Source organism: Magallana gigas, chromosome 3 (genome assembly GCF_963853765.1).
Source record: "Magallana gigas chromosome 3, xbMagGiga1.1, whole genome shotgun sequence".
Classification (NCBI taxonomy): Eukaryota; Metazoa; Mollusca; class Bivalvia; order Ostreida; family Ostreidae; genus Magallana; species Magallana gigas.
In genome coordinates, this window is record NC_088855.1 from 50,765,118 (window position 1) to 50,837,206 (window position 72,089).

General features: G+C 32.3%; 4 protein-coding genes and 2 long non-coding RNA genes across 10 annotated transcripts in view; 2 read left to right on the plus strand and 4 right to left on the minus strand.

Annotated features, from left to right (window-relative positions):
- Window positions 1–1,613, plus strand: part of LOC117692537 (uncharacterized) — a 2,277-nt gene extending 664 nt beyond the window's left edge. Inside the window, exons 1-2 of the long non-coding RNA XR_004603871.2 lie at window positions 1–831; window positions 948–1,613. The exon at window positions 1–831 is cut by the window's left edge and continues 664 nt beyond it. This is a non-coding gene — a long non-coding RNA (uncharacterized lncRNA). The remainder of the gene's footprint in view (window positions 832–947) is intronic.
- Window positions 1,614–12,986: 11,373 nt separating this feature from the next.
- On the plus strand, window positions 12,987–14,396 carry LOC136274069 (uncharacterized). The gene is made up of 2 exons (XR_010712359.1): window positions 12,987–13,299; window positions 13,530–14,396. It is a non-coding gene; the product is annotated as an uncharacterized lncRNA (long non-coding RNA).
- A 7,567-nt stretch (window positions 14,397–21,963) lies between these two features.
- LOC105322456 (uncharacterized) lies at window positions 21,964–29,022 on the minus strand. Of its 4 annotated transcripts, none has more exons than XM_034480742.2 (7): window positions 27,942–29,022; window positions 27,513–27,566; window positions 27,229–27,275; window positions 25,758–25,955; window positions 25,254–25,364; window positions 24,061–24,327; window positions 21,964–23,809 (listed from the first exon to the last, which is right to left on the minus strand). In XM_034480742.2, coding segments are annotated over exons 2-7 (684 nt in total). In that variant the 5' UTR covers window positions 27,515–27,566; window positions 27,942–29,022; the 3' UTR covers window positions 21,964–23,750. The 4 variants fall into 4 exon arrangements, with proteins under 4 accessions (XP_034336633.2, XP_034336632.2, XP_065936255.1 ...); XM_034480741.2 differs by having other exon boundaries at window positions 27,924–27,970; XM_066080183.1 differs by lacking the exon at window positions 27,942–29,022 and adding an exon at window positions 27,697–27,917.
- A 1,988-nt stretch (window positions 29,023–31,010) lies between these two features.
- On the minus strand, window positions 31,011–37,002 carry LOC105322455 (myosin-11). 2 transcript variants are annotated; one of them, XM_034480744.2, is made up of 3 exons: window positions 35,238–37,002; window positions 34,851–35,022; window positions 31,011–33,330 (listed from the first exon to the last, which is right to left on the minus strand). In XM_034480744.2, the coding sequence occupies exon 3, from the start codon at window positions 33,278–33,280 to the stop codon at window positions 31,727–31,729; it is 1,554 nt and encodes a 517-aa protein (XP_034336635.2). In that variant the 5' UTR covers window positions 33,281–33,330; window positions 34,851–35,022; window positions 35,238–37,002; the 3' UTR covers window positions 31,011–31,726. The 2 variants fall into 2 exon arrangements, with proteins under 2 accessions (XP_034336635.2, XP_011419489.3); XM_011421187.4 differs by lacking the exon at window positions 34,851–35,022.
- Window positions 37,003–37,155: 153 nt separating this feature from the next.
- On the minus strand, window positions 37,156–45,588 carry LOC105322474 (probable tRNA (uracil-O(2)-)-methyltransferase). Its single transcript, XM_034480743.2, has 11 exons — window positions 45,153–45,588; window positions 44,021–44,168; window positions 43,287–43,494; window positions 43,131–43,199; window positions 42,925–43,032; window positions 42,749–42,820; window positions 42,199–42,305; window positions 41,598–41,781; window positions 40,467–40,791; window positions 40,197–40,313; window positions 37,156–37,667 (listed from the first exon to the last, which is right to left on the minus strand). The coding sequence occupies exons 1-11, from the start codon at window positions 45,556–45,558 to the stop codon at window positions 37,447–37,449; spliced, it is 1,965 nt and encodes a 654-aa protein (XP_034336634.2). The 5' UTR covers window positions 45,559–45,588; the 3' UTR covers window positions 37,156–37,446.
- A 2,207-nt stretch (window positions 45,589–47,795) lies between these two features.
- Window positions 47,796–69,615, minus strand: LOC105322454 (polycystin-1-like protein 2). The gene is made up of 32 exons (XM_011421186.4): window positions 69,496–69,615; window positions 63,346–63,388; window positions 63,128–63,262; window positions 62,439–62,581; window positions 61,985–62,087; window positions 61,802–61,905; window positions 61,287–61,529; window positions 60,762–60,917; window positions 59,911–60,256; window positions 59,282–59,311; window positions 59,056–59,141; window positions 58,598–58,831; window positions 58,296–58,466; window positions 57,714–57,868; window positions 56,770–57,448; window positions 56,587–56,677; window positions 55,523–55,782; window positions 54,128–54,299; window positions 53,619–53,714; window positions 52,919–53,509; window positions 52,209–52,763; window positions 52,079–52,107; window positions 51,791–51,960; window positions 51,163–51,364; window positions 50,938–51,042; window positions 50,138–50,368; window positions 49,787–49,907; window positions 49,166–49,286; window positions 49,032–49,074; window positions 48,862–48,886; window positions 48,385–48,708; window positions 47,796–48,259 (listed from the first exon to the last, which is right to left on the minus strand). The coding sequence occupies exons 2-32, from the start codon at window positions 63,386–63,388 to the stop codon at window positions 48,252–48,254; spliced, it is 5,772 nt and encodes a 1,923-aa protein (XP_011419488.3). The 5' UTR covers window positions 69,496–69,615; the 3' UTR covers window positions 47,796–48,251.
- Between the last annotated feature and the right edge of the window lie 2,474 nt (window positions 69,616–72,089).

Sequence of the window (72,089 nt, forward strand, 5' to 3'; positions counted from 1 at the left end):
TTAGATATGCATAAGGTTGAGGAAATTCCCAACTTAATTGTTGCATGTTGTGCATTACATAATTTCATCATTATGCACGAGAACATTGATGACACAGATGTAGAAGTTGAAATAGATCAGGTAGGTGACACCTTTGAGTACGATCTTGCTGAAACAGAAAGTGTGTCTGGTCAATGTAAACGACAGGAGATCATGCACTTACTAGCTTGAAAGACCAGTTTGAGTTTATTTATGTGTTATAATTGTATTTAATAGAAATTACTGTACAACCAGTGTTTGCACAATAACAAGAGCTAGATGCTCATACATTCAAGCTTCCATTTGTTTAACTGTAGTTACATACAGTTCTTTTATATTGTACATGTGCCTACCGGTAAAATTTCAATGAATGCATACACAGTACAGTGTATTACCGGTAGGTAAAAAATCTTTATTTATTGTATTTGACCCCCAACCATATTTGATCTTCATTATAATACCGTACTCAAAAAATAATTCCTTAAAAATAGTACGTATTTGTAATAAAGTTGATTCAGTTTTGTATATACTGGTGTTTATATTTGTGTTCCTCTTTAATTTTGTTATGAATGGGTTACCGTATGTGAGTGACGAGTGTCGGGTGAGTGTGCTATTTTTAGATCGAGTATTTAAAGTGACCGGTTTGGGTGTAGTGGTCAGTAGAGGGTCCGGTAACGACATCAGCCGGGTGCCACGTTTTGCAGCTCCTGTTTCAAGATATGGTGAATATCTCAAGTTAGCTTAATACTAAGGAGAAATGGGTAGCCATTGAAATTTTGGATTCTGTTAGGCGGGCACATGTTTTCCTAGCCGGTAAGGTTGTTTTGTTGTTATTTTGTACATTTCGCTGGTAATTTAGTTCTTAGTGTAATTGGTAGTATGTTTGTATGTTTATCGGGACTTTATTAGTCACAGTATGTTTTTTTCAGTGCGTAAGGGTGTTTGATACAATTACCTGAAATACAGACTGGTGTGCTAGACGGAAATTTTCCTATGGAAGGTCGTGGGGACAATTGACGAAGGTCGGGGACGCATTCTATGCTGAGTGGGGCGTGGCTTTCTATCCGGGCAGTGTCGTAGACTGGAAGCGAGAGACCTGCGAGTCCGGGGCTTTCGGTTAGGATAGCGACAAGAGGGACAGGAAATTTGACGAGGGCAGGAGCGTCTCGAGTGCATAGTGACCTTGAGTTCATTTTCAGAGAGGTTTTAAGTGTTAAAAAAGCGACTGTTATTACAGGCTAATTTTCATATACATGCTTTTGAGCTGAAATTTGAAGTAATTGTAAATTCACGGTATTTTGAATTATTGAACTTTAATATTTTTTTGAGTAAATTTTTCAACAAGAGTTTTATTGGTTGAAATAGCTTCTAAACAACATTTTGTAGTTTACTTCCATTTTATATCTGATACAGTGTGATTTAATCTTGAATTTAGTTGATAGTATCAGATATTTGTTCAGTTGTTTAATTGAATTATTATTCTTTTTTTTTGTTATGTTCGAATGAGAGTGGTGTGAAAGGGGGAGTGAGAATAATGATTTGTTTTGTTTATTAATTTTTTTTTCAAATTAAACTTGTTTATTTTCTTTACAAAATCTTATTGTTCATTCAGCTGACAAAATCCAAAAAGAACTCATTACAGTATTACATTTTATTATACTTTCATGTTAAATACTGAAATCTGATTGGTTAAGACGCAGTTGGTAATCCGTTCTATTACCCTCAGCGTTAGCAACACACTTGGCAACGTGTAACACTATATAAATAGTGCCTGTTTGGGAGGGTAACAGTTGAAATTGACACCCCGAGAAAACCATTGTCAACCGACGCAAAGCGGAGGTTGACAATGGTTTTTGAGGGGTGTCTATTTCAACTGTTATCCTCCCAAACAGGCACTATTTATTTTGTTATACTGAATGTCTTAATTTTAAAGAAAATTTTACTGCTTTTTTATAGGAATAACGTGAATTCTACAGCGAAACCGTACGCGCATAGTTTTCGCGCATGTAACAATTTTTAATGTTACCCGTTGCTAAGTGCATTGCTAACGCTGAGGGTAATAGAAAGTATTATGAACTGCGTCTTAACCAATCCGATTTCAGTATTTAACATGAAAGTATAACAAAACAAATTGTTACATGCGCGTACACTATGCACGTACGGTTCGCCATATAGAATTCATGTCATACAGATATAAAAACTGTTAAGTTTTCTTTAAAATTAAGACATTCAGTATAATAAAATAAAAAGTGCCTTTTTAGGAGGGTAAGAGTTGAAATTTCAACTGTTACCCTCCCAAACAGGCACTATTTATATAGTGTCACCTGCAGAGAAATGCATCGCTTTTTTTGTTTGTCTGTCTCTCAGTTATGCCTCATATCTTTAAAAAAGCTGTAATGGCTTTTATAACTAACCCTAAATCTACCGAGTATCTCGAACATCAACATATGGAATTTCATGGTTAGGTTGAAGAGGTTTTAAGGTCTTTTTAAAGTATACTTTTTATTGAGAGAGAGAAAGAGAGAGAATGAGAGGAGAGAGAGACTTTTAAAATACTTTATATCCATAATGAGAGAGAGAGAAAGAGAGAGGGATTGATACAAAGAACTATATATGATAGGAGTTGAATTTGGCCCCCATAATTCGCCATTTTTCATAGTGTTTCGGGAACATTAAAATGCTATGTTATTTTTTAGAGGAGTTGATATAAAATATATTTTTTACCTATTTATTTGTTTTATTTGCACTCACTTGCAGTATATGACGTCAGAAGTGACGCTATTTCTATAATTCAATCAAAATCAGTCAAAAATTGACATTTTCTTTACCTTTTAACGAATGGGAAACATAGAGCGCATGCTTGAACAAGGAACATTTTTTTGTCAGTTATTAGTCTTGGCTAGTTACATCTCTGATTAAAATATTTTGTTTGTTCAAGCATGCGCTCTATATTTTCTGAAAGAAAAACTGCTTGAAAACAAGCTGTTTTATGCTAAAAATGCAAAAATGGCGGGAAAAGGCTGTCTTCATGATACCATATTTCTAAATTGTGGGCACTTGAATCAAAATGAACATAATATTAAAACATCACATATATATCTGTACAAAGAAAACAAAGAATTACAGTAAAATGATGATGTTCATTTAGGGGGCCATTTTAGGCCCTTATCATATATAGTCCAAATTTGTGGTGTATGTATTATATGCGCTTTGTTTTTTGTTGAACAGTGTTCCTGTAATTAAATTAATTAAATTTAACATCTGTTTTACAATATCAAAACCAAGATATTTATTAATTGTATATATTTTTATTGACTGTGGCAATTATATATATGTGTTACTGACTGTTACCGTAATAACAAGAACTACATCAAGAATTACTGGTATGTACATGTAGTATCTACCATATTTCAACTTGTTCATAACGATTATTTGAATAACTATGTCTGTCAGTATTATTAATCATATGTGAAATACGGCTATTGGTACTTTGCGGAACGGAACGGAACGGAACGGAACCAGTTAAGAGGCCCCAAAAGGGGAAACAATATTTTTTTTTAAACGTCATTATTTCAATTTAACTTATCGTAAATGGAAGATTGTTTTACAAATTTTGCTGTTTTAATGAACTGTGTATTACATAAAATATGCTACTCATTGCTCTAAAAGTCAATACACGCTTCTTTCCCGAGAAAACCTAAAGCCACTAGTTGTTTTATGATGTTTGATTGACACTGTAAATATGAAGTTGAGGTTTGAACCAAACTCAATTAATCTGTGTGTTTAAAGTCGATGAAAATTACTTAAGTAATCTTTCTTCTGAATAGATTTCTTCTGGTTCCGTTCCGTTCCGCAAAATACCATTACCCGTGTGGATATTGGTATTTAACGGAACGGAACGGAATCTTTCAAACTTTTTAAATAAAGGAAAACATCATACCAACTACTAGCTGTTTGTTTATTTCAATGTTATTTTGAGATAAATGAAGCAAATCATTTCATCAATTCAAACATCTTGCATACGTGCATATCACTCCTGTGTTGTGTACAGCTATAACTTTTATTTCATCTATGATACTACATTAATTACACGGATGATATTACTAGTTTGTTCACCAAGCTAGCAATAACGCAATGTGTATCCCATATTACGTAGAATTCTAAAATATAACGAGCACATTCGCAAGGAAAAAGTTTAATATTCATCACTTACCTTCCGTCTGAACAATTTTCTTCTGGTTCCGTTCCGTTCCGCAAAATACCATTACCCGTGTGGATATTGGTATTTAACGGAACGGAACGGAATCTTTCAAACTTTTTAAATAAAGGAAAACATCATACCAACTACTAGCTGTTTGTTTATTTCTATGTTATTTTGAGATAAATGAAGCAAACCAACAAATCATTTCATCAATTCAAACATCTTGCATATGTGCATATCACTCCTGTGTTGTGTACAGCTATAACTTTTATTTCATCTATGATACTACATTACTTACACGGATGATATTACTAGTTTGTTCACCAAGCTAGCAATAACGCAATGTGTATCCCATATTACGTAGAATTCTAAAATATAACGAGCACATTCGCAAGGAAAAAGTTTAATATTCATCACTTACCTTCCGTCTGAACAATTTTCTTCTGGTTCGGATCCGTTCCGCAAAATACCATTACCCGTGTGGATATTGGTATTTAACGGAACGGAACGGAATCTTTCAAACTTTTTAAATAATGGAAAATATCATAACAACTACTCACCGTTCCTTGAATTTTTTATCAGATTCTTTAAAGATGAATGAGTCTATCAATCAAATCAATTCAGTCATCTTGTGTATTTGCTGATTATTAATTTCAGCGTTTGTGTGCGTGTGCTGCATACAACAACAACTCTGTTATGTTTTTTTTTTTATCAATTTCATATCATTGTCACGGCAGAACTAACTAGTTGGTTAATTAAGCTAGCAAAAACATAATGCTTATATTAAGTAGAATTCATATTATACCAAGATCATTCGCAGCGCAGGGATAATATCGATAAAAATACTTGATAGTCTGATTTGAAATAAATTTGAATGAATGATGATATAACAAATGTTGTTACCATACTTATAAATAATTTACTTCTGGTTCCGTTCCGTTCCGCAAAATACCATTACCCGTGTGGATATTGGTATTTAACGGAACGGAACGGAACCGTTTAAAAATTTTGAAATATAAAATATATCATTACAACTACTAGCTGTTCGTTTATTTCTATGTTATTTTGAGATAAATGAAGCAAACCAACAAATCATTTCATCAATTTAAACATCTTGCATATGTGCATATCACTCCTGTGTTGAGTACAGCTATAACTTTTATTTCATCTATGATACTACATTACTTACACGGATGATATTACTAGTTTATAACGCAATGTGTATCCCATATTACGTAGAATTCTAAAATATAACGGGCACATTCGCAAGGAAAAAGTTTAATATTCATCACTTACCTTCCGTCTGAACAATTTTCTTCTGGTTCCGTTCCGTTCCGCAAAATACCATTACCCGTGTGGATATTGGTATTTAACGGAACGGAACGGAATCTTTCAAACTTTTTAATATGTGAAACATATTTTTACAAAGGCAACATTTATTCATTACATAATAAATTATTTGATTTTTTTAGGAAGAATTAGCTAGTTGGTTAATCAAACTAGCGAAAGACAATGTTTTACATCAAGTCAAAGTTTATATCAAATCCATTTCCAGGGTTATAATCATTTTTAAAAATAAATACTTGATAGCCTTATGAGTGGGCTGACTTATTAATTTGGGATTAAACTTCAATTGCGCTTCCGTAAATTAAAATTCTGGGAAGGAATTAGACAGTCCTTGTTAGAGAAACTCGAAGATTCTAGGTCAAACTGGATATATATCTTGAAAGACTGCCCATAAGTATCGTCTGCATTCACGGGCCGGGGTCTTCGGAATCAGCTTAGTGAGATTAAAGAGAAAATGCATCGACAGTAGTTTGCGACAGGACCATGAAATTCAGAGTGCAATCTTGCAAATTACAATTTTAAGTAATAAGTAGATTTGCAATCGTACAATGTAAGTACTTTGCTATAATATATAAGCTTCTCTCCGCACATATGCATACAGACATGAAAATAAGCGTGCAAACTAAAAATACACTTGCCTATTATCATTCTTCTGAAAACTACATTACCCGTATTTTAATAGATTGTGTATTCACGTTTGACCAAAAATAATATTCCGCTGGCTGACTTTCTTAACTTTCTTTTTAAAAAGCTAACCTATAGCTTGTTTGTTATACATTGAAATGAATAATGATATAACAAATGTTGTTACGAAACTTTTGAATAATTTTCTTATGATTCCGTTCCGTTCCGCAAAATACCATTACCCGTGTGGATATTGGTATTTAACGGAACGGAACGGAATCTTAAAAAAAATATAATGGAAAATATCAAAACATCATTTTGGGATATAAGAAGCAAGCTAACAAACCATTTCATTAATATAAAATTATAAATATCTTGTGTGCTTATCTTGTGTACAACGTTAACTTTTATTTCTGTTATGTCTTGTGCATATCTTATTTTGATTACTACATGTATTTTGTACGAAAGATTTTGTGTACGACTTGTTTGTTTATGGGTGGAGTACTGCGCCATATTTCTAATCGCTCGATTACTAGAGTTTTTTGTAAGCCTTGAATTCCACTGTGTAAGTTTTTTGACTGTTATAATTATGTATTATTAATCTTTTAGTGATGTAATTTCCCTCTGTCTTTATTGTCAACTATGCTTAGTTTTGCATATTCTTGTTACCGATGGATTTTAGTTTACCATGTGCTTCAAGTATGGTGAGCCATTTCGTCGACAAACATTACATTTTGAACTTGATAATTACGTACTGTCAGTTTAATAAAGTCAATTGATTACGGTTTTAACTCATTATTTTCTATTCAATTAGTGAATTTATTTATAGAATATATTTAAGATATGTTGCATTGCTTAATTCTATTTCTATGTGAAAGGTTTATTGAATTGTTTTTCTATGGAAACCAATACCTGTCATTTTTATTTGTATTTTGTTTATTACAGATTCTTATCGCATTGCAGTTATCAGTCAATTAAAATCTTTAATGCTTACTTTATGTCACATTTTGCACGAGAATACTTTAATCACAGGGGCTTGGTTGTTGGATAGTGAATTTCCTAATTATTTGTTCCCGAAGAAAAAATTGATTAAAATTGGTAATCTTATGTGTATTTCTGTGTATTGCAATAAATAAATTAACCGAAACCCCCCGTTTCAATCATGTTAAAAAAGTGTATTCAATGTACATTAAAAAAAGTAAAGGGACGACACTCGCCATTTTGGATTTATAGGGGGTCCTCATTTCAAGCTATGCTTTAAACAAGTACTTCCGTTTCTCCAACGATTTCTGACGATAAATAGGTTGTAAAATGTTAAAATTACTTATTCCTATCGTCTGACTACATCTGTACGCTGCATAATAAACACATCTTTCCGAAATGTACTAGATACTTGCCAAACTTATCGAAAGCAAGGCGTAGTGAGTCAGTAACTAGCCTAATAAGTAATAGTATGACGTGCCATAAGGGTAATCAGTTGTCGTTGTGATTGATCTAGCGTTGGTGTGTGATTTGTGCTTTGAATTCATTTGTCTTTATATGTATATTTTAGTTTCTACCGTCGATGAGAGATTTATTGGCCAATAAATACATTCCGAATATTTTGTTTTATTATAATTCTATGTTAATTTCTGAAAGCAAGTTTTCGAGATTGTTTGTCCATATATACGGTGTATACACTTGTCTGTACATGTGCTTTTTTATCTTCGTTATGTGACTGTGTCTATATTATACTTATATTCTAAATCTCAAATGAAGTGAATATATGATGTGTATGCACTGTAAAACTAAATATATAAGATGATGTGAATAACTTGTACATGAAAGTTCGAATAAAAAAAAAATACTGAAATCTGATTGGTTTAGACACAGTTGATAATCCGTTATATTACCCTCAGCATTAGCAACTCCCTTGGCAACGGGTAACACACAAATTGTTAAATACGCGTACGGTTTGCTGTATAATTCTCGTCATTTCTATGTAGAAGCAGTAAAATGTTCTCTAAAATTAAAGGGGCATGGTCACGATTTTGGTCAAAAATTATTTTTTCGATTTTAATGTTTATAATGCTTCAGAAAGGCATTTTTAATAGACAATCAAAATTTTAGTGTCATTTGTTGACTAATAAGCGAGTTACAGAGCTTACAATTCCTCGCAATGTAAACAAAGCTTGTGTTTACATTTTGTTGAAGTGAAAATTCCAGTTTTAGACCTAAAATGAATGTGTTAATCGTTAGGAACTGATTATTTATGCTTAAAATAAATAAGAATATAGACAAATCAGCTTGAAAAAGATTTTTTACTGGTATATTGAACCTATGTAAACAAAAACAGGGCACGAGCCTTGTTTACATTATGAAGAATTGTGAGCCCTGTATCTTGCTTAAAACTCACCGACGGGCACCCAAATTTCATGTGATCATTAGAAATGCATTCATAAAGCACTGTAAATAATAAAAACAGAAAAATAAAATTTGACCAAATCGTGACCATGCCCCTTTAAAACATTCAGTATAAAAAAATAAATAGTCCTGTTTTGGAGGGTAACAGTTGAAATTGACACAATTGAAAGTATTAGAAAGGCGTACATGGTAACATCCATTTTTATAAAACTTGATATAAATACAACACAATCTATGATCTGTTGAGACCTGACATAGACTTCATTAAAGCCAACGATATATCCTAAATTATACCACGAAAAACGACACACAAGGCTGTTTAGTCTATCCTTATTTAAATGGGAAGCAACTCCATTTTGTATAAAATTCTAACATCCGGTAATGTTAATGCATTCATGTTTTTTCCGAGCCTGTCGGGAAGGCCCGAGAAGTTGCAATTAGACTGCACTGATTAGTAACACAAACTTACAAGTGGAATACAGAGACACATAATTAAGCACATTTAATCAACATAATGATAATCTGTCTATTGCTGTATCATGGATATGAAAATTCAGTGACATGCAATCCATTTAATGTGCACATTATATTTTTAACATATAAAGCATGTAAATGTATATTTAGCCATGATCAGTGGCAGTTAATCTCTATTATAAAACTGATCGTACGAACAAAGCCCTGAGATGGCTTTAAAAAAAAAGATTCCGTTCCGTTCCGTTAAATACCAATATCCACACGGGTATTGGTATTTTGCGGAACGGAACGGAATCGTGAGAAAATTATTAATAAGTATGGAATCCATATTCTTACATTAATATCTTTTTTAATGTATTACAAATAAAGCCATCAATTATTTTTGGAAATAATGTTATCCCTCAGAATATGTTTGATATAATATAAAATTCTACTGGATGTAAACATTGTATATTGTTACTTTGATAAACAAACTCGTTTAATCTCCAGTAAACTCCCGTAACAAATACATGTTCGTTATAGATTGAATAAATGCCGTGCTTGTTATGATATTTTTCATATTATAAAAAATTTGAAAGATTCCGTTCCGTTCCGTTCCGTTAAATACCAATATCCACACGGCTAATGGTATTTTGCGGAACGGAACGGAACCAGAAGAAAATTGTTCAGACGGAAGGTAAGTGATGAATATTAAACTTTTTCCTTGCGAATGTGCTCGTTATATTTTAGAATTCTACGTAATATGGGATACACATTGCGTTATTGCTAGCTTGATGAACAAACTAGTAATATCATCCGTGTAAGTAATGTACATGTAGTATCATAGATGAAATAAAAGTTATAGCTGTACACAACACAGGAGTGATATGCACATATGCAAGATGTTTGAATTGATGAAATGATTTGTTGGTTTGCTTCATTTATCTCAAAATAACATAGAAATAAACAAACAGCTAGTAGTTGTTATGATATATTTTATATTTCAAAATTTTTAAACGGTTCCGTTCCGTTCCGTTAAATACCAATATCCACACGGGTAATGGTATTTTGCGGAACGGAACCGAACCAGAAGAAAATTGTTCAGACGGAAGGTAAGTGATGAATATTAAACTTTTTCCTTGCGAATGTGCCCGTTATATTTTAGAATTCTACGTAATATGGGATACACATTGCGTTATTGCTAGCTTGGTGAACAAACTAGTAATATCATCCGTGTAAGTAATGTAGTATCATAGATGAAATAAACGTTATAGCTGTACACAACACAGGAGTGATATGCACATATGCAAGATGTTTGAATTGATGAAATGATTTGTTGGTTTGCTTCATTTATCTCAAAATAACATAGAAATAAACAAACAGCTAGTAGTTGTTATGATATATTTTATATTTCAAAATTTTTAAACGGTTCCGTTCCGTTCCGTTAAATACCAATATCCACACGGGTAATGGTATTTTGCGGAACGGAACGGAACCAGAAGTAAATTATTTATAAGTATGGTAACAATATTTGTTATATCATCATTCATTCAAATTTATTTCAAATAAGACTATCAAGTATTTTTATCGATATTATCCCTGCGCTGTTAATGATCTTGGTATAATATGAATTCTACTTGATATAAGCATTGTGTTTTTGCTAGCTTAATTAACCAACTAGTTAGTTCTGCCGTGACAATGATATGAAATTGATAAAAAAAAATGAAAACAGAGTTGTTGTATGCAGCACACGCACACAAACGCTGAAATTAATAATCAGCAAATACACAAGATGACTGAATTGATTTGATTGATAGACTCATTCATCTTTAAAGAATCTGATAAAAAATTCAAGGAACGGTGAGTAGTTGTTATGATATTTTCCATTATTTAAAAAGTTTGAAAGATTCCGTTCCGTTCCGTTAAATACCAATATCCACACGGCTAATGGTATTTTGCGGAACGGAACGGAACCAGAAGAAAATTGTTCAGACGGAAGGTAAGTGATGAATATTAAACTTTTTCCTTGCGAATGTGCTCGTTATATTTTAGAATTCTACGTAATATAGGATACACATTGCGTTATTGCTAGCTTGGTGAACAAACTAGTAATATCATCCGTGTAAGTAATGTAGTATCATAGATGAAATAAAAGTTATAGCTGTACACAACACAGGAGTGATATGCACATATGCAAGATGTTTGAATTGATGAAATGATTTGCTTCATTTATCTCAAAAGAACAGAAATAAACAAACAGCTAGTAGTTGTTATGATGTTTTCCTTTATCTAAAAAGTTTGAAAGATTCCGTTCCGTTCCGTAAAATACCAATATCCACTCGGGTAATGGTATTTTGCGGAACGGAACGGAACCAGAAGAAATTTATTCAGAAGAAAGATTACTTAAGTAATTTTCATCGACTTTACACACACAGATTAATTGAGTTTGGTTTAAACCTCAACTTTATATTTACAGTGTCAATCAAACATCATAAAACAACTAGTGACTTTAGGTTTTCTCGGGAAAGAAGCGTGTATTGACTTATAGAGCAATGAGTAGCATATTTTATGTAATACACAGTTCATTAAAACAGCAAAATTTGTAAAACAATCTTCCATTTACGATAAGTTAAATTGAAATAATGACGTTTAAAAAAAATATTGTTTCCCCTTTTGGGGCCTCTTAACTGGTTCCGTTCCGTTCCGTTCCGCAAAGTACCAATAGCCTGAAATACAAACAAGTTTTATGATTGTTTATTATAAATTAATTATTTTATCTAAACTCTGAATTCTAAATTCTATCAATATCATCATAGTTTAACTTCAGTACATACACTGTACAGGCATCCTGAATATTAATGTGTCAATTGCTTAATATGTTTCTTAACTGTATGCATTACAGTATATTTATTTAACAGTATATAAGATATTTAAAACATTCAATTGAATATAAATCAAATACATCAGATTTATATACGCGGCGTTCAAATTTTCAGTCTCTTTCTATCATCTTTCACATACAATTACACTTTGCATCTTTTACAATGAAACAAATAAGAAATATAGTTTTCTGTACAATATAAATGAATTAAGTAAAACAGGCTCTTAATGTACAAGTTGAATATTTCAGGTACTTAAAATAAAAGAAAATGAATGATGATCCAAACAAACTGTCAAATCACAATTAACATATGAGAAACTGAATTTTAAAATAAACTATAGATGCAGTTTAATTATAGTTCATATCTTGGTAGCACAATTTAGACTGGGAATTTTCAGCTGTATTCTAAAATACAAAGGTAGGACAGTTTAATACCATAATGAATTTCCTCAATTCATTTTAATTGTACATATTTTTATGTAAGTGATATAAATTATAACTTTAGAGAGAGAGAGAGAGAGAGAGAGAGAGAGAGAGAGAGAGAGAGAGAGAGAGAATTAAGTAATGAAATAATTAACTTAATGAAAGCAAATAGACAGTGGTATTTCTTAATCATTCTGACTTTGAAAATACACAATATCTTTAGTTAATTAAAGTACAATTGAGTGCCTATTATTTTACCTATTTATTAAATGCATCAGCAAGACGTTCTAGAGCTTGCACCCTTCTCTCCTCAAGATTTAATCTCTCTTTGTCCAGCTCTATCCTCTCCTGGTGCATTTTCTTCAATTCACCTCTGTAATTTTCCATCCAGGCTGGCTCTTTGTCATTTTTTCTTTTCTTAGGAGTTGGTTTCTGGGGCATTGGTGTTGTGCTGGAGGTAGAAGCTGCCATAGTCAAGCTCGATGCTACCGTTACCGGTTGGACAGCAGGATCGCCGTGCAGCATTTTATCCATCTCGTCAAAATACTGTCAGGATTGGCGACTGTTTCCAGTTTTATTATTTCTTTCTTTTATAATTTTATACCTAAAAATAATATATATTTATACCTAAACATTTATATTATCATAACGGAAATTATACAGAAATTGGTTAAAGGACATGCGGTAAATAGATAACGTATGTTTATTTAGGTTCATGGAGAAATGTGTTATTAAGTCCAGTGATGAGCCTGTCGATGCCGGGTCAGAAATCTAAATAAAACGCTTCTACTGACCACGGTGCGTCAGATCATTAGTATGCACTTAATCGCATTTACTTATAAGGTCCGGAGATTGGAGGTAGTGTCCGTGCGTATAAAAGGGAGGTGCGGGGAAAGCGGCTCTCCAGTAGTCAACTGGAAGCTGTCTTTTGCCTCCTCTTTTTATACAGGTAAGATCATAGTAAGATACTTGCGCGGTTTTAATAAAAGTTAACAAAAATGATTCAGAAGGTTCAAGTAAATATAAAATCTTATTTTCAGAGTTTTTGTAATCAATGTTTATTGTTATTAATTATACATTATATTATATTGTGGAATTTGATTGGAATGTTTTATTAGTAAACTTGAATAAAAGAAGTAGTCAACTGGAAGCTGTCTTTTGCCTCCTCTTTTTATACAGGGAAAGGGCTACTCCCCAGGTTGAGGAGGAGAGAATTCTGGGTTAATTAACGTGGCACAGACAACGCCAGGTGTCTGGTCAAGGACGAATAAGATCCCGAGGATCAAATTATCGGAAATATTGTATTAAGCAAAATCCTAGTACGATATAGTGGTGGAAATCCGGTCTTCGTCCAAGCCACGGTAACGTCAATTCTTCCAGTTAGAGAACTTTGTTAATGGCCAAATTAACGCCGTTTCAAAAACTTAAAAGAGCTGTGTCAAGACTTTCGGTAACATCTGGCTCGAAATTTATTCAGCCTGATTTTGAAGATTCAGACATTGAATTTAACGCTAACACATATAGACCAGATTTCGTATCAGAATCGAGACCAGATTTTGCATCAGGATCGAGCAAGAACTATAAAAACAGTTAACACTCAGTAAAGGAACAACCTTCGACTTACTCGTTTTATATTTTGAATGTTTTGGCCTTTCACCGATTGCAAATAATTATTTGGTAAAGGTTTCTCATTTATATCGATTACCTAAGCAATTCGTATTCGACTTAATTTTGGAGGAAGGATATACACCTCTGCGATTTAGAAAAAATAAATTAAAAAAATCGGTGAGAGAACAATTAAGGTCATCTTGGTATGATCAACCTACGGATGATAGGTTTAACATTCATTGTGCTGTGTGTATGTTTGGTTGTCCAGCAACACAGCTGTGTGCAACAACCGAATGCTGTTTTGCACGGGTGCACAGGCAGTGTCTAGACAAAATTAACGCAGACACGCCGTGTGCATTCTGTGGGACGGTACCCTTCTGGCACCTTATTTATCATGTGCCAAGGCCAATGCTCAGCACAACGATTGTTTTACAAAAATCAGAGTTTTTAAAATATCATCCGGACACTGTTCAATTTCCTGACCTTGATCATTTTTATTTGGAAAATCTATTCACGGAATCTTGAGGACAAGATTTTTTTGTTAGTAGGGGGAATTTATCATAACGGAAATTATACAGAAATTGGTTAAAGGACATGCGGTAAATAGATAACGTATGTTTATTTAGGTTCATGGAGAAATGTGTTATTAAGTCCAGTGATGAGCCTGTCGATGCCGGGTCAGAAATCTAAATAAAACGCTTCTACTGACCACGGTGCGTCAGATCATTAGTATGCACTTAATCGCATTTACTTATAAGGTCCGGAGATTGGAGGTAGTGTCCGTGCGTATAAAAGGGAGGTGCGGGGAAAGCGGCTCTCCAGTAGTCAACTGGAAGCTGTCTTTTGCCTCCTCTTTTTATACAGGTAAGATCATAGTAAGATACTTGCGCGGTTTTAATAAAAGTTAACAAAAATGATTCAGAAGGTTCAAGTAAATATAATATCTTATTTTCAGAGTTTTTGTAATCAATGTTTATTGTTATTAATTATACATTATATTATATTGTGGAATTTGATTGGAATGTTTTATTAGTAAACTTGAATAAAAGAAGTAGTCCACTGGAAGCTGTCTTTTGCCTCCTCTTTTTATACAGGGAAAGGGCTACTCCCCAGGTTGAGGAGGAGAGAATTCTGGGTTAATTAACGTGGCACAGACAACGCCAGGTGTCTGGTCAAGGACGAATAAGATCCCGAGGATCAAATTATCGGAAATATTGTATTAAGCAAAATCCTAGTACGATAATATACTGTGTAAGGTAGTCAGGAAGATATAATCATTACATGGTTTGTAGTTGATTTAATATGATATATACATGTACATGGTCAATAAATTCCATATGGGGTGAGAACGAAGCTAGTAAGCTCCATATGAAATTAACCTACCATGTATAAATCATATTAGGTCAACTTCAATCCATGTAACTTATTATATACCGGTATGTGTGTGTGTGAATTGTAAATGTTGGGATTCAGCATGTCATAATTAACACTGACAGGTAGGGTAAAACCACCTATATAGCTCATGGGGAAAATATCAGACTAATATTTGAGCCATAAATAATGATCTTGGCTTTTACTTTTGACATAAAGCCATGATAGGCTTTGAGTCTTTGTATGTGTGCAATTTGAAAAATAAATCTAATTAACACTTAATGAAACAAGACCCTAAATGATTAGATAGCATAAGGACAGGATATGGCCTGGACAGAGCAATGATCATATGCTCCCCTGCCTTAAAACTTTTTTCAAGGTGCATTGCAATATATTCAACTGTAAACCTCATTTTCAATGATCTGAATTTCCGGTAGCATACATCTCCACTGAAATGATATCCTTTGTTGCAAATTTCCTCCGAAATCCTCTTCCATGCCTGTTTTTGTGTTATTATGTTTGACGAAAACATACCCGAAAACTCGGTCTTTAAACTTATTAATAAAAGCACTGCCTCATGGCTCCATTTTGGATCTAAAAAAGGAATTGTGTGCAATTAATTCAAAATTAAGCTTATTGATCTTTCAGAATAATTTATTATATTGCTTTTCAAACTAGATTAAAATAATTCTTAATACTAAAATCAATACCGGGTATTATTATCATTCATTTATTGACAAATACCATCATCTTTCAATATTTCTTTTCCCAAATATAATAACTTGTGAAAATTAGACGACAAATTTATTTATTGACTAATATCCAAAAGAATACTTAAATAAATATTAATATTTTTCAATCACTTCAACTCAAACAAAGAGAAAATTAAATACAAATCAAAGTCAAAAGATTTTTATTATTAAAAAGAAATCATTATATAGACCAAAAAGTGAACAACCTCCAGGTTTCTCAGATCCTTCTGGTGGCTGTGCTGTTGAAAAGAGTGTTTATAATTCATTCACATTAGTCATAGTGTATTTGGTTAAAAGAAAATGAAAAAAAGTGAGCTACTTCCCATGCAATTATTACTTGACAATTACATAATTATATAATGAATTGCTGGTTATGAAGGTATGCATTTAATACATGTACCTGGTACACAAAATATAATTCAACTTTTAAAAAAGGATCACCCTCAAATAATCATCATAATTATTTATCAAAACTTTCTAAAAATACATGTATAATATGTACATCTTTAATAACAACAAAATTTTAAGTTTACTTTATATCAATCATTTTCCACTACCTAATCTATCACAGTCCCGTGCAATCCAATTAACATTCATAAATTTGTTTGCAGTTAACTTTTTCTTTTAAAAATATCTCCTTGCTTTTCAGCTAACACTTCATCTTGGTTGTGGTCATTTACAGAGGATTCTGAAAAATGATCTGATATTTCAAAGGGATATGATCACATTTTTAGCTAAAAAAAAATGACAATGGGCTACAATTTTTTTTTTCAGCTACAAGCGATATACAATGCAGAATTTTTCTGCAAAGCATTTTAAACTTGTTTATAATCATAAAATAATTAAGAAAATTTGTAGCTCAAATTATGACCATATATGCCTCTTTAAAGCAAATGACTAGCTGTAAAATGTCTTAATAATAATAAAAAAATATAACAGTAATATATTCAGCTAGTATAAATAAAAGATGATAAATAAGAGTTATTTCATTAAAATAAATGTATTCACTGGCAAGTATCTTTTAAAAAAGAGGGGGAATCATTGTTTTTTTTCATTTTCAGTTACCAGACCAGTTATGTTTCACCTAGCATTCAAAGCAAAATTTCTAAATAAATTCAGTTTTAATTATGTTTAACAAACGATAGAAAAAAAATATTACCTTAAAATTTGGTGGAATCGAACCCACAACATAAAAACCCTACTTATGTAAGGTTACCTAATGTCTGGTGCTTTAAAAACCTCTGAGCCATTTCACACACAACAAAATAGGTTGTTTAAATATTACGAGTGCCTTGAACTTTGGCCACGAATTTACGGACGAATTATTTTTTTCAAAACTTTCAATTGCTGAGTTACAAAATGAAATTTTTATTGTATAGTGGGTCATCTCTCCACGTTTTTGTTGATTGAAATCGGTTTGTTTTCCATAAAACCTTATTTAGACTATGAGAAAAATATGGAGAAGACTCACTATAAAAAAGAAAAGACCTTGAAGTTGTAAAAAAAAAATGACACTATTGGAAGTTTTGATATACGTATTCGCCTGTTTGAGTCAACATATTCGAAGTATTAAACATATTTTAAAAAGGTTAAAAATCGAGGATATGTTAAATATTTATTGTTTTGAATATTTTTTAAAAATATCAGATTTATTGATATTTAGATTTTTCAGTATCTTTTCCGTCCGTGCATAGGTTTTACACGCCTTATCCACCCATCTTCTTACACTAAAGCTATTATCTGTCTCTATAGTTTAGTTTACTATTAAAGGGAAAACATTAAGACTTTGTAATTGAATGTTATGATTCAAAAACAGTTGTAATGGTTATTTTAAATTTTGATAGTAATAAGAAAACAGAAATATTGCTTTGTTTTTTTTTAAGTCGTACATGATGTTACACGAAGTCAAGGCGTCCATTTTTATTAGCGCAAATTTGGCAATGATAGTTGATCGCAACATACCTCGATCTATGAATATGATTTTAAACATTTCATCCAGTGGTCTTACTTTTGTTTTAATGCTCGACATGTTTTCACTGATTGACTGCGCAATAATTAGCATCATCGATGTCACATATTTGTGACCTCAAACAATCAGAGTTTTGAAATAGGGAAAAGAAAGATGTTTGCTGTGTGCTTTTTTTTAAAATTTTTTTTAAATTAAATGTGATATTTTAACATTTTTCATTTTTGGTCTTAAAATGATGTGTAGGCACGTGCCTTAAGTGCCTAACGGCAGCTACGCCACTGATATAAATCTAAATTAATCTAAAGATTTTTTATTATGAAAGACTTTTAGGCAATAGTTTTCTAAAGACACGCCAGTTTTAAAATTATATACTTTGTTAATCTGTAAAATAATCATTAATATAAGAATTCAAAACACGTTTTAGTCCATATGTAATATTAAAGGCATTCCGATATATCTAAGAAATAATTTCTTAGATATATCGGAATGCCTTTATTATTACATATACTGAGTGACCTCTTTTTGTCTTTCGATCAACATCTAATCTCAACAATTTCTTATATATAAGAGTATAATTTCTTTATGAAGTTGATATCTTGAGATTAGGTAATCGTCGGTTTGAAATCATCTATAGAGGATTTTTCTGCCTTTAAACGTTCCTTTACATATTCTCAAGTTTGGCTAGTTTACATTCTAGTGTATACATGTGGTTACTTCGTGTAAACAGACCAGTACGTGTTTATAACTTTTTCAGCAGTCCAATCGCATACTATGTGGAAAATGTTACAGCTCATTACAATAAGACTGTAAATTTTTATAACAATTAAACGAAAACTTTATAATTATGAACACACTGCATTGAAATGCTGCATTTCAATATTTCAATATTTAACGATCAAACTTCTAAATGTGTGTAAACAATACATGTACTTAAGTGACCTCTACCGGCCGCCTAAGTTTTGGGTAAATTGCCTAACTAAGCAATCTTTTACTTGCGGACTTAACTCTAAGAATGTACATAAGTTCAGGTGGTACATTGACTTCTTGGCCCAGTCTTTGATGTTATGCAGGAATAACAGCAAATTGCTCAAATAGTTCAATATGTGGGAAAACATTTGCAAGTGTTAAATATTACGTCTTTTTTTCTTTTTCAATTTCATAAATGATATTTCAGTGTAATAGGCTTTCGTAAATTTTAATCATTTGCTCGATTATAATCAACCAAGAGACAAAATCGAAAATCGTCAACTCAGGGCAAGATGGCGACTACACAACAAGGGTCTTGCACACATTCTGTATACATGTATCTTAATGATAACCTGTCACAGTCCAAACAGCCCATACAGCAAGTAGGCTATCTCACATATCACCAATCACAGCCAATGCAATATATATACAATCCGTACATGCACCGATGCAAACTCAAATGCAGCACCGACCCCAGAATGTACAGTCGAACACATCCCAGGTTACACCCCCTCCCCCGTGGGTTAGTGATATAGTTTCTCAGCTGAAAATCATGAACCAGAAATTAGACACTATTGAAACCTCACTCTTAAGCATGAAAAAAGAAAGAAAGGGTTTAAGTAACCGTGTGGTTGAAGTCGAAAAAAGCCAAGGATTCATTTCAAAATCATTGGAGGATAACAAAAAACATACTTCCAAAGCCCCCACTGAGCTTTCGGAACTGAAAATGGCATTAGAGCAGTCCCTTCATGAAAATGCACGTAGACCGGAAAGTGTCCTAGATATGCAATATAGGTCATTGCGGGAAACAACTTAGTGTTCTTCGGTATCGAAGAGGCTCAATCAGGGGAACAGGAAAATTGTGAAGGCATTATTATGTCCTTGTGTGCTTCAAAATTAGAAATCAAATCTGAAATCCTAATTGAAAGGGCTCACAGGATGATTGGGACAAAAAACAATAACAAACCTCGTCCAATTGTTGTAAAATTCAATAGATTACCACATCGGGAAATGGTCCGCAAATGTTCTTACAAGATCAACGTAAGACACGCATATATCCACTAGAGATCAGTTCCCTAAAGAAATTCAAGAACGTTGGGTTGGGAAAAATTGTTGCCAATTTATAAAAGGGACAAGGAAAGTCATTGAAGGGCTATTTTAAAGAGGTTTGCCCCTCTCTTTGTGGGTGCTATTTTATGTCACCTCTTATCTAAAAAAAATTGCATCATACATGAATTCTATTTGTATATTTATGTTAATTAACAATGCCAAATAAACCATAATTATCTAATAAATTTTAAAAAGAAAATTATATATTTACAGAGTTTATTAAGGGACTATATTTTGTGGCGGAATGTTTTCAAGAAGAAAATGAACAATTTTCATAACCCAGTAGTTTTAGAGTACTGTTACTTTAGCTAATTTTCATCGTAGATTAAATTTCCAGATAGTTTGTGTATTACGATACATTCATGTTGTCCTGAAAAACATTTTTGAACAATATTTTGATACTTCTTTTGATATATTTTGGCATATTTAGCTTCTATTTCATAGAAGTCAAGAAAAAATAATTCGAATTTTTGCCTCTAAAACTAGCTTATTTCATGTCATATCTCAATTTTTATAGGCGTGACCACTTCTTTTTCTACTTTTATATGAGACATTAAATATATGACTATTTGTATTCAAAGTTTTGGAAAAATGACATTACCTTTATTTTTTTCATTTGCGTTATAATTTAATCAATCCAAATTTTTTTAACAATCTTTACATTTGGTGTTGTATTCATTATGTACTGGCATTTGAAGCCATCAGTAAAGCAGGTTTTTTTTTAAAAATAAAACTCTGACTTGGATATTACTTTTATAATCATTACATGTGTTCAACTTCATACTGTATTGAAATCATAACTAAAGAATAGTTAAAACTATATATATTTGTTTGATTTCTTCAATTCATCAATTTTCATGCCAAGTTTAAGTAATAATTTCAGGAAAATAATCATTCCTGACATAGGTCACAAATAAAATAAATGAACATGTTACATGTGTAGGTCTCCATCTTTATATCTAAGATGTTTTTTGGATGATTGACATTACTAGTATTTCAGGTACCAACATCCTTAACGAAGGACAAATATTTCATGGACGGAAAACTTTACTCCGATGATTGTCCCGTCCAAAGGAAGTCAACGCCAACCCGACCAAAGGTATCAGGAGGAAGAGGACAAAAACATGGCTGATGGAAATAAAGGGGAATACCATAAAAAAATATATTAAAAAGTATTTTTATGAGAAACATCGATGTTCAAGCTGTTGCAATTGTTTAATAACGAAAATTTTAAAGATATTTGTAATCTGGACAAATATATTTACTATCGTATGAAATTAAGAAACGATTTCTGTAATTGGCTTTAGATGTTGTTCTTTTGATTCTTTTCCCCTTTACTTATGTCGAGTTGATATGGTATAAGTAAGTTGTTTAGATTAAAAAAAACTGTATATCATTAGAATTACGCCTTTTATGCACTTTCTGAAAGCATTTAACAATGATATTGGTCTATAATGACTCGCTTTATAAGAAACTGACCATGTTGTATAGACAAAGTGCTAATACATCAAATTTGCATATTCTACTGAAATATACTCCATATTAAAATGGATCAATTTCTTACAGGTTTAGCTTGAAGTAAAACTACCACAGAGATTCAATAATTTTTTCGACTTTGGATTTTCATTTTGTATGTCAAGATATGGCTCCGGTCACTATTTATGGGAATTATTATATCTCTTTCCAACGGATCACTCGTGTAGAACCCTGCATGATCAAACTATTCTTAAAACACCAAAAGTCTATAGATATTATTTAGAGGCTTTCATTGTTATCACAACAGGCAGGTGGACAGCAAGATAAAAAATAAAACTCAAACTAACTTTTAATGTAGATTTTGTTGGTTTCGTTTTATTTAAATTTAAAAAAACAATACAGAAGGTGGTCAATAAAAATAATCAAAAATCGTCTTAAAATCGGACGATTCAAGTTTCAGGTTTTTATATAAAAACAATATGTACTCAAAGTAAATGGCAGTTAAAACTTAATGAACTTTTATGAATAAAAATAAAACATTACACAATATCAAAAGCTGCCTTAATTAAAAATACGCGAACACATTAACATGGTCATCTTACCTTTGTTCATTTTTAAATCAGATTAATTTTGCACTGTTCTGTGTACTTGTATTTCTTATGAAGATGCATTTTTGGATCTCTACATTTTTTTGCACTTATTATATCGAGCCAGATATTTTTAATTTACATAATAGTTCATCAATGTGTATACAAATTTATATCTGAATAAAACATTGAGATCTCCAAAAAAAAAAATACAAGATGTGGTCAATAAAAAAATCAAAAATCGTCTAAAAAATCGGACGATTCAAGTTTCAGGTTTTTATATAAAAACAATGTTTATCAAAGTAAATGGCAGTTAAAACTTAATGAACTTTTATGAATAAAAATAAAACATGAACACAATATCAAAAGCTGCCTTAATTAAAAATACGCGAACACATTAACATGGTCATCTTACCTTTGTTCATTTTTAAATCAGAATAATTTTGCACTGTTCTGTGTACTTGTATTTCTTATGAAGATGCATTTTTGGATCTCTACATATTTTTGCACTTATTATATACAGCCAGATATTTTCAATTTACATAATAGTTCATCAATGTTTATACAAATTTATATCTAAATATACATTAAGATCTCAAAAAAAATACAAGAAGTGGTCAATAAAAAAATCAAAAATCGTCTAAAAAATCGGACGATTCAAGTTTCAGGTTTTTATATAAAAACAATGTGTATCAAAGTAAATGGCAGTTAAAACTTAATGAACTTTTATGCATAAAAATAAAACATGAACACAATATCAAAAGCTGCCTTAATTAAAAATACGCGAACACATTAACATGGTCATCTTACCTTTGTTCATTTTTAAATCAGAATAATTTTGCACTGTTCTGTGTACTTGTATTTCTTATGAAGATGCATTTTTGGATCTCTACATATTTTTGCACTTATTATATACAGCCAGATATTTTCAATTTACATAATAGTTCATCAATGTTTATACAAATTTATATCTAAATAAACATTAAGATCTCAAAAAAAATACAAGAAGTGGTCAATAAAAAAATCAAAAATCGTCTAAAAAATCGGACGATTCAAGTTTCGAGGTTTTTATATAAAAACAATGTGTATCAAAGTAAATGGCAGTTAAAACTTAACGAACTTTTATGAATAAAAATAAAACATGAACACAATATCAAAAGCTGCCTAATTAAAAATACGCGGACACATTAACATGGTCATCTTACCTTTGTTCATTTTTAAATCAGAATAATTTTGCACTGTTCTGTGTACTTGTATTTCTTATGAAGATGCATTTTTGGATCTCTACATATTTTTGCACTTATTATATACAGCCAGATATTTTCAATTTACATAATAGTTCATCAATATTTATACAAATTTATATCTAAATAAACATTAAGATCTTAAAAAAAGTTATTGGTGCTACACCAAATTTCACTACCGTACAGAAATTTGATGAATTTAACTTTCATTTTGTTTGTACCATGTCGTTATGTTTAATTCATAGATGCATATCTTAAATAACATTCAAACTTTCAGTTTCACTTTTTACACCAGAGCATTGCTAATCTTTCTGTCGTCATTTTAAAGGGGTTTCAGCATCCTCAATGATTCCCTCCTCATTTGGATTAGAAGATGCTACAACATATCAAAAAGAAAATACTATCTCATGTAATGTTAAAAAATAAAGTTATTGGCTTTAACATCGTTAGTCTAGCTGATATCAATTGATTATTCTCTATTACCGTTTTCAATACAATTAGAAAAGAATATTTTAGAGGAATAATAAAAGCAAAAAGGTTTATAAGTATAATGTTTTAAAACAAATATATAATAATGCACTTTTTATTGAAGAAATAAAAACTAATTGCAATCAATGAACAAATTACCCAAACTCCCCAAACAAGGCAAGTTGTTCGCCACTTGTGTAAACTTGAGAACGAAAGCAACAAGGAGTACTACAATGATGACCGCTAAAACAATACAAGCAGCTATTACTCCGCTGCATGAGGTGGACTTTCCTTCTTCTGCTGCTGAAATAAATTTTGAGCAGTTTGATTTCACAGGTTCACAAGTGAAGGATTTCATCGCTTCCGTTGTCGTTAATGCCTCTGTTGTGGTTATAATTCGCTCTTCTTTGATATAACATCCTCCATCTGAAATAAATGAAAAGAGTTGAAATAACACACCTTATTGGAACTTTTATTTTAATGTTGTTTTTTTTCATTGCAATACTAATATTTTTCAATAAAACATGACTGTATATAAGCTTTATAGTTTGATATCTTTTGTACTTATTCTGGGTTTATACATGTAATTTACACTTATGTTGGGGAAAAGAGATCTCCATTTATGTAATTCGGCGTGCAAAATGGCTTTCATACTTATTAAAGAACACAAATACTTCTATAATTTTCTTGATACAAAACTATCAACTAATTTGATCGTTTATTCATTTGCTATTTCAAACGAAAAACATAAACTAAAATTTATAAATATCAAATCTTGTATGCATAAAAATTAACAGAAATATACCATCGGATATGGAAATAGCAAACTCAAGGTCAAATATAAGGTCATGATCCGTAAATTAAAACACAGTACAATTTGGGTCTCAAATATAAGTACATGAATCTTTGTAAACTTGCATCTAATGCCACGGACCTCAGTCCACAGAACTGCCTCTGCTCTTTTGCTGCTTTGTCATATACTGACGCTTTTAAAATGTTTATCTCTTATAAAAATTAATTTTTATATTTCCACTTAACAAAAAGTAAATCTATATAAAAGTACATCTATATAACAATGGGTAAACATCAAAATTGTTGGCCCACTAGGTCAATCTCGATGGAACGACGATGACGTTATATGGGATTTAGAAAACTAAAGAATATTGTTATCAAAATTCTCAATTTAAAAAGAGTCCAAATCGAAATGAACAATCAATACAATCATACAATGGAAAAATATTTTATTCCCTTTTTGATGAAAATGTTATAATCCTGTAGCTGGTTCGATAAAGACACAGATACATATCAAAAACAATTAATTTTATTCGTATAAATACACATATCATACTTACACATAACAGACAATGGAGATCTGAATTGACCTGTTGGACAGTTTCCACGATCCCGGTTGCAGTCTTTTTCATCCATGTTTCCTTGGTATGTATTGTAATATGGACATTTCCCTTACATGGAAAAAGGTCAAAAATTTCAATTCTGTTTTACCTCGTTTGTAAAATGTAATATTTACAGAACTAGTCATTTTAAAAAATAGTTAAGAAATCGCACAGAAAGTCTAACTTGGCATATCATATCAAATGTTGTGTTGTTGATTCTATTAAACAAATTAACAATGATCATTTGTATTAATTTCTTTTGATATAGTTAAAACCTCGACTAAGTTTTAAAGAACGATTTCAAATTAAATAAACAAACTAGAAAATAACCATTTTCAAAAAATGATCCTTTTATAAATACATGTAGATAACACGAACGATTCATCTTCGTCGATTATGATGTACAGAAAATGGATTGTGCTTTTCAAAGTGAACATATAAATGTGTATGGCGACAGAATACCTGGACTGATCCATCTTGGGGGGTAGCAGCTAAGCCCCAGATCATCTTTGGAGTCTGGCAGACAATGAATTACAAGGCCTGGTCCTGTACAATTGTCGAACACCGCCACCGGTATCTCCCTCAATGTAAGGGTGGTACAAGTCTTCACGGGGGAAAAATTTGAACGTTGTGAAACTGCGAGTTGATGCAAAAGTGCCACTGTAAAAACAAACAAAAACAAGTCATTCCGAGATCAGAGATTTCGTTATATACTCTGTTTTTTGATTATTTCTGTTTAATTTTTCAATAAACTATAACAAAATACTACTAAAGTTTAGTACTGCTATATACTACTTTATCATGCCAAAAAATATCTATTAGAAAAGTGCGCTAATTGTTATTCGACGAATTCCTCGAAATCTCTCGACTTTCAGAGATTTTAAGACTTAAATGAAACAGTAATAGCTTCTATATTTGAGTTTCGTTAACGTAAACATAATAAGACTTGCAATCATTTTGAAGAAAAAATGCATGTAATAAAAATATTGTCAGTAAAAACAAATACGTAGATTGTATGACATTCACTCATCCACATTAAGAGGGCTGGTTGGTCGTGGACATTTTTAAACTATATTGATCTCCTATAATAGAAGAAGAGTTTTACATAAATCGCATCTAAAAATACTACTCATTTTGTTTTGCACAAGACATACATCTTATGACATAGATTGTTACATATATTGCAATAATGGTATGGTTCATTTACACATATAAAGTACTGACAATGTATTAATATATATGATAAATTTTTACTAACATGTGGGAAAAAAGGAGAGAAACAGAGAACTTTTCTTAATCATCATGAATTTTAAAAGCTAGCCTAAAAGTGGAGATATTTCCCAAAGTACACAGTTTTTTTTAACATTTTGAACACTTATAATAATTGTACAAAGATGTATACAGAAGTTTTACCCCAAATTGTTTCTTTTTTAAAATTTTACTCGGATGTAAAGTATATCCGATGGTTAATTTTGTTGACAATCCAGCCTCCTTCGAATGGAAAAGTGTTCTTTTCAATTTCAAAAAAGGGTACAAATCATGCACATTAGTAAATCTTATAACCGTTAGCTAAATTACAGTATCAATACAATTAGTGCTTAATATCTTAGCATGGTAATGCAATTATGTATGACATTTTTATAAGTAACATTACAGTTTCCCTATACATATACTAGCATATGTTTACAGTAATTAGTTATCACGATAGTTATGTAACAGTTAACAAAAAATAATTTCCTTTTGGGTAATCACATGTACATGTGATATTATCTACAATTTAAAAAACACTATAAGCTGTATGTTAGAAAATAATTTTTCATATTAGAATAGACCAAGATAAAGCAAATGATAATGATAAACCTTAATTTATCTGCAATGTAAAAAATAGTGCAAAAGAAATTTGGATTAGAAAAATATAGAAATATATATATACCATATCCGATTATGCATTTCGTGTAGTTCCAAATAGTAGGCAAAAACCTGGAAACAGATTGTTTTATGCTATTATAAATGTATCAAGTTATCTGCTTTGAATTGTGGAGAACTTTATCTTATTTAAACTCTTATCTTACTCTTTATTCAGGTACCAAATTAAGGTATACTAGTGAAGTTAAATTTAAGAGATCAAAATGATAAGCAATATTGACTTGGGTTGGGTTGTCTAAGTCTAATAAATAATATATTTTTCTCCTCAATTTCAAATACTTGTTTGGTTACATTATCAGTTGTGCAGACTGGTTTTTTTTGGACTTTCGGTTTCAGGATTTGAACCTAAAATGAGATATAAAATTGTTTAAATATAAATAAGACTATCGTAATACATATACATTGACGTATGTTAGTATTTATAGACAAGTTTCTATTGGTAGATAGGTATATTTCATACGTTCATGTGACTTACGTGTATTTATGCATATAAATTTAAACAAAGCCTATTTATCAGTCGATCGAGTTCTAAATGAGGAGCATGCCGGGTTAAATTGTTTGTTATACACAATCTAAATATATCTACAATATAATGTTCTCATTACTAAAAACAAACAAATATGCATACATAGAACATACGACAAAATAACCAGGGAACAGTTTTTAAATATTATTTAAATAAATAACAAAAGAAACCGAAACCTCAATGGCGTCCCTTACCCCGAGTACGATAGGACCCGGATATTTAAAATCAATAAAGTGTGTCTAAATAAAAAAAACCCTTTGTTGTAGATAGTAGATATGAGTTTTTTTTAATTTCCTGGGATAGATATAGGCTGAGCGCGTTAGCCAAAATTATTCATGACTATTTCACTTGAAATCATGCTTATGAAATAATAAATTAATTTTTTTTTCTAAGATAATTTTGCACAAGTTGCACAAGTTGTCGTTCTTCGTACACTCAAATGTCCCTAAAAATTTATGAAGGTGATGGCTTTTGTTTGAAACTTGAATAATTATATATCACAAAGGATAAACCAGCACTTTGGTCCATTTGTTGTATACACCTAACAGTCTCAATTCGACTGGTTCTTAATCAAAAGCAATACAGTCACGGTGCTTATTCAGAGGGAACAGTTGAATAATCAGTCTGTGTACCAGTGCATGAAAATACCCGAATGAATCTCTAAAAAAACCCATCGAATCCGAATTTTAAAAAAATCAATGGTTTGGATACGTACTTTTGTTTTGGAAAAGGGACAGACCCACCCCTACATGTATATTAAAATTTTACCACTAGTCCCCAAAATCAGTTTAATAGTCATTTAATAACAATAATAAAAGTCCGTAAACTCATGGCCAACATCGCATATATAGTATTTAAAGAAACCACTTAAAGTCAAGATCTAGTAAATGAAAGGTGCCTAACGGTTTATAAAATTGAATTATAAATTCTTTCATTGAGGCTTCATAACAATATGTTTGTTTGATAGGGTGTACCGGGGCTAAAATTTTTGAAAAACGCAATCAAAATCATGTTTTAAACTGTAATTTTCAGTGAAATATGAAGGAAATAAGGAACAAACAGAGTTTTGTCCATTTTTGACTAATAAAATATATCTAGAATGCCCACAGTCTCTCCAAAAACGGAATTAAACAAGCGTTTGACCTCTTTAAAATGATGTCAAATTGATCATTGGTATCGAGGTTACTTTTCCCATGATTTAACATAGAATGTCAAGATATTGTTTAATTTTCAACATAATTCCTGTAAAGCAATAAAGTACGGGAAAAAGATTCTTCAATCAATTTGGTTCTAGCACCGAAAAGACACTCTGAAGTGTCTCGGAGAAATTCGTGACTTAGTCAAACAATTTCTATAAAATTAAAATGTTTAACCCAATGAATAAAAAAATCTAAATATATGACTTCAAATTTTTTTGTACTGCATCGAATGAACTCTGGTCAATCTTGCGTAAACGTTTTACTATGGGTATCATAAGGATGATTTTTGGATGCCCCAATTATCTTTCCTATGAACTGTTTCTTTGTCCTTTACCAAAATCACAAAAAAAAAACGAAAAAAAAAAGAAAAAAAAAAGTGAAAGCTGTCAATGTGACAGCAAACCGGGTTTTCTTTTATGTGAACTGTATCCATAATCCATGTCAACCCGTATCCAGTGAAATGGAGTACCCTATATGCAACATTTTGCAAAAATGACTAGGTTCAAAAGCTGGTATTTTTTCCATAAATTATTCGAAATCAAAATCCCAGCAATATGCACACCTCTGATATATGTACAATTAATCTGCAAAAGAACAACTTCATATCTTGAAAACTGTAGGAGGAGTTATCCGTACAATGAGGGTACCCTATATGCAACATTTTGCCAAAAAAAGACTAAGTTCAAAAGCTAGTATTTTTTCGATAAATTATCGGAAATCAAAATTCTAGCAATATGCACACCTCTGATATATGTACAATTGATATGCAAAAGAACAACTTCCTATCTTGAAAACTGTAGGAGGAGTTATTCGTACAATGAGGGTACCCTTTTGGCAGCCGCCCGCCCGCCCGCCCGCCATTTTCACCATTTTAATAACCGGATTTTTCCGATGGAAAACCCGGTTTAAAAAAAAACTGGGGGAAATATTGTTATACAAGAATCTTACACTTATAATTGATATTATATTAGGAAAAAGATGGCCGACAGTTCCCATAGGAATCATCCAGCTTAATATTTCATTTTAATAAACAACTATTTCACAGCGATCGATTAGAAATTCATGAACTTGTATTTTATATATTCATAATTACACTATTACATGTATTACATGCATAAACAGTTGTCTAAACGTTTAGGGCAAAAGTTCCAAAATTATTTTGAATTATTGATAAAATTTATTGATTGGTTAATATACTGAAAATGTCATTCTTTGTACTCGAAAAAACTTGTGCTAAGTATTTTATTTATGTATTTATATCAATTTCATGGCGATCGCGAGTCTCTGCTCAATAACGCAAGATAAATGTTGCTTTCACATAGTGGAGAACACGGAGTGGCAGCAATGTGTGATATTATACAGGGCCGCAAAAAGTCAGTCCCTCTGCATATTGCGTAATGGGATCTAACAAAGGGCACATTGGGACCAGTGGTATTCTGTAGATAATATATATTGTATACTTATCTTCTCAGGTGAGATTTATAGTCTTGTTTACCCGGCCTCACAGATAATATTACCTGTAACTTGTGAGTTAGCAAACACGATCAAGACAGTTGGACAATTGATCTAAGGAAGGGAATGATTTCTCACTCGATTTGCAAGTTATTTGCTGTTTGAAATGCAGTCTTTTATGCAACCTTCCTTTCAACAAATTAGAAACGCGCCCATCTTCAGAAAGCTCTATTAAAGAGTACGGGGTAGAATTAGGAACACAAAACGGTTATCCAATACGGACAGTACATAAATCATTAGACTACTATATTGTTATATAGGTAGTTATTTGTCGGAAATCATGAATAAATAAATATATTTATAAAAACTTTCTTAAAAGTTTAAAAACAAGTTGTCCTACTGTTTTTCTTTATTTGATTATTTGTTGTTTATTTATTTATTTTGTTAATTTTTGGGAACCTTCATTCTGAACATAGAGCCGATCGGAAAGGCAATACACACCAGTTATCTTCATTCATGCTATTCCTAGAGTTAAAAAAATATATGCCTTGCCTTTCATGTGAATTGACCGCGATTTAATTCAACTATTTGTACAATGTTAAAAAAAATAAGTTAAAAAAATAAACTTTATTGGTCGTGTTTGGAAGTAGATCGGAAATATACATGTATATAAAGATCATAAATGTAGCAACAGGAAGCACACGATTCGTTGTCAAAGCTTCATAATATAACTCCCATCTGAATATATACAAGTATATGCACTGTACTATTGACAACGTACGGCCATACATGTGCAAATTCAATCTGGGTTGAATTGCAAACCTGTTTTATGACATGCAACATTAAATTTTCAAGGGAATTTTTTAATCGCTTTTTTTACTCATAATAAAATCGTTGTGAAATTTAAATCGTTTATTTGTTGATGATATTCGTGATCAGGATTGTTATTCAGATGACAACGATGACATTCATTGTTAAACATATATACAGAGAGATATTAAAAGTATTTCACTTAATATAAGTAGCATTGAGTGTTTTGTGATAAGCCCTGATAGGAATAATTTTAAACTCTATCAGGTTTACGCTTGGGTTCTGATTCTCTTGACAGACAAAGCAAGCCCATGCATTTATCATATACTTTCATTTTCAGTTATGATCCATTCTATGTATCATGTATATGCCTGCACATGATTAAATCACATGTCGTAAACTCTTAATCACTTCCCAAACGTACGTCTAAACTTTCAATACCGTTTGAAAAAAAAAAATAACATAGTTAAAACCCAAACAAGAAGCACTATTGTTGTCAAATTCTACTTCGCAATTTTTTAGGGGAAGAATGTCCTTGTTTTCTCCCTCGGACTCTGGGCTCCAGGGGAAGTCAAGCTTAAGTCAATTAAACTTGGAGTAACACTGTGACAGCTCTCGAAAGAAACTGAGCTTTTCCTCCGCCATGCTGAGAAAGGCGCCGGTGGGTGAGATGTTCTGGAGCGAAGGAGGTGAGGTGTTGTGGACGTTTTCCTTCTCACAAAGCAGGGTGGCGACTGGGAATTCACATTCACTACTCCATCCGATCGTCGCCTCGTTTTATCTACTTCCGGTCTTGGAGTTGTCATGACAATATTGTCGTTATTATCTTTGTAACCATTGGAAGGTGAAGTAATAAGCCCCTTTGGTGAACTGATAAACAACTGTGTTTTTTCGCAAGCTTCTATTCGCTGAACCAGACGAAAACACTTGTTGACTATTTCAGTTGCTTTAAAAGCTTCAGCTTGCTTTTTGACAGCCATGACATCGTGTTTGATTGCCAACACATCCTTCGATATGATAGGCGGCACCTGCGATGATAAATCATCGAGTACAGACTCTATGTTTGTTCTACGGCCTTGCATACTGTCACAAATCTCGAGCAATGACTTTTCAATTGATGTTGAACCATGGACGACTACTTTGTCATGGAGCTGTGTCATATTTGAAATATCCTGTGAGATTTTGGCAAGATCGCTGCTGATAATTCTAGCTTGATTACGGTACATTTGGACTTTTTCCTCTAGTAACTTTACCCTGCCATCTAAGTGTTTTTGGTGAATGTTAAGCAGCTCAACACGCAGGGCTAATGAGTCTGATCGACCATTCTCCAGTTTGTGGTCTTTTTCAGGTTCCGTTGATTCTTGTAACTTTTTTATTTCTTTTTCTAATTCACGAACCTTCTGTTTTTCAATATCCAGATTATATTTTGCAATCGCAAGATTGTCGGATTTAGTCGCCAATTCTTTGGCAAGTCGTGCTATCTCTATGCGACAGCTTTCAAAGTCTTCATTAAGCTTCGCTATCAACTTGCTTTTTTCCGAGAATTCCTTTGACAGATTTTCATTCACGTTATGAAGTCTTTGAATTTCCCTATCCCTATTATCCACGTTCATTTTACTTCGAACAAGATCCTGCTTCATTTTTTCATGGTCAATAATCAATTTCTCGGCAGCTTCTACCTTTTCCGCAATTTTTTCCAACTCAGAAATTTTAATCCGCGCATCTTTGATTTCTTTTTCATAGAGATTTCGTTCGCGGGTAACCTGTTCAATTTTGCGAGTGAGAGATAGAAGGTCCGCATTGAGTCGGTCTATGTCCGATTGGAGGACTGTCTGCTCTTTTTCTAGTCGCTCCTCTCGTTTTTTATGAACTGTGGCTAAGCTAGTGTCTGTAGATTTGTACTGTAGCATCAGTTCATTCTTAAATTCTACATCTTTCTGAAGTCTGGATATTGTTTCTTCCATTTCCAATGTTTTCATATCAAAGTTAGTTTTCAGTTTTTTGATGTTAAACAGTAAGTCATTGTGTTCAACCACCAGCCGGTTGTCTAGGTAACTCCGCAGTGCTCTCATCTCATCTTTTGTCAGCTTCGATGCAAGTCTTTTGTGTTCCCGGAATAGGACTAAAAATGAAGAATATTGAATGTTTAATTAAGTTTGATAAAAGATTGCAAGATACCTGTATATAGCCGTTTCACCATTATCTTATTTGAGAGAGAGAGAGAGAGAGAGAGAGAGAGAGGTGAACAAAAGGCAAATATTAAATACATCAAATGTAAACACATGCGTTATGCCAGCGAAATAAAAAAAAACACAATTGGATTTTAAATTTGATTTGTGTTCATTTCTTATCAAAAGAAGAATTTCAAAATAAAGGTTTCTGCAAAGACGAATAAATAAACTAATATAACTTTAGTTCAAATGGGTTCGTTTTTAAAATACGTGTTTATTCCAGATAAAAGTATTGTCAGGATAAGACCCGATAAACGACTGAATATACAACATAAAGATCGGGGGCGGAAATAAAAAAGCGCAACGACAAAAATGTATGCAAACAAACGAGTTCTGTAAACTCATGTTGAATCCAGATGAATTCAAAGAACAAACTCATTCTATACAGATTTGATTTTTATTGACAGAGCTTCACGAAGAAGGTATATGTTATTCAGGAGATTCAAATATTTAATTGAATCTTCCGCCGTATTGATAAATCAATTATTAAAGGCATGAATTGAATTTTTTTCAAAGTTCCTAAACCTAATAAAAAGTGTCTTTTGGTAATCCTGGCCATTATGCTTCAGCAATAAATTTATTGATTATGTTCAATTCTTACATCCCAATGGATTTTCGATATAAATACAAGGTGGCATAAAGAAATATAGAAAGAGGAACGTTACAAGAAAATTATAAATATAGATCTTCATGAAACGAATGGTTAAAGTTAAGAAGAGGAACAAGCATAATTATATAAATTCAGAATATATTACACGCGGAATGTCATTGCGTTGGTAATCAAAATAAACCACTTTTAAAGATTAAAATACTGCATGCGTTCAACCATTGGAAATGCGTCTTACAAAACGGGCATCTAAGTGATAATTAAATTTATATACTGCTTTTAGTCAATATGTCTCCTTTCTCAAATAATGTTCTAACGACAGGACTAGTGGATGTCTGATATTTAAAAAAGGTGGACTTTCAAAAACCAAACCAAAGCAAACGTCCCCCTAAATCCTCATTAATTAAGACATTGGTATCGGAGACAGATTATCCAGGCTTAGTTCTACTCACAAAGACATTTCTATCGATTCTGCTTTGTTTAACGAGAAACAGTCGTTACATTTGTTTCCATAGAAACATTTTATTAATTTCGGCACGAAGTTCATTTATTTCTTTTAAAATCACAACGCTTCTTAGCTCCATTGTTTCCTCGAAAAAACATTCATGACATTAAAAATATTTTGGAAAACCTAATCAGATCAAAATTATTAATGTTGTTAACATAATGTTTAATTCCTTTATCTTAAAATATCCACGGAGAAATGCTGGACTTTGGTCGGTCCCCCTTTGGTCATCGTATTCCCAAAACTCCGCTCCGTGGCTAAAACAATGATAAAAGTATCCAATGTCTAAATTCACTTACCGTGATTAATACTGATTTAATGATATACATTTTTCATCAAGTGTCGACTGATTTAGCACGAATTCTCTGGGGGAGGCTGACTGACTGATACACACGTTAATTTGTAATGAATAGTATTATCAGATGCTACCCGCTTCTGTCCTAAGGTTATAGTTCCGTATTCCAAGGCGAGCTTCAATTATGAACAACTAAATGTAGTTATGATTTTTTCATGAAAGGACAATTGAACAGATTGACTCATTTCAGATAACAATTAGGTCGTGCGTGTGGAAAAGAAAACCTGTTAATTAATGATAATGACGATGGCGAAACCTATAAAGTTCTCAAAAAGTACAGTAAAAGAAAAAAATATTATACAACTTGGAACATTTTAGGTGTTTTCATTACCTTCGATTCCAGGCAGTCCCTCCATGTTTCTTTTCGTCTAGCTTTTCCCCAGGAATTTCTTATCTATCGTGTGGTCATGGTATACATCCGTTTATGGAGGTGTTAATTTTCGGCCCCAAATTGTCCACAGTCATTTATCTATCGATATAAGCAATTATCGGCCAGGATCGTATAACACTTGAGTAAATTGTCACAAGACTTCAGCTCTGTTATACTCTCTCTATCGCCTATTGGTCCGTATAACAGGCGAATCCTCATGCGCGATCCAATTCGACTTTTTAAATCAAGGCCCTCAGGATGTGTATCTATGACATGGTATTGATGGGACAATAAATATACTCCTTATGAGGGATCTACGAGATGCTCGCTATAAAACGTTTCTTTCGATGGGAGGATAAAACAAATATTTCAGACAATTGACTTGTACGCAGAAAATATATCCACTCCTCTCCTGAGAATTTCTACCTGTCGACCAAGCCGGAACTGCCTTTTCTCTTCTTTACATACACACGCGTTAATACAAGTTCTCACAGATTCAAGAAATGAATACACCTTTCATGATTCAATTCAGACTTAGGTTTCATCCCCGTATCAAGGGAAAAAAGATCGAAAAAATCCCCGTAGAATACATTTAGAATTTATTTAGCTTATCGATTGCTTTATTGTCCGTCCTTTTTTCTCATCGTTCATATGAAACTTCTCGCTCATTGCATATAAAATTATTCTAACATGGTCGAATTGCTTTCATTAAGCCACAGTCACACAAAACAGCTTCCAAGCGATTGAGCTTCCCCTACGTCCAAGGGATCTACTGACTGTTACACAGACCAAGAAAAGAGGGGCTTCCTTGTGATATTGATTGCAAGACCCAGTGGGGTGCAGAAATAAGATTCAAAATGTAATTCTAAATGCGGATGAATGGTTATATATGGCTGTTATCCGATATTTGAAAAGAGTGGATGACAACAAAGTGCTTTTGTGTGCCCTCTTTCAAATGGCAATAGCATTTACTCGTTTTAATGTGCAATCATGAATATGATTTTAGCGTTGTACAAAGACTCAAATATTAAGGCATGTTGCTGCTCTATTTTAATGTGTGTGGCATCATAAACTCTCAAGTGTACTTATGTCATTCCTACAGATATAATTTTTTATAACTGCTATCAAATATAGATCCGTTTACAAGCAATAAAAATTCCACTGCTTTAAGTTTTAAATTTCACAGCTGCACAGATTACGCTTTTCGTTTATAAGGTACAGATAGGTAGATTTAATGAATTCAGTATCTGCGATATGAACTTTGAATAAACTCTTGCATTTCATTTCCATTATATCAGGTTTATAAACAATTGTAAAAGGGTATGCTAGACTCTAACAATAAGAACATCAATATGTAAAGAATATTTTGTTTGGGATTCCATCATCATTTCAAATATCATCGATTATAATATTTTCTCATGAATCAAACTAGTCGCGCACGATATTCCCCGCCAACACAATATCTATCATCAAGAGGAGTTCCGATGCCGCAGAAATTAAAGAAGTTAATGTAACTTTAGTCTCATTAATTTCCGATATAGACCATCATACCCAAGGAAATTTTAAAAGAGATTATGCAACTGGTTTAATTGAAGGAATTTTTGAACACCAGAGTCGTTGCCGAGTTAGACATTTTGGAAGAAAAAATCCGGCAACACGTTTCAGCAACATACCAGGTCTCTACCGGTCGCCTTATCTCAGACCTGACGGAGGATTCTGTCCATGCCTTTTTATTAAAAATCTAACGTGCCTTTTCAAACCTTGCTATATTCAGTTTACTTTAATTGAGGTTTTTGATTGAGATCGTCTAAATCCGGTTACTGCGATTCGAACCTTTACGTGCTTCGGTCTCCATGAGGAATTTCTCTCTTTCGATTAATTTCGAATAATCAATCTTTAATCATATTGAAAATATAAATTGAAGTTTCTATTAAAGGTTCGGATAACTTTTTTGTCCACTGGCGCGGAGTTCTATCTTTGATGTATATCGCATTCAGTTTGTTGGTTAGCGCACATGTGATAATTGTGAATTTTGAACATCTTGAGCATCGCCCTCTTGATCTTGTTTGTAGACTCGAAATGTCAGCAATATCATCCATGGTTTTTTTTCTACGGTCACGCATAAAAAATCATTAAAAAATATACTAAAATTAGCATTTCTAGGAATTGTTTATTGTGCACATGCATCAGATTGTTCCTTTCTCACATCCTGTTCTCCGTGGGCGAAGTGACATTTCTGCGCCGTCCTGGGGCATCCGTCCGGGTGATTACCGTAGAACCAGCACTGCATGGTCTTAAAGTACTGGCTCTTGTCCCTCTTGGCCAGCTTGGAGTGTTTACTGTAGGGCTCGTCCAGCGTCAGGTCCCTCAGCTGTACCGCACCCCCGGACACTGTCAACAGTCAATAGTCAGAGGTCACAAACTCACTGTTAGTTTTTTTTTTTAAATTTTATATATTTACTCAAATAAAATATACTCATGTAACATACATGTATATATATATATTACATTCTGTGCCAAATAATTCCATACCAAAGCTTTAAACAGGATCCTGATATCTGAACCAAATAGGGCGTTCATTTTAAGAGACTGTTTATTCTCAACATCAAATATGCTCATATACATGAAATTTGTTCATTTCATGTAGTTCATTACTGCATACTTATATGGACACTTTTATGAAGTTACAGTGGTCATTTGACTTATGATAGAATTAACTGAAAACTACAGTGTGTGATATCATACACCTTTATTTAATTCTAATTAATAATTTACTAAATTGAAAAAAAAAATATATTAAACTAAGGGCATGTGTACAACACTAAAGACTCAAGTGAGGAGTACGTGTAATTAATGCTCTGTTTTTCTAGAATTGAAATATTGCAATAGATTCAGTTTTTGCTGATTCATTGAATACCCTCAATTTCAAAATTCAAATCTCCAAACACATCCACTAATGTGAGTTTCTTTCTTTGTTTAAAACTAAAAACCCCACAAGTTGATACCGGTACAACACAAGTTTGTTGAGCACAATGCAACATTTCCAACTTTGCATATATTGATTACATAAATGAAACCTTAATTACGATTAAGTTGACCATGAAAAGAGCTGATGAGTGACATTTGAAATTTAATTCACCTTTGACACCTAGTAAGGTAGGTGGTTATAAAGTTTCTGTCTTAAGGTATCCGTTCCATAATATCCCCAGAATCAATGAATCTGGATGTATAACAGATATGTATAGGCTAAATACTCAGTATACTTGGACATAATTTTAATGTTTAAGTATCAATATGTAAGAGCGGAATGTGTCCTAATAAATGACCTTTTCCTTTTCTTGAAGAGTCCCACCCCCCTTGATTTTAATATGTAAAAATTCTAATTCTAAAATAAATCGATACCGTATAAGGTATGCATCTTCGCTAGCCAAGGGTTTTCGGTCCGCTTTGCTCCCCATAAACCCTAGGGTTTATGGGGAGCAGAGTGGACCGAAAACCCTTGGCTAGCGAAGATGAAGGTATGCGGTTACAAAGTTTCTGTCTTGAAAAGTTTAAGAGATAGAGAAAGATGGGCTACACAGATCAAAATTTTAATTCTAAAAATTATAATTCTAAAAAAATTGATACCGTATAAGGTATGCGGTTACAAAGTTTCTGTCTTGAAAAGTTTAAGAGCTAAAGAAAGATGGGTTAGAGAGATCAAAATTCCATACATGTACCCAAAATTCTTTTATCTCAGGAGGGGTAAAATATAATCAAGTGAGCGCAAGATTTGATCAAGATCTGCGTCAAATCACTAACCTTTACACAAATAAATATCAAAACTTAAAAAAAAAAAAAATTATGTATGTCAAAATTCATTCATTAATCTGAGTGAATCCAATTACCAAACTGACACCAAGTGTTTAACACTTTACATGTATCTAACTTACTGTGTTAACAGCTATACATTGATAACTAGAACTTCAAGCTCAATTACAATACATGTTTAACTTTTTTTGCATATCATAAAAAACTAGACCTTTGCTTCCTTGACGATTAACCAATGCCAACTTTTCATGTCAAGTACATTTGTCCTAGGACCCCTTTTTCAAAAGTGCCATTTCAACATTTTTTGTATCCGAGTAAAAATGAAAATCAAGTTGTGATTATGTACATACAAGATCTGTTTTTTCTTGACATGCAATAAACTTTATTTCTTTGTAATGGTTTCTTATCATAAATTACTTCTACATTCATCAGGTAGTCGTAAATGATGTATATCATTAAATGGTTTGAAATATTCTTAAGAGTGAAAAGATAAAAAAAGACGAATATGTAATCTTCCATCACCGAGTAAATACACATTCTTTTTCCAAGAATAATAGGATTTAGTAGAATAATTCAATATCTTCCTACTTTAAAATCTAATTCAAAGTAATGAAATTCCTGACAGGAGATTAGGATAAAAGAATGTTTTCACATCTTGCTGTTTTATGTCAATAAATAATTTTACATCTCAGTAATTTATATACCAATAAATAATAAATAACTCTTGTAAAAATCCATTGGTTTTTTTTTCCTGGAATCTCTTAAGAAAATTGAACAGCAGAGGTACGGTAAAACAGGACACTTTATCTATTGTGACATTAATATTTTACAACTAGCTGGTTTTGAAAAATCAACTTAAGATATTGATGATGAAAGATGTAAACAGAAAGCATTATTAGTGGCATCTTTGCCAACCAAGGGTTTTTGGGTCTCTTTGCTCCTCACCATTTCTTGGCATATTGTGCTATAAAAAAAACCCAATCAAAATCCAGGGGGAAAATCCTGATTTTTAATAGCATGATATGCCAATAGTTCATGAGGATTGGTGCAAGTCAGAAATCTTTGGCTAGCAAGATGTACATTCAAGATACAGAAAAATAAGGCTCTTACCATTAAATACACTGTTGTGGTTTCTTAAGAGAGTCTGCAGTCCACCACACTCCGACTTCAGTTGTTTCAGAACATCCTTGTCAAACAGTTTGACAACATCACTGAGAGCTTTTTTACCTGTGAAGTTTACACTTTACTTGTACTTAGCAATGAATTATAAGTAATCAAAGGTGCAATTACTCAGAAATTTGAGACAAAACAATTCTCAGTCAGTTTTATGAGAATAAATTCTCCAATATGATAACATTAATTAAAAGTTAATCTTTTTACCTCCCTTTCTCCAGACTCTGCCGTCCTCTAGCTGTCTGGTCTCACACTCGGTACTCTCCAGTAAGACATCAAACACCGTCTGGACAATGTGGCTCACTGTCCCCGAGTCCACCGACTTACAGTTACGCGACTTCTCCTCACTCGGCCGAGGAGTGAACCCCTCAGACCAGACCTCACCTGTCTTCTGTTTCTTTGCTGGTGGGTTGCCATCAGTCCTTGATACTGATGATGCAGTGCTTCTCATGTTGATGTAGTTTGCTATTTTGTCATCAATTAGATCCTTTTCTTCTGGTTTGTAATTTCTTGTTTTACCAATAAAACAAACCTAAATAACATATGTATATATACATATATTACATGATTAAGAGGATAAGTCATTGAAATAAACAAATTCATAAATGGATATTTATATTCTTTTATTTGTCATTTAGTAGACAATAACTAAATGATTCAATAAATTATACTTTTTACTCAGGAATATGAACAACTTTTATTAGCCAGTAAAATAATCTGCTCTAGTGCTTCCAAAAACTTGATAAACTAACTGCCACACACTGTAAACCATTCATGCATGGCGACTTTAATAAATGATTTACCAGTGACTTATTTTCAAACACTGCCTTTGCATAGATGAATGAACAAAAATTGAAAAATACATGTATTACATGACTGGTTTGCTGGAAAAAGTATTTATTACTAGTAAATGTATATTCTTGCAAACAATGAAAATGTTTATGAATGTTTATAAAAGTGAGTTTATAGTACTCAATTAACACTTCTTTTACTTCCTCACAAGTTGTTAGAGTAACAAATGGTTTTGACAGAGGAAATATAATACAAAAATACAATCAAATTACCTAAATTATTAAACAATTCAATTATATTTACTGAATATTTGGACTCAAAATGATTTTTTTTTGGGGGGGGGGGGGGGGGGGCTCAATACCAGTATTTGTTAGTATCATGAGTACTCTTTCCCACTATTTGCATCTTCATAATTGAACAATGAAACAAAGTTATTATTCATAAAAATTAAATTACAAAATTTTGCTCCAAAGACTTCCTGAAAAAATTACTATCTACAAAAATAAGGTTCCTTCCAGTTCAAAAAATTCCAAGGTGTTGACATACCCGTTTTGTTGAGGGAATTCTCAGTGTATCTTCCTGAACTGTAAAGCCACAGACCTCCCCAACTTCCTGCACAAAGTTTAAGTAAGACCTGTAGTTGCTCTCATTAGCCTCTTTTTGGCTGAATTTACGATCAAAGTCAAAATGGCAGCATGGCAGGACAAAGTAGCTACATGTATAAGAGGACCTGACAGCGAAAAACAAAACAGAATCAAGAATCACAAGTTAAGAGAGATCTATACTTAGAAGTCAAATTACATTACAATAGTTATACAGAGATTATGCAAATGATTCACTATTTTCTTCGTAGAGAAGATGATCATGACACTTAGATTAAACTAAATTTGGTTAAATCGTTTTTTTACCTGCTCAATGACAAATTAAGACAGTTTCATGTTTTGTAAGGATTTTTTTAATGTACATTTATTGTAGATATTCTATACCGGTACATATACTATCTAATAAGAACCAAGCAATCTAATCATAATCATACTTGTACTCTACAACACACTTTACAGCATATTATAGAGGTGCAGGTATAGAAGTCTATAATTTTATTTGTGAATTATCCAGTATCAAACAATTCTAGCATTTTCAGTTTCACCTTGCAGCGATGACTGGAATCCATGGTGTTAACTCATCACTGTGGTTTCCTATCAGCCAATCAAATTCTGGGAAAGTGCTTTCTGCTGATGGTGTTATACTCTCTTCCTGTTCATTATTTTATCATCAAACATAATGTATAATCTATGACTCAGTAATTATATCTATATTTTCACCAGTTTTATTTATTTCCAAATATAATTAATACTTTTTAAACCATTTTAACAGGAGAACAGAATTGGGATTGTTATGTCAAACAGCAATGTGATGAAACCTGTCTATTTCATCATATATGGCCAGAAATTAGTCCTGGCTCATATTACTTGTATTATATTGTAATACTACTGAGAAATCCATATTACTTGTACTACATGTAGGTAATGTTCTCATTTTGCAGTTGTGACCCACAAAATGTGGGTGAGTTGGCAAACAATATGTGTAAGGAGGAAAAGACCAATGTATGAAACAATTCAGTGCCTGTGATTTATTGTTTTGTTTAGTCACTGTGTATGAAAAGTTTGATAATGGACAAAACTGATGTAATTTCTTGCCTTTAGTTTTGTTTGATCACCATACAGGTCCCAAATGTTTCTCTTCCTTACATCTAGCCCAAGACCAGGATGCTACAGTAAAATTGATACAAATTGCTACAGTCTGTTTAATTAAATACAATTACTTCATAATTCTGGTTTTAAACACACTAAAATTAAATTTTGGTAAACCTTACCCCTTCTGATTGTAGAATATGAACAAGCAGACCATTTCCACACCCAAGATCAACAAAACTCTGAAGTTTTTCACTTTTCTGTTCTCTCCTTTGTATTTCCCATGTAATCTGTGAATGTAAATTATACCAAAGAGAGGTAACTCTAACAGTTATCTGATCATGCAGGATACTTGGTATGCATATTGAGTTATCTTTCTAAATCTTACCAACAAGTAGGTAGCAATTGCAACATCTTCATATACAAATTTTTGAGGATCTGTTTTCTCTGGCCAAATCTGCAATAAATCAGCTTCGTGTTACAGTGTAAAATCATACTTTGGATATTAATGATTTATACATTAAAAAATGCAAAACAAACACACCACCACAAATTTTCTGCCATATTTTTCCTTGAGAGTGTTGTAGAGTTGGTTATACCTGTCAACAGGCACCAGTCGCAGAGATGTGATAGAGGTTCGCAGCTTCTTCTCAGAGCTCCAATTCACGAGTTTCCTCAATAAGTTTGTCCTAAGCCAGTCAACGTAACTCTTTTCTGATGCATCAACTTTTCTTGGTGTATTCAAAGCTATCCTTTAAAAATATGCAATTCAAGAAAAACTAATCCAGAAAATCAGCATACACAAGATTTTCTGATAATTAGCGTAGGGTTGAAATGTTACTTTGTACAGTAATATGTTCTAGTAAAACACTGATAAAAAAAAAATTATGATTTTAAACTTTCCAGTTTAGGCGACACCAATATAATTTCTTGTTCGTTGGACATCCAATGAAAAAAAGGACGAGTGGGTGAGCAATTAAATAATAAAATTATTTTTTATTGTAAGCCAAATTTTTGCGAACTGTTATATTTTTTCTACTTGTTTCTGATTTATATATTAAAACTATTTATAATATGAGAAAAAGAGCAGAAATAGAACAGAAAACAGCACAGAATTTACAGGATGCGGGAAATTATTATTAATATTATTTGTACAGTTTTATTTTTATACGAGCGCGCAGGGTCCGATGAACAAGAAATCATATTGGTGTGGCCTTATATTCTGTTTCTTTGGAATATTCATTTACAATTCAAAACATTCTTTTGATATATATGTACCATGATTTTCCTGATTCCTCGGTGAAACAAATCTGATACTGGATGGCTACATTCTTTGAAGTTTCTGTATCATTATCATATTCATTGACCGTTTCCTTTTTACCCTGTCCATTCAATGGAATAAAGTTTACCATCTTGTTCTGAAAATCTGTATTTGAAATGAAATTAAAAAATATTGTAATATGTAATGTTCTATAAAAAGAACATAATTAAGCATGATATTTCTAGCTAACATCAAACTGATCAGATTAATCCATTAAATAGTAAACGATTACAATTCTAGTATATGTACTGTGATACAGTCATTTTACCGGTAATGAATCAGTATGCAGTTTTCATACTTTCAAATTCGCCCCCTATCATTTCTTATTGAATATTTTGGGGTGGATCAATGTCGATAATACACCAGAGGTACATGTTCATGTTTATGTATTACAAGTGAAGATAGAAATATTATTCTGGGTATATGTTATTTAAACAAATTATTTGATCGCTATTCTTATTTTACTGTTTTCTGCACTGATTTTTGAATAAAGTTTTCATTTTTGGTTACTTTATGAAATTAAATCTTCCATGAAAACACTTTATGCCTGAAATATCAATTGAAGATAAGGAATTGCAATCTGTCTTTGTTTTGCCCATATATCTGTCAACATATCTACCCAAGTAAATATTTTCATCGCGCTGAACTGAAACTAGGAAAACTACATGTGGTTCTTTTGCAAGTCGTAATTGGATTCAAAGCTCAATTATCATTAATATGATGCTTAATCTTATTAAATGGATTATAATTACTAATTATCTTTTAAACATTGGTCAATAACAAACTTATTTTCATTGTAAGAATTAATTATTTTCACACTTTCCTCTTTTTCTAATTATTGTAAACAATACAGTAAATAATCATGTAATTGTCAAATAACTCCACAAACTGATAAAATATTCATTTCTGTTAGTATATGATTTTTTAAAACTATCAATCTATACACACTTCTTCAATATCTTCTACATTATTTAATTCTGTTAAATTGCTTCCCAACATTGAAAAAATCTGAGAAAATATTTCAAATATAAGTAAATATAAGATTTATCTTATAATTCAGACGGAAACAATATGAATAAATGCACATACCCATAATGATGGCCTCTTTTGTTGAAAACTGACTGCACTGTTTGTGGAATATTTCTCGAATAACGAAGTAAAATGTAGCTCCAATAGATGAGGAAAGGGGTGGCACTTCTTCAACACAAGTACCATGTATTGCATCTGAGTTATATTTTTCTGAGCATGATAAACATTCCTTTAAAAAATCGTCAATATTTGTGTCTGTCGCACTGTTTTGATACAAAATTTTTGATCCGCATAATCGACGGTTTACAACGTGTGGTTTATTTATCCAGATGGTAACGGCGTCACAAAAAGATTCAAAGGTGCCTGCTGATGATAATTTATCGACCAAATCAGATTCAAAGTTCTGGTAACAACAAATAATGAAGTTTTTTCTATCATCATCATGATCATGTATCAAGTCACCCATGGTTTTTATTTAGGAAGTTATCACCGCTCGCTAAATATGAAACCAAAAAGGGACGCATGGCAAATCCACATTTCCGTTTTTAATAAAACAAAAAATTATATATGATAAATCATATCTACGAAAAGTTGTAAATAAATATGTTCTCTATGACCTATTATAATATTCATTTTGATATCTTAATCTGATCGCGAGGGAGGGGGAAGCATAAGTCTGTCATTTATTGTCCAGAGATGCAATACATGCATGTAACAATACGATTTATAAGGACGAAGAGATATTTAGTATTTTAGTATTCCAATGAAAAGGTCAACGCAGAGAGTGAATACAGGTACGATATTTTTGCACTGTGATCGTGGTAAAAATATTTTTGATGCATTTTAGGATATAAACATGCACGTAGCATCGTTTTTGAAAGGGGGGGGGGGAACTTTAACATCCTAAATCCTGAAAATCCTAATCCGTGGGGGGGGGGGGCAGCCCCCCCCCCCCCCGGCCCTCCTGATGCTACATGCCTGATAAAAAAATTAATACCAATAGTTCGAATTGTATGTATTGATACTAAAAGTAGTAACCATGCATGTGCACAGTCACTCAGACCGACGGACTTGCCCCGAGATTGGTTACGGCAACTTATTTATACAAGTAATGTACATTAATGTACATTTTTTTAAATAGAGAGGTTTAGCAGACCAACGTGTACGTGTACTTGTACGTGTAGGTTACAAGTTAGAACTACCCGTACCAGCTCAATTACTTTTCTTGTTTAGCAGTTGTAACGTGTACTTGTACGTTTAAATGTTTTAATGTAATTATGGATATCCTCTCCTACTAAGCTGAGAATGTTGGTTATAAACGAAAAGTAGGAATTCTGCATGTGTTAATATTATTAAACATCATTTATTATATTTGCACATTTTTATTTATCGCAAATTAATAAGATAACGGAGCCATTGCATGTTTTGGAGGAAGAGATGCGTGAAATAAAACGCCAATAACATATTAAACGCTAATGAAAATTTATGTTGGTAGATATCAGTATTCGCATTGAATATTCAGGCTTAAGAAAAGTTAACATATTTTTAAAAATTAATAGACAACTGGGAAACAGAGGCTACAAGTTCGACTTTACGGGTACTTTGCAATTTACACGTATGTTCATTCGGGTACATACGTGTAGAAATTCGTCATTACATAAACTGATGACGTAATGCACATATTTTCCGTTCTACACGTACACGTACGCGTACACGTTGGTTTGCTAAACCTCTCTAATATAATCATGTTTATCTTATTTCAATTTTTAAAACTTATTTTAGCAATTTATATAACTATTTGAAATATATAAGGTTATCTTAAATTGTTAATTTTTTTTTTACAAGTTATCATTAGCGTGGTCATCAAGGACATGATTATGAATATTTCATAATTTTTAAACAACCTATTTTTGGCACGTAACAAGAAACTTGAGTCCTGTACATGTACATGTATAATAGTTTTATAGTTATAATCTTGGATGGAGTAGGGGGTCCTTTTTAAGTTATACACGATTTTATACTTAGGACGCAAAAATAATGAATGGTTTGTGTTTTGAATACGTTGTATTCCATAGTAGGCAACCAGTTCAATTTTTTTTTTCACGAAACCATCAACAATTTCAATCAATATAGCTAAATTAATCATAGTCATTTCTTCATTTCCTTCTCTCTTTTTTGATGGCTTTGTCATGTTGTAAATTTTGAATTTACTGGGTGGCAGTAAATACAAAATTTACAACATGACAACAATTTTGTATTTACTGCCATCCGGTAAATTCAAAATTTACAACATGACAGCTTGCTCGGAGATAATGACCCTAATCGAGATTAAAATTTGTAATGTAAAATTCATTATTTGCAAACATGATGTTCTAAAGATTTGCAACGTGATGTTCATAAGATTTGCAATGTGATGTTCATAAGATTTGCAATGTGATGTTCATAAGATCTGAGATCTGATGTCCAATCCAGTATCAAGTGGAGGTCGAATCCATGCATGTAACTTCTACGTTGATCACCATGTTTTACAAAAATATTTTATTTTAAATAGTAAATACGAGCATAAATGAGCCCCATTCATTGGGAGATAGTACATTGGAGCCACATGTATATCATAGGCCGTTTAGTTTGGTGTTTGACAGATGTATATAGATCGACCTGCGGTTTTTTTTCTACACGAAGAACAACAATTTTTAAAAAAAATCACACATCAGCAGTATTTATTTCAACAAAATACAGTAAATTTTCTTCTTAAACATGATTTATACCAAAAGGGTTTGTAAAAACAATTGGTGTAAACTTTGAAATAGTTCCTGAATGATTATGAGGAATTATGTGCAAGATACATGTGCCAGTAACATAATATATTAATAATATATTGATCTAAAAAATCATAAATCAATTTAAAGACCTTTACTACATAAGAACAGCGACGTCTTGGTTGTTTTTGAACATTATAATTGAAATTGAAATCTAGATACAAATTATTGGCACTTCGGAGATAAAACATTTAATATAACTTACAAAAAAGTGAAAGGTTAAACAAAAAGAACAGATACACAATTAAAGATATGAATGACTCCCAGGCTTATAAACCGGTAGTTGTGAAAGGTTTTCTGGTTGTCAAATTTTTCTCACTTGGTTTCCATTATCCAAAGATTATGTGTCTGAAAAAAAATATACATGTATCGAATCAGACTATCGGGTTTCACAAAATGTTCTTAAAATTCGAAGTAATTATGTTCACTTTATATTTATTTTTATATAACACTCAATATATGAAAGAACATGCCTGGTAGGTAGGGAAGGTTGTATTCTCTGAGCAGCGAGACCAATGACGTCACGCCTGTTAATGTCGTCAACCCTTTCATCCACGTGGACAGAACTGCCAAACATTTCTCCTGATCAGTCATGGGGACTCTTATAATACGCCTGAACGAGCATCTGTCCAAATTGAAAACGTATTTCCGGTTCTCAACGGATATGAAAAACGGATTATAATATTCTTCAAACTTCGATGTTAAATTCACGGAACATTTTTCTGCCAGGTCTTTCCATTGCCTCCGGAATACCACGTTTTCGCTTAGTTTGGTAATTTCATTCACAAATTTTCCCTCTGTTAAAATAAGACTTGCAATTATTAAAATCACATGCAGAAGAATGATACTAATTGAAAGACATGACGATATTTTTGAATTAATGCCGAGGTTCTAAAATAAATCAAGTACGGTAGCATGAAATATTTTGATGTAAGGAAATAATAACGTACCTTGTGTAGTCCGTTCGACATGTCCCTGCAAAAGGTATATTAGATTATCGTATTATAAAATGTCAAATATTATAATTATGACATTTCGAGGTTCCTGGAAGTTTATTATGAAATCTATATTTCAGAGAACCTTTCAAATTTGGCGATATCAAAACAAAATGTTGACTCACCCATGGAAGCAAAACCTCCTTCACACAAAAAGCCGTCGGTGTTCTAAAGCAGAGAACAAAGAAAATGAAAAAAGTGACTTGAAATTTAAATAAACTTCAGAAAAATAACCCACAAAATCGCGATTGTCTCTTACTTTAGACTGATACTGGTCAGATGCAATAGGATTTTATCCAAGTCTACTTCCACTTTACACTGCAGTTTTTTCCATACAAAATTCTTTTCCCGAATCAAAACCCACAATTCCCTCGTAATGCCTGTAAATATAAACCTTATTCTGATAAATCAAACAATAATGGCAAATATTCAAGCAGTCCTTTATATATATATATATATATATATATATATATATATATATATATATATATATATATATATATATATATATATATATATATCAACATATTGATATTAGAGAATACAACTAGTGCATGGTTGAAAGGAATGCTTATTGTAAAATAACTAGGCGAAAGAGAGGAAGATAAACGACCAAGACCATTATGTGGTCATGAGCCTGCTGTAAAAAGTATAGTCAGGCTCCATTGTCGCCCATTTTAAAATCAGGTAACTCATTCCTCAACTTAAATCCTTTTAAAAAAAATTGCAATAATTTGTGGTCAATACTCAGACTTGAGGCTGAGTGTTGACTTGACTCGAGGAAAGTTGGTGACGGCGGGGCCAGATCAACTTTTACTTGGAATAAGGGATCGAAAAGAGTTTTATAAAAGTAAAGTGAAACATAATTGTAAACACAAACCAGGGAACACTGTTGTAGTTGGTTGAAAATTCAACGGCAAAGAGATGGTTATTTTCCCGGCAATTTTTCTTGTAGAATACAATTGCAATATTGGACATAATGCACCAAATGGTTTTTCAACCTGGAAAAACGGAGAAGACTATTATGTATTTACAAAACATCAGCGATATTATGGTTGTATGTAGAAAACAGAAATAAATCAAGAAAAATTCAAATAAAGACCCCCATCTCCTCAAAAAACTTGAAAAAATTTAACCCCTTACCTCTAAAATCGACAATTCGAACTCGAATATGACAGTAAATATAAAACCTAGCGTCAATTTAAAATTTTAAAAATGAATCTCAACTGACCATAAAAATTATATCTCCGTTTTCTTGAATGGAGTTTGCTGAAAAAGAGATGTTTATTCTTTTGTCCGTATGGAGCCGTATGGTGTTCTCTGGTTTGATGAGTCGGTGCCTCTCTAGATCCGGAAACTGTTGAAGTTCTCCGATGTCTAATTTGACAGATTCCTGCTGTACGAGGAAACAGTGCGTGGGGAGAGTGGGAAACCTACAGGAAAACACTCCCAGGGATTCGTTCTAAAAGTAATTAATTGTTTAATATTATTAGACATAACTAATATTGATTTCTGACTTCATTTAATTGTGGGGTAATGGACATTTAAGTCAATGATCATTTTATATCATTTCAATTTAGTTGAATAACTTTTCTTAAAAGATACAAATTATGTAAAATTCAATTTTGAATTTCTAATAGCTATAAGGATCCTTCACGCTTTTGAGAAACATCATTTCAATGTAATGAGGGTGTGAAGGCCCGTTGAAGCAACACAAGCTGTAATTTTCATGTCGAGAATTTTATTTCATAGCAACTAATTACTTCAATGACAAAATAAGAACAATCTTTATGATATCTGTTTTTCATGTTTGTTTTTATAGAAAAAGCTATCAAGAGAACCAGATCTGATTCGAGCCACATTACACTCTGACATCTTGAATCACCCTTAATTTTTCTTCCCAGTATGAAAATTCTACATTATACTTCAATTAATAAAAATGCTTTCTGTAAATTATCCAGAAAGTATTCGAATCTGAACACTTTTGTAGCCATAAAAAATCTTAACTTTGCAGGGCTGTTAGATATTTACCTCACGCAGAAGTTTCATCTGCCATGAACCCATGTTATTACTGCTGAACTGCATAATGTCACTTCCAACAACGGGTCTAAATTTTAAGGTGATGATGCATCCATTCTGCAAGTCAAAAATGACATACAAGTACGAACTCTTGGTTCCTAGTTATAAAAAAAACTTATAAATATGAACTATTTGTTCCTATGTTATAAAAAAGTATCACACATCCGACAAGTTTACCTTTATTTTTTGTGAATCTCCATTTATTATACTAAATTCAAACACATCTGACTTTGCCGATGCGCCATGCGGGATTTGAATACCACTGAACAAGTAATAGGGCGCAGGAACTTGGGTACACACAATTTCTGGGGCATCTTCCGGCTTCACAAAGGGAAGATACAAAATTATTTTCGTCGACTTAGTATGTTGGTCAAAAAATCTGTATGGAATTAAAAAAGAAACCTGTGTGAGATTGCTAAAATCATAAACAAATACTATAAACATTGGCTACATTTAGTTTTGTTCAGCAGTTGAGAATTAGCGAGTGAAAATGGGTACCTATATAATTAACTAGTACATGTGAACTACGGATTTGCAACATCGTGGATACGTTTATTGGCATATACTTCAACAAAAAAATTAAATATATCCAAGTTTACACGTTCATCGCTCGCAAAACTCTGTGTAAGTTGTTAACTCAATATATTACATTTCAGCATGCTTTAGAACCTCGGTGCCTCTTCCAAAAGTCGCTAATTATTTATCTTCTTACTTGCTTGCTTCAGATGTGAGCTAGCCATTAATATCTAACTTATATGCAGAGAAATAAACACTAGTCCTACGTCCTTAGTTAAGGCATACATACCTGTACTGAATGCTGTTGCTAAGAGCTGTAATGCTACATCCCAAAACCCTCCTCGTATACTTCTTTTTACACATGAACATCATCGTTGATGCATAAAAGGTCCACTCTATCTCCTCTCTTGCGATATCTTTAAATTTCTCATGTAAGGAATCAATCTTTTGCTCAACTCTCTGAAATGAAAAGACAGAAGTATAATATACAGACAGGTTGAACATTAGGTTTGAGAATAAATATTTACACATTGAATGCAATTAAAAAACCCAAAAGGAATACAAGTATATAACTTACCCTATATAGGGGGTTCTTTGGGTCCGATTCTAAAATATAGATAAAGTTATTTGATATTATAAACAAAACACAGCTTACACTCAGTTTATAAAAAGACAAATCAAAATCTATTAAAAATTGTTTCTCTTACGTAAACTAGGAAGGACAAGCTTTCGAATGACTTTGTCGACTCTCCACCAGAAATGATCATTAAGGTCTTGGTTAAATCGTGTAACAGTTGGTTCCACGTTTTCCTCGGTTTGTAGGAGTTTGATATAATAGAAGTTCCACGTCAGAATTCCAATGAAGACATTGATCCCAATTATAGACACCGAAAAAGCAAACAAACTAACGACAACCTGGGCCTGTAAGGACGACATCTCGACATTAAAACGGAAGGATATCATTGAAAGCAGCATTTGTAGCAGTGTTCTCAGTGAAGTAGGCATGCTTTTGAAATCGTCGACAGTAGAGCCAATGGTAAGGTACAGGTACGACGCAAATGCAACCAGACAAAGGGTGAGTAAGAAAAGGTAAGAAATTAAGTCAGTTTTAGCTCTAAATAAGGATCTTTGTAAGATAAACACATGATAGTTAAAGCTTAAGGGTTTTAAAAGTCGCAAAATGACTAGAAAGAACACGCAAGCAAGACAGATGCGATATATCTCGTCATAGATTTCCACTTCTTCAAAGGACACATAACCTCCTGCAACAGAAATTTTAAAGAGTAAAAAAAGAGTTTTACAAACTGTAAAATTTTGAACTGACCATATCAATATGTCAATTGTTTCGTTATCCAAATTTATCAACAGAATTTGTTTTTGTGCTTTGAATGATAGTATTTCTTGCAAATAAACTTACCATTGCTGTTATTAATATCATCAACAGCCTTAATTGTTTTGTCGATTCGAAGAATGAAGAATACAATAGAAAGTATCCCACAAAGTATTTCCGTCAAATCTATCCACATTCCAAAAGTTACAAAACATTTCTTTTTCAATTTAAAAACGTTTATTCCAAATAAAACCATCTTTACTAAGATGATAATCACAAAGATAATTTGAAGACAGAGAATTATGTAGTCCAATGGATACACATAAGGATATAGGTTTGACGATTTGGAAACTGTTTGCATCGCGATTGCACCGTATTCTGATATCTCGAACACGACTTTCAAGTGCGTAAAGAGCCTGCTATTAGCATTAAACGTGTTCGAATCTACAAATATCGCTCGTGTATTTCCGTCAATCCATGATTTATTCTTTAACTCGGTAACGTGTTGGAGAACAATAGACAGTTTTGGACCCAGCTGCATCTGATAGCCTCCTCCTCCGTAATGTGCGTAATGCCCAAAGTATGACAGGGCTTTAACTTCTTCTGGAGACTTATAGTGGAAACTGTAGTCTATCAGCTCATTTTCATCAAAGCACGAATCATTAAATTTCACCCAACCTAAAGAAGTAAATAGTTAGATTCAGAGCATCTATATTGTTTCAAATGAATAAATCAAAATAAAATTATACTTCCTTTTTTTCTAGTACAATATAAATAAATATTAGACCTGGACAGAAGTTCTCTGTAGATTGTGTTTCCATATCATAATCATTTGTACATCTCGTAACAACGTTTTGTACTTCCTTTGGTGCACTGCAGTTTCCTAAAAATATTTAAATGAATTTTAACATTGCACCTAACAAGCATGTAAGTATGATTCAATTTGCTTCTTTTTATTCTAAAGAAATTGATTGGAATAAGACATCATAGATCTTTTAAAACAAAAAAGAAACCTTAACAAAACAAGGGATAGAAAAAAATTATTTTCAATGATTTTTGCTAATGAATAAAGGAAATTATCACCCAAATAGGAAGCTCAAAATGATTGCCTACTTTAAAATTTGTTAAATTAAAAAATTAAAATTAAATTAAAATAAAAAAAAAATTAAATTAAAAGAACACTTACATTTAGAATGAAATTAAGACATGCTCTTTCTGTAACCGTTACACGTAAATGGCACATGATTTTTTATTTATATATTTACAAAACAAAATATATTCTATTCCCTGACATACCATACGAGCGGACCTGTCTTAGTTGAATTTTTGACATTCTGTAGTTGTATTGGTCGTAGGTAAACCTTTGCTCGTATGCTGTTCTCAGATCTCCATTGCCGTAAAATTTCGTCCACGTCCCGGGGATGTAATAGTCAAATAACCAAGTCCAAATATCATCAGTTGTATTCGCCTTAAGAGCAATCATATAAAATTATAACTTATCATCAGACTTAAAACAAAATGATTTGAAATTAAGAAGGTGGAGTGGTCGACTCAAGGCTTAGAGAACCGTCATCAAGCTAGAGCATTCTCAAAGAATCGATCAATTTTGCACTGATCACGTGAGTTTTGTTACATTAATGCTCCGTTCCATATGTTTAATTAACAACAAACGCCTTTTTGGTCTGGAGTAAGGAAATATTTTTTAAAAAGCCACAATCATCTGATCAAGATAACTAACAATTTAGGATTACATGTATGTAATTAGCAGTTAAGGATCGCCTTTTTTTATATATGTAAAAATGTCAATATTTTTAGTAAAAAAATGTTCTAAAAACACAAAATATCAGTATTATAAACAAATATTGAATACTCTATTCTTTAAATGATTGTAGGGTAGACATCAATGCCATACTCGTATTTTTTGATAATTTTGAATCTTCAATATTAGTCTGCAGCTGTGTAGTTCTAAATGGTCAAAAAGGCATCGTCATGTACTTGTGTGCACAATTTGCAAAAAAACGACATGTAAAAACCTCATATGAATATAGCATTTTTATCTTTTGACATTATTTTAAATCAGTTTTTGGCATACCAAGTTAATTCTAGGATTGTACATTTTCGATCCGAATATGTATAAGATGGCTGGAAAGCAGTGTTTCATTATATTTCATAAGCTCTTTTTTCTATTATTTGTTGATTTTAACCTACACCATGACACAATTAAATCTATGAAAAAAAATCCATTGATATACAAAAATGCACAGGATGAATGACCATCTTTAAGTCCTCCTTAAAGATAGCTTAAAGGTGTTTAAAGGTAGCTTAAAGACGATCTTTAAGCCACCTTTAAGCTATATGTGTTGCTTAAAGGTGGCTCAAAGAAAGCGGTAATATGGCTTAAAGGCAGCTTAAAGACTATCTTTAAGCCACCTTTAAGGACAACTTATAGGTCCTTAATGTCCAAACTTCTTTAAGCCACCTTTAAGCTACCTTTAAGCTACCTTTATTTGTTGATTTTAACCTACACCATGACACAATTAAAACTATGAAAAAAATCCATTGATATGCAAAAATGCATGGTCCATGAAAAAATATTTAGGAGTTTAGTTTAATAACACACGGTCACATTAAATTTTTCTCAGTTCTCCTGAATAGAAAAAATATAATATTAAAAAATTCAGGTATACATACCAAGAAACTGTCGTTAATGGAGAGCGACATGGCGTTATTCTGACGACAAGCATCCGTTGTGACATTGTGCGAGCAGATCATGGCCAGAAGAATCACATATAACACACAGAGGAGGCCGGACTTGAGGTGATCGGCTAATTCGTTGTCCAATTTAAACCTTTTCTTCTTGAGCTGCGCTTTTCTGTTATCTATCTTAGTACTTGGACAGGGATAGTAGTAGAACTTCATTTCGTATTCGTCAGCCTCTACGTTGTCGTCCTCTATTATAAGTACACGGAAAATGTTTGCTTTTACAGTGATATTGTTCTTATTTGCTGCCTCAAATAAAATACGTATGTAATACATATGAAAAACGTACGTTGATTCCAAATACATTAAACGTATGGCATGGATCACGCATGTCTAATACACGTGTAACTTACGTTTCACACATGTTCATCAACGTATGTTAAACATATGTGGTACTTAAATCATGTTAAACGTACGTGAGGTCACATACGTATCACACATGTTTAACGTATGTGATACTAATAGAATCATTCATTATTACGAGTGCGGGATAGTGAAATTCCACAGAGGGGACAAGATTCACGGTCTAGGACGAGGCTTTGCCGAGTCCTTGACCGTGAATCTTGGCCCCGAGGTGGAATTTCACTATCCCACACGAGTATATAATGAATGATTATTTTTCTCGCATTATATTACCTTAAAAAATGATGTTTGACAACTTTCTGTTATGACGTTCAAAAGATAACTTTGAGTTCATCCCTCCGCGTGCTTCAAATAGTGCAAGTCAAAATGAGAGCATACGACAGTTTTTTAAATTAAAAATATGATAAATTGTAATTAATTAAGCAAAATAATTACTTAATGGATAATCTCAATCCACCATTTTGCATTTCCCTACAGCAGACAACGTTTGTTTACGTTTTAAAACGGCGTAGTAATACACAATGTAAGACAGAAATATCTCACACTGCTGTCTCACACCAGACAAACCGATCTCACATCGGCGATAATGCGAGAATAATGTGTCGTTTTAAATGTTTACTGTGAAATGTTACCTTTTTTTCTTTTGTACACATCTCCCACGTCTGTTAATTTTCCCGATAATCTTTGTAAACAGCAGGCTATTAAGATGGCAAATAATATTACCTAAAATGATATGTGTTTACATTATCAAAACATTAAACTCATCACATACGCGAATTGTGTTTTTTTTACACATTTATAACTATTACAATTACCTTAACTGGTTCCAAAACAAAAACGCCTAAGACAGTTCCAAAGACAAAGGACAAAAGCCAATCGTTTGTCTTATCTGAACCAAACTCCAAAGAGTATAAAAATGTGAAAAAGCCTCCAGTTGCTACACAAATACCGATCAAACTGTACGCAATAAATAGGCTCCACCAAGGAAGCAGTTTTTTATTCTTTTTTGTGTCATCTGTTGACCCTTTTTCGATATCTTTTCCATTTCTGTATGTTGGTTTGAGTCTTCTGTTTTTGAAAATGGCAACAATGACTATGGATGGTATCAAGGTAATGAGAGAGGACATAAACCCTACAAAGAGTTGCTTATAGCTCAGCTTAAATGGACCCACTTCAACTGTTCTCAGAGTACTTGCTGTTTCCTTGTCTTGCTCCTCAGGGTCTGGTTCTTGATTGAACCACATCGCAGATGCCACCATAGATAGAAAAAGAAGCGCCATCAATGTCCATAACCTCTGCACTCTGGTGAATTGACTATAATTTGGACGTTTAGAAATCGAAAACCAAAGATGATCATCGAAAAAACCCTTTGTAGTTGTCTCTGTGAAAACAGCTTCCTTGGCCATAAAGTCCTTTGACAGGGGCTCAAGAGCAGCCCAAGTATCACAGTTACCATAGCGCTTAGATATCCATTGTCCACAGAGAAAAGTATAACTAAAATTATAAAAGGCGTTCGGCTCAATGATTTAAAAAAACAACAAACTGAATACAGATTTTAAAACTCCTAGCAGTAAAAATAAAAATAGTGATGGAGTTTCATTTAAGGTATACTTTCTATGGTACATTGTGTTTTCATTGAATGTTATTATATGTTACTTTATTGTATTTCTTATGGTGATTCCTGAGATTATTTGAGATGTAGTTACTTTCTAAATACATGTACATGTATATGACAAAGCCAATGGCCAGATAACACTACCTTTCATCAGTAGATAAATCTATGACAATAACTTTTGATAATTTCCAATCAGGTGACTTTCCTTTGCTGTCGGTCCATATCGTTAACTTTTTCAATTTTCCTAAATCGGTATTAGTCTTCAGAAGAAAGTTGCTACATGTTCCACTTCTGAAGTTCTAATAAATGACAATGTCAACATTTTAGCAAAAAAAGAATGGTTTAAAATATTTAAATGAATATTTTTTAAATAAATTTTAAAAAGACATGTACATTGTATTTTCAGCTACTGTAAAAGTGGTTTTTTATGCTCTTGGTCAAGTAACCGCTTTTTAAAGTCAAACAATATGCGTGGTTATAAATACGCGGATGCATGATGTAACACTCTAAAGTTTCGATTTTTTTGCTACACGCGCGGGCAATTTTACGCAGTTTTCAATGACATAATCATTACAGATTTCCTCTATGCGTAAATAATCACTATTACAATATGCATAATTTTAATATCATAAAGAATTGACCGTTACATTTATTGTCAAGGTAACTCCAGAAATTGACCAATTTTTTCATCTTTGTGTTAAGTTCTATCCTGTTATTACAATATACCTGGCGTTGTGAATCAGATAAAATACGGGTATCTGTGGATCCATTGGATCCCTCCAGAATGAAGAATGGTGTTGCGGTCATTATACGAGATGATCTTATAGCAGTGAATGCGGATATGCTGTATTCAAAAGTTTCCTCTTTCTTGTTATCGACCAATGGCAGGTAATCCCACTACAGAATTATCAAAACTACTTTCATATGTTTCATCATTTACTTTTGGTCATTTTTTTGTTTGAATGCTTAATCTTTGTTTTTTATTTGATTGAAAACGCAAAAAAGAATTTATTAAAAAAAAAACTTACGTATAGTTGGTCTTTATTGTCCAATCTTCGCAAGAGGACCGTTAGGATTATGACCAATATAAACAACACTACAAAGGTGATCAGGACCTGTGGCGTTTCTGTGATACGCTCAAGAAAATTTCCAAATATGGCTTTAAAATCAATTGCGGCTGGTGCTATCAAAAGTGTGTTTGACGCAAAAGTTCCAAAAAATGTGCTTTTGAATTTCATATGGTTTCCTTCAGCTCTGTCAATCTTTTAAAGAATAAAAAGTTGTGACGTGACGAGAATGATATTCCAAATATACAGTTTGTAATTATTCAAAACGACAAGGCTTCCTAAAACCTGAATTTAAGTTTTTTTTTTTTAAAAAAACCTTTATCTTAAAAAACCTTGATTATCTATATCCAGTTGTTTTGCTAAATTTCGTCTTGTCAACATTTTGTTTTGAATTTCAATTTGAATGGATTGAGTTTTACCGAGGCACTCTTTGGATCCTCCCATGATGATCCGCCCAGTTCTGATAAAGTTAGTTCTTGCATTCGAAACTCATGGGCAGCTGATGCTGTGAACATAGTTTATCATATAAAACAGGTATTCTTTTTTATAAGAGAAATATGGAGTAAACATTGGCATGCATTACATTTTGATAATTTGTAATAATGAATAAAAGATAAAATATATTGTATAAAACATAAGTGTTACCTTGTCTTTTCTTGCGTTTTGCTACGTCATCTGAAAGGAGTTTTAGTTAAAATAACACATGTCTACAGATGATTACTCTTTATTTTATATTCACCAAAGAACAATATTCAAACTGATGACAAAACTACGAATGGAAGGCTTACGCTGTTCATTATCACACTGTTTTCACTGGCGTCGGAAGCAAATTGAAAGTGTGGGGGGGGGGGGGGGGTGGCTAGACTAATCCTCAGGAATATTGAGAAAAAAAGTTATTCCCAAAATCATGGAAATCTTAATCCGTAAGGGGGGGGGGGGGGGAAGGGGGTATGCCTATACTTCCTAAAGAAAAGAAAAATTACTTACCCAAATTTTTCCAAATTTTTTTCCCCAAAATCATGAAATTCCTAATCCGGGGGGGGGGGGGGGGGGGGGGGGGCTAGTATGCTTCTGAATCCAACTTCTCAATCTTTCAAGGTAAATTTAGGAACAATAATCTTTCTTGCGAGAAAAAGTGGGGGGCTGAACCCTCTATCATGCTATGTTTCTAGTGGATAGGTATAACTTTGCAAAAAAAGTGGGGGGGGGGGGGGGGGGGCTAAGCCCCCACTAGCCCCCCCCCCCCCCGGTTCCGACGCCTATGGTTTTCTTACCTGCACATTTGAGAGTGAGAACAAGTGGGTCCAGGTATCCCCCTCGAGCGTACTTTGTATTGTAGACTGTTATCTGGAGCCGCTGATCGATAAAGGTCAGAGGAAGCTCGTATGGATATTGGTACAGAACCTTATTAATACCTTGAGTTCTAACCCTCATGTCGTATTTTCCTTTAGTTGGTAATCCCGTGTAACCAAACAAACCGAACATTTCACAAACCGTTTGTGATTTTATGTTGAATTCTATCACATAGGAAGGGTACGTTTCGTTCTTGAATGCTACAAAGAAGGATCGGCCGTCTGAAAGCCTCGTCATCTCTTCCCAAGTATCTGTAGATGAGAAAATCTAAAAAAACAACAACAAAACCATTACCAAGGGTCAATTAAAACTATACTATGAATAGTAGTTATTTGAAGATCATGTGTTTCAGATCGCCTGACCGTCACTTAAATCATCGACTTTCACTTTTTCTTTATATTAATGTTTAAACTTGAATTTTGAAACAATTTTGAAACAAAATTCAACTAATAATTTTTTTCATACAATCAAGTAAACGTTGCTTAATATTTTAACAAGTTTTATCTTATTCGGTCATCAATGTTTACTTTTACTTTTTGCTTACATTCGTGTTTAAAAATAAAGAAAAAGAAGGAAATTAACAATTTTCCTTCCAAACCTTACTTAACTTTCAGGCGACCTGAAACAGACTTATTTTAAAATTTGCCTCACAAAAAAGAAGAATCATTCGTTCTGGATATGTGTTACGCTAGCAGAACTACTTGTGACTGTGAAATAGTCATCGCAGTTTTATCTGGATTTAGTATGAAAAAGAATAAGGTTGTTTTTATACCTTTGTCATATCCAGAGTCATATCAACTGGGTCATCTTTGTCCCGTAGCTCTATCCGCTTTCCGTTTTTGTCCGTCACAAATACCTTTAAAACCCCGGAGTCGACAGCGTCTTTATTGTTTACAAACCCATACGGACTCTTATGATAAGTCAAAACCTTTAAAAAAGGACTGAATTTCGTAAGTTTTCAATGGAATTTGTTCTCCTTTTTCATGCGATATATTAACAATTAACACTTCCAATATATGTAAATGGCTGCCATACTTTCAATGAATGTAAATCGTAAATGAAATTGAAGATGAAAAACATTTAGTTTTAACTTAAAAGACTTAAAACGAAAATTAATATTGAACTAATTCGCTTTATAACACTTTTACTTTATTATAACTTTATTAAGTTTATTTATTGTTATTTATTATAACTTTTTTTTATTATTATTTATTATGATTAAACTTTCATATTGCTGCACAAAAACTTAAGGTCTTATAATCTCTGACAATAAATAAACATTTGATTGAGTTCTTACACAAAATGCCAACATTTTGTTTTTGTTTTTGTCTTGGAATGTCTCATAGTAGGGAAGAGTGACAGAACCATACTGTGTTTGGTAATGAAACGGTAGATCTTTGCCCTTAGACTTGAGGATCGTAAAAGAGATAGTGTCTTGGAGGTCAAACGTGTTCATCTGACCTTCCTCTACGTCTGTCATAACCATAACACTAGTGATATCTATAACATTATCCTCTGCAGTGTCCAGTAGTATAGGATACTGAAATAGAATACAGACAGGTAGGACTTTATTCGTGTATAGTATTAAATGCTAAATCAGGATACATACAGATATGATATTAATACCATACGATACAGAAACATGATACATAACGTTATGATATCAATAGTATAGGGTACTAAAATAAAGACAGCCAGGACATTGTCGTGATTCTATCAACAAATCAGGATGTCACAATGGTGAATGGTAAAGACAATCGATTCGCTGATCTCATGTTATATGCATAAAATTTTAATGAGCCTGGTTCTTACATCAGTTTGCTTTATATCTGTCGACGACGAAGAACAATTTGCAGCATGATTGCAACCTTTGTCGTTAAGTATTGTCACGATGGTTGTCAGTATCTTCACATAGTCTAAATAAAAAACAAGGAAGTCGATATCAATGTAAACAAAAAAGAGGAAGTCTCGTAAACTAATTAAAATGCAACGAACCTTCTATCAGAGGTAAAAAATCAGCCTCGTCCATGTCTTTATTCTTTTTGGTTTCATGTCTCACTTTTGAAGTAACTATACCCAATACTTGATTCGTATAATTCTGCGAGAAGAAAAGAAAATTTAGTTGTTAATATATATCGTCATTTATTTGATTTACTATATAAATTCATATTTGCTGGTGCTTTTTTTATTGCTTTTTTGCGGCTAAATAACTTACTAACTAAGAAGGAAATGTTTTCGTGGAGGATTTTTTAAACTGTCCTAATTGTAAGCTTTACAATAAACGGTATACTAAAATCGCTAAATTTTACACCTGCCAAAATAATCTAATATATGATTTGTAATAACTTGTGTGTGTAAATAGTATGAAAATAATAATAATAGTCAGAAAGCAAATGAAATTCGTGTACAGACAAAATTTTAAAAAAGGTTTAATTGCATAATTGCATACCACTGTTCTCGTCAGTTCGTAGTCCCAGTAACTGTGCTCTTTCATAATCCGCATGACTTTTGCCGTATCTACTCTTGCCTGTATATTGTCATAATGTGTTCCATTGTATTCTTCCAATTCGGTTATCATTTTTAACATCCCGTCTGTTAAAAAAAGATATACATAACCTTTCATCTTACGATCGATCTATTATCAAACATTATGCTTTAGAGATGAATCTGGGTGATCAATAAATTACCCAACAATTCCACCTAAACTTTTTTAAAAGAATAATTCGGGCTTTAAAGTTGATTAATTTTCTTTAATTTTTTTTTGCAGTTTCAATTACATGTGCGATTTATTAACCAAGCGAGGATCAGTTTTAAAATAAAGTATCACTTTCTTCTTGAAAATGGAGCAAGAGTATGTTAAACTTGTTTCACAAGCTTACTCGGTAATGCTTAGAAAAACATTTAAGCTGGTAATGCTGACAGTTTTCGTGTTTTCCATTGTAATTTGATCCAAGGATTTTAATCTTCATTGAAGTGCAATATCTAATAACATATTGTATTGATGAGATCATTCACCATGGATTTACGTATATATCGTAAATAGATGTCGACAAACATTAATTAAACAGTTTAGGGTCCTATATGAATGTCTAATTGCAATAAATCAGTGTATGTTAACTCAGTTAAGACAACACTCACTTTTTCTACACCTTTTCCCCCAAAATCCTTCTTTACACGTGCATGTTGCATTGGGATTGTTGAAGCACGTGCCGTCGTGGTCACAGTAGCCAGCCGCCTCGAAGCACTGAAGAGATTCTACGACCACAACTACACCTAGACAAAATTAAATTATTCATTGAATCCAAATCCACATGGTCAAACGAAACAAATAAGACCAACTACGAATATATACTTACAGAGTCCTAGAAATACCAGAGCAATGGCTACCTCAGGCTTCATCTGAAAGATACAAAGAGAATCAGGCTTCTGGGAATATACAGACCCGAGAAAATCTGTTATTTCATTACTATTTAGACTTGTCATTGCTTTACACAGGGTTCTGGGGTGCCAATGTGTGTTACCTCTTTAATACATGCATAAGAGTCAAAATTTCTAACGCCAAGGGAAGTGTTTGTATGACAGTATTCCTAAATTTCATTATTTTGACCATGACATTAATTAAATATGAAGAATAAAGAATATGAAAGCATTTAAAAAATTCAATCAATACTTATTTAAGGGCTTTATGATAAAATCAAAAAGATTCAGGTACCCTACGATATAACATTAATACCAAGTGCGTTCCCAATTTGTACTAATCACAGCACGTTATAAAAATTCTACAACTGAATAAAATAAACCTTTGTGGAACGAAATTCGGATGCTGAAGAACGTTCTTACTCTTGGCTTTATACCGTCCCGTCCATAAAGGTCATTGATGTGTTCTAGAATGCGCCGTGCAGTAGCGCGTGCTGCGCGGTGTCTCTCAGATAGGTTGCTTACCCTAATGTAGCTTTGTTTCATGACATTTCGGCCTTCACGGTAAGTCTTCAACACTTCCGGTTACATTGAATTTTCGTTCACGCCTAGAATGATTTTATGGTGTCTGTCTGTGATGAATATTATGAATTAAGAATAACTGTTTTATCGTTTAGGACATCATTTTTTATAGGTTAAAAGTAGATTAAGCAAATATTTTGAAAGGAACCAATCCAATTGTGAACCCCGCTCTGTTTGGACCACTCCAACTAATCTTGAAGATTCTGGGACAGACATGCATCGCATTTTTCTCTCTTGGTTTAATGATTTTTTATAATCAGTTAAAGGTAGAGAATCGATCGAATGAAAAATCCGTTTGAAAAACACGTTCGAAAAACATATCGAACATGCGCTTCACGCTTTTCATCAAATACAGTCATGATTGAGTAATTATTTACCCGATTATAATTTTTTTGGCATGAACACTTGAACATTTTAAACAGCAGTCGATAGAGGCAACGTCTTAAAAACTGACGTGAAAGTTTTGTAAATATTAGAAAAAATAAAAGTGTGGCCTTAAAAATTTTGACCAGCAAAATTTTCCCATAAAATTTAAAGGGTACCTTCAATGCAGGTGTTTATGGCATGACGAATTCAGTTGATTAACAAAATATTCAGAATTATAAAGACATTTTGTTTACAAATCCAGAACATAATTTAGCATAATTTCTCTGTATTTTGCGGAAGCCAAATTAAAACTTTATCTATAATAGTAATAAGTTGACTAAACACAACTTTTAAAATATACATATGTAATATGCAGGCTTATGTAATCTTGGAATGTACAAAACAATGATATGATTCCGACTTGCTTTTCATATTATTTTTCTAAAATCTGAACCAAATTTGTGGATTCGAAAGCCCATTATGGAGAAAAGTCTAGTACTACATCTATGTATCAGTATCCACCAGGGGAATTACTACTATATAGACAGTTTTCCGGAGAGAAGCTACTATGGGGAAAGCTGGTACATTGTATACAACACCGGTCAATTTTTTATATGATGGAGACCTTTTAAAAGATTCATCATCCTGAAAACTTGCGATCACATAACTACTTACCGAGATATTTGGGGAAAACACGATCTCACACCTGAACGATTTTTTAGCAAACCGTTTTTAACACCCTAATTTTTCAAAAGTTCATCTTTTCACGTGATATATAAAACATGTGGAATTGTGTAAAAATGAAAAAAAAAATGGTGAATTACGGGTTTTTGCGTAAGCACATCTTTTTAAAGAACGTTAAAATAGCCATTTTGAAGCGGCACAACTCTGTTATTTTGGCATCGATTTTAATGCGATTTTTTAAAATTAAATTCTGGAAGATAATTTTTTTTTTAGGAATTTATGCCGTTTATCTCCTTCCTTCGCCACAGTGGCCCTCGAACTGCAAACACGAACCACTCAATATAAGAGCAAACATTTCATTCACGATCAGACCCCCACGACCCAATACCAATACTACACGGATAATCAAATTGCTTCGATTAGGTCACAAAAACCCCCTGAATAAGCTGGGAAGTATATTGGAAAAATACTGAAAATTAATTTGAGTTAAATAACTTAAATAATACCCCGCAGTTATCTTCTTAAAATACTAGTAAACCAGCTTGTACTTTTATTGTTTAGTATCGGACCAATAGAAGTGCACCAGCGGGGTGTCTGGTTAAGTAAATAGACGCAATATGAAAAGTCCTCAATCCATTATCAAATAATGAAGTCATTTTTATTTTTTTTAAGCTTTGTTTAAATTGAGTAATTGTTTAAATTACTAATTTCTTTTGGACAGTAGAAACTATGAAAATATAATGAAAATCTTAGGTTATCCTTAGAAGAGAGAATGTGTGCAGTTTGTGTACAATTTGCTAAATACCAGAAAAGAATATATTTGCACAAGTTAATTCTAAATAATGTGTGGTTAATCGAGAAAGTCTTATTCGCTCATCATATTCATCGTATGACATAATGAACAATTTGAAAAACGTTGTACATACAATTTGTATGGTACAATGTCAGGTATGTAATAAGACACAGAAATATCACATGTAAATGTAGAGAAAACAAATTATGGAATAGTGTTGCTATTTTAGAAAGCTAAAAATTTTTTACACTTTGGAGACTTAATTATTGTATGAAATTATAAACAAAGGGGTTTTTCCCACTAATATTTTATTGGATAATAATGTCATATACAAAATCGAAATGGATATGTAATTAGGCAAACACATGATTTCCCAAGGACATGCGCAATGAGGTTGGTGTGGCTCTTCGCTCATCAATATTCATGAAAAGGTATTTCTTTACTGGCAGAAAAATAAACAATCAAAAAAAATACATGTATATCAATGCAACGAGATGGAATTCACCATTGTACATTTGTAAGTTATAGAAAAAAGGTAACTTTTATCAGTAAAGAAACGCATCAGCCTTCACTGTCATTCAAAATCGACGCAAATTATAGCGTGTATAGCTTTAACGGAGACAATTGTCCAGAGTTTGATAAATTCTGTTATTTGATATAGATTTTATCTGTCAAGAATAAATCATATTTGAACATAATTATTCCTAATATGAAAATTTAAATATTCGGTGAAATGTGTAGACTTCCATTTTAAAGAATGATGTAATTTTTCAAAAAAAATTAAATATAGGATTCTTCGTTTAGTTAAAAGGCATATGGCAAAAAAATTTTGATCATCGGATTTTCTTTCCTATCAGAATGCTTATATCCTTATATTCATCAAGAAAAAAAATCGTGCAGGATATTCATAACTTTTGCCAGTATATGTAGCTTTACTCCATACGTTGAAATATTTCTCTCTTAGAAATAATGGTTACGTTAATTTGGCACAAAAAATTATTTGTGCGCTTTTTTATTCACCTTCCTATTTCCCCGTTGAAAGGAAGTAGTATCAATAGTTATATTTCCGTGCGAATTGAGGGTCGGTAATCATGTATGTAAACAGAAATGGAGGAATATAATATAGTTCATTCTATCTAACATGCACTAATTTACACAGTGTAATCTACAAATCGCTTTTCCACAAATACAAAACATTTTAATGAAAATAGAATTTTTGAAAAGCTTTTCCCTTCAATTGTTTCAATCCAGGCCGACGTTCCAAATTTAATATTCAATTTTCTTAGATGTATTTAATGTATTGGTTTCCAATACTTAGTTACAATACTGTATTTACTTAAAGTAATGATTAAATTTGAGACTGCTTGAGTTAATTGCTATATCATATGGAAATGCATTCATCTCAATAGATACATGAAAGATAAACAAATCAGAATGCTATGTCTATTATTTTATTCTGCATCGAAATTTTCAAACATAACCACTGGATTAAAAAGGGGCTTATGCAATTTTGTCACCAGTATTTAAATAGTAGAATTATAAGAAATCAATTTAAAGAAGCTTTCTTCTAATAATCATTACACAAAAAAGATAATTATATAATTGTTTCCGCGCGATCGAAGTATGCAATCAGAAACCATTCAAGTTGAAAGTGTCTAACGCTTTGAACTACAATTGTAGCAAATCGTTTTTTGTAGCAGAAAAACAATACTAGTTTGTTTCTGCTTAAGGTAGAAAAATAATAATCATTTAAAACAAAAAAGGATCCTTTTAGCGTAGATTAAATGGCTTAAATGGCTACCACACGTTTATCTGAATCGGAATCGGGAAGCACATGTTAAAGTTCAGAGGCACTGAGATCGTAAAGTTGTCGGCATTCAGGAGGTTTTACTAAGTAAAAATGTATAAAATCTTTCTTAATGCTGGTGCCTCATTAAATATATATTTTTTTAAAATTGAATGAAAAAGACAGTAACAATTAATATGCTAATCTGGAAATTCACGCGATACCTAAATTAAGTTAATACCTTAATGTCCTACTACTTTTAAACGTATTCATTGCTAAGTTATTGGTTAGATGATCTAACTATAATCAACAAATGTTCTTTAACAGCATTTTGAATCTCAATCTCTCTCTCTCTCTCTCTCTCTCTCTCTCTCTCTCTCTCTCTCTCTCTCTCTCTCTCTCTCTCTCTCTCTCTCTAAATTTAGATCAAGTAAAAGGCAAGGAACCCTGTTTAGACCCAAGATAATACAGTTTTCATGACGTATTTCATATGATAGGTTTAAACGATATATATTTAGTATTTTTTTTCATCTAAACAATGAAATGCCATTTTTGGTGATTCATGCAAGATATGAAGGGACGACATTGCAGAAAAGATATTACCCGCGTTGGCAGGTTATGCAATTTTTTCTGCATTTGCTACCCTCATGACCCGCATGGGTCACTTAAGAAAGCGTTTTATTGCTTTATTGCTTACTTTATTACTGTTTTCAATACATATATTAAAGATAAATGGTTAGCATTTTTATCTCAGAGAGATTTGTCGATATAAAAATTTTTACTAACGTCTCTGATGCCAATTAAACTAATTCAGTTTCGACGAATCTGGCTGAGATTATTTTTATCCTAATAAATGTAGCAAGAGTGATTAACTTGCAAATTGATTTAATTTCATGAAATATTTAGTTGAAATATTTGTTATTATTTCTCAATTTCATTACTGAAATTTTTTACCCTACGCAAAACCCTTTTATAGGTATGATATGATTAAATCGTATGGCAGTATTTTTTATATTTAAAAAAAAAAAACCTGTGTAGGTCTAACTTTTCTCTCTTGTTTTAAAACTTACCACTATCTTCTATAAAAGAGATAAATAAACTTCATTCTTTCTTCAAAACGTTTGATTTGAATGTTAGAAATAATTTTTTTACTAGAAACTAATTTTTATTCCGGAAAATTTGTCAGCGAAAATTATATTGTCCGTTTATTCTTTCAGTAAATGACTATAATTACAGCACAAGTGTAATGCCCGTAGTTTTACAACGGCGGGATGCTTTTTTATATTGATAAATCTAATGGAAATATTAACATAAGATACTGATGTGAAATGTATCCCATTATTTTATGCCTTATATTGTCAACTGCATAATGACCGCACTGTTTACTGATATTCCTCAGTTCTGATTTTTTAAAAATTTGATTTGAACATATTTTATTATGCAAATATACATTTAAATAAATGGATTAGGCAGCAGGCAATGCCTATGTAAACGTTCAAATCATTAAAAACATACGAAGCTCAAACAATAATCAGAACAATTACTATACAGTGAAGAATGAACGATGTAAACCTACATTGAATTTTCATACCTCTTTCATGAATCTTATAATTCAATGAAATTTACAGGCATTTTTTTTGCTTTTACATTTTTTGTTCTCATTAAAACTTTCATTTACTAGATATTTTATAAGCATTTTAGTTTTAAAATATTCAAAAGAAATGAGATAGTTTTTATAATTTTATTTATTAAAAAAATGACGTAAATGAAAATTAAAATAAATTTTGATAGAAATACGATAAAAGAATAATAAAATATATCATATCATTTTTGACGACACAACCTCCTAAGAAACTTGTAATGATAAATCATACTTACTTGACTCTCTGTAAATCACCGGAGCTGACAGAATATCAGTGCTAGTTAAGCATAGGCGGCGCATTCCTAATCTATTTGGCGAGTTTCAAAGAGCTTCTCATGTATAAATAATGAACCAAGTATTCGTCCAATTAACAATGAAGCTCAATACTAATATAATGCTAATACAGTGAGAACTGGAAAATCGATTTCAGATCGTAAGGAAGTTTACAAGCGTTTGCGATTCTTACTATGGGTCATTTTATTTCGACGTATTTTAGAGGGATATATAGCCTATCTCGAGAACTTAATCCTAAGTTTCAAACAATATTATTAATGATATTCTATATCAGAGATAGATGGCAGATTTAGTTACTTGTACTGAGTATATGGTCCTACATCTTGTTCTTATATTTTTTTTCTGTGTTCTTTGTTTGTTTTCTTTTACTTTTTTCTTTATTTTTCTGAAAACATTCAGACTAACTAGGAATTCTTTCCATAATTCGGTCGATGCATTTTGTGAAACGTCAAATCTTTATTGCTAAGTACTATGCATTGCCATAATGTTACTACTGACTACCGAAAATCAGTACCAAACATGTTCATAAGACAAACAATTAGAATGATTAGCACGTTTAAGAGGACCTAATTGTGTTTAATCTAATATGCATAAACTTTAAACATAACCAATATGAATTAAATAACTCTAGATTCGGATTCTGGTTCTTAAGCTTAAATATGTTTAGTTTCCTAGCTATTTTGGTTTTTTTATTCCAAACTAATATAGTCACATTTAAAAACATGTGATCTTCATTGTGATTCTTATATATCTGCGACTTCTTTCCAAGTTCAAAGGAACTTAGTATTGAATTTATTTGAATAATAAGAACCTTCTGTTTCAAAAGGGCTTACACTGAATAAACATATACTATTATGAATTTAATTATTAGTAAGACCATTCAATTGCTTTCAATTGTTGTTTGGGTAACCAAAAAAGGGTTTTAGAATGCAGATGTTAGTTTTATTAATTAGATGAAATGAGAAACCTAATTGTAAACATTTCAAAAAGCAACCTCATGTAGTTTTGATCAATACACCAGCTCCATTCTGAAAGAATGGGGTGAACTAAGGTACATGACTTATAAATACATAATAACTTAGGTTTAAACCAGGTAACGAGCTAAATATAGTAATATTTTAAGCTGAAAAAATTCAAGAATCCTGTAAGCTGTACAATAATAAACGCTAAAGTTAAATTTTCGAAATAATTACAAATGTAATATGTATAAAAGATTTATACTATACGAAAAAGTTTCTTTTATCAATTTCCAACAAAATAAAATAAAGACGTCAGATAATTTTTATCTAAAATGAATGGACACACGTCAGCAACGTTAATGATCGATTCTTGAAATGTTGATTAAAAGGTAAAAATTAGTTTACATAACGAAAACGCACTGTTCACATTACGCTTACAAGTATGGGACACTTGTCGTTATTATTAGAAGGTAATATAAAAGTACATTATAACCAGTATATTTTCGCCTTTAAAAATTGTTTAATATGGCAATATTTGACCAATAATATGTTTTAAAATATTTTAAAAGGTAAAAATTATAAAAGCCCCAACTGGATTCGAATTCACGACTTACAGATTTATAGTTACTGCTTTTTTATCAGTCGTTAACGCTCTAACCTATTGCGCCATTATGTTAGATAACAACATTGAGAAAGAAAAAGTTTATAAAATTATGCTTGATTTTATTGTTTATTTCGATCGAAAATACGTCACAATATGGAGTTTTTCCATACCACCTTTGATCTTTAAAGAGTGTCGAACTGATTCTAAGATCTTTTAAACATATGCGTCTACTCCATCAGTGTAAATGGGGCCTTTTAAGCGAAATATGCCCTCACTTTAAAAATTGGATGTCTCTTTCTTATCCTTTCTCACTTGTGATTGCAAAAAATAAATAACTTTTTTTGGGGGGATAGCTTTTTGCAGCTCTGATGATGTAGCTCTCATCACGTAAAAACTTCATTATGTGAAGGAGAAAATTGAGGGGGTAGTCTTATGGAAATATGTATATTTATAAAAGATAAAAAGAATTACAAAGGTAACTTTAAAATTTTAAAAGTTTTATTCATTTTACAAAATGCCTGTTTTGTTTGAAACGTGCAATAAAACGATATTTACATCATCCAAAAACAAGTTATGCAAAAGTTGATAACATTATATTTTCTCTAACTAAGCAGATATTATCAATGCAAAACATTGTTCGGCTTCTGCATATTGTTCCAACCAAACCTTTAAACAAAATGTTTTGGTACACTATTGTAATACTGAAACATTAAGTAGCCGACAAATTTTAATAGTTCACAGTATTTAAACAATACTTTTTAACGAGGCTCATGTCAATATTCTTACATAGTCAAAAAAGCAGATTTAGGTACGTTCTGCATAGCTAAAACACTCTAAATTTAAGTGTAAACTTAATTGTTAACGTAAAAAAAAACAAAGCCGCGTATTTTCATATTTTAGTTTCGAACTATAGATGTTAGCAAGAACGACAAAACAGAATGCAGACGATTTGCACACTGCGACGACGTCAATG

What these genes read in the sequence shown, in the direction of transcription:
- LOC105322456 (XM_034480742.2), bottom strand. An exon ending in CCCAAGATGGATCAGTCCAG is followed by an intron (nt 25,365 to 25,757) that starts GTATTCTGTCGC and finishes TTTCCATGTAAG; the next exon opens with GGAAATGTCCATATTACAAT. An exon ending in GCCTTGTTTGGGGAGTTTGG is followed by an intron (nt 23,810 to 24,060) that starts GTAATTTGTTCA and finishes GATATGTTGTAG; the next exon opens with CATCTTCTAATCCAAATGAG.
- LOC105322455 (XM_011421187.4), bottom strand. Translation starts at nt 35,262, where the DNA reads ATGGAGGGACTGCCTGGAATCGAAG. An exon ending in GGGACTGCCTGGAATCGAAG is followed by an intron (nt 33,331 to 35,237) that starts GTAATGAAAACA and finishes CTTCATTTTTAG; the next exon opens with TCCTATTCCGGGAACACAAA.
- LOC105322474 (XM_034480743.2), bottom strand. Translation starts at nt 45,558, where the DNA reads ATGGGTGACTTGATACATGATCATGATGATGATAGAAAAAACTTCATT. An exon ending in GAATTCCCTCAACAAAACGG is followed by an intron (nt 40,792 to 41,597) that starts GTATGTCAACAC and finishes TATGTTATTTAG; the next exon opens with GTTTGTTTTATTGGTAAAAC. An exon ending in CCACAACAGTGTATTTAATG is followed by an intron (nt 37,668 to 40,196) that starts GTAAGAGCCTTA and finishes GACTGTTGACAG; the next exon opens with TGTCCGGGGGTGCGGTACAG.
- LOC105322454 (XM_011421186.4), bottom strand. Translation starts at nt 63,388, where the DNA reads ATGAAGCCTGAGGTAGCCATTGCTCTGGTATTTCTAGGACTCT. An exon ending in TCTCACTCTCAAATGTGCAG is followed by an intron (nt 59,312 to 59,910) that starts GTAAGAAAACCA and finishes AACTCCTTTCAG; the next exon opens with ATGACGTAGCAAAACGCAAG. An exon ending in TGTGTACAAAAGAAAAAAAG is followed by an intron (nt 55,783 to 56,586) that starts GTAACATTTCAC and finishes TACTTATAATAG; the next exon opens with AGGACGACAACGTAGAGGCT.